This window comes from Arachis ipaensis, chromosome B5 (genome assembly GCF_059453495.1).
Source record: "Arachis ipaensis isolate K30076 ecotype BB chromosome B5, ASM5945349v1, whole genome shotgun sequence".
Classification (NCBI taxonomy): domain Eukaryota; kingdom Viridiplantae; phylum Streptophyta; class Magnoliopsida; order Fabales; family Fabaceae; genus Arachis; species Arachis ipaensis.
In genome coordinates, this window is record NC_142440.1 from 45498665 (window position 1) to 45570753 (window position 72089).

The 72089-nt window shown below is 37.4% G+C and overlaps 3 protein-coding genes across 27 annotated transcripts; 1 reads left to right on the forward strand and 2 right to left on the reverse strand.

Moving 5' to 3' along the window:
* Positions 1-7594: 7594 nt before the first annotated feature.
* Positions 7595-8716, reverse strand: LOC148564049 (uncharacterized). The gene has a single exon (XM_088486993.1). The coding sequence runs from the start codon at positions 8714-8716 to the stop codon at positions 7595-7597; it is 1122 nt and encodes a 373-aa protein (XP_088343119.1).
* A 17732-nt stretch (positions 8717-26448) lies between these two features.
* LOC107643573 (uncharacterized) lies at positions 26449-41986 on the reverse strand. The gene is made up of 8 exons (XM_021123703.2): positions 41880-41986; positions 41317-41441; positions 41102-41137; positions 40873-41010; positions 28444-28530; positions 27368-27415; positions 27181-27257; positions 26449-26945 (listed from the first exon to the last, which is right to left on the reverse strand). Exons 2-8 carry the CDS (start codon positions 41404-41406, stop codon positions 26798-26800), a joined length of 624 nt encoding a protein of 207 aa, XP_020979362.1. The 5' UTR covers positions 41407-41441; positions 41880-41986; the 3' UTR covers positions 26449-26797.
* A 3339-nt stretch (positions 41987-45325) lies between these two features.
* Positions 45326-56486, forward strand: LOC107643574 (replication protein A 70 kDa DNA-binding subunit C-like). Of its 25 annotated transcripts, none has more exons than XM_088486619.1 (17): positions 45326-46378; positions 49807-49871; positions 50049-50113; positions 50620-50758; positions 51015-52781; positions 52884-52987; positions 53168-53319; positions 53430-53697; positions 53787-53883; positions 53990-54102; positions 54195-54279; positions 54392-54509; positions 54633-54787; positions 54908-55037; positions 55167-55366; positions 55491-55796; positions 55901-56486. In XM_088486619.1, exons 7-10 carry the CDS (start codon positions 53170-53172, stop codon positions 54018-54020), a joined length of 546 nt encoding a protein of 181 aa, XP_088342745.1. In that variant the 5' UTR covers positions 45326-46378; positions 49807-49871; positions 50049-50113; positions 50620-50758; positions 51015-52781; positions 52884-52987; positions 53168-53169; the 3' UTR covers positions 54021-54102; positions 54195-54279; positions 54392-54509; positions 54633-54787; positions 54908-55037; positions 55167-55366; positions 55491-55796; positions 55901-56486. The 25 variants fall into 25 exon arrangements, with proteins under 25 accessions (XP_088342745.1, XP_088342744.1, XP_088342747.1 ...); XM_088486618.1 differs by having other exon boundaries at positions 51015-52581; positions 52731-52799; positions 54908-55366; XM_088486621.1 differs by having other exon boundaries at positions 51015-52581; positions 52731-52781; positions 54908-55366.
* Positions 56487-72089: the final 15603 nt, after the last annotated feature.

Below are 72089 nucleotides of genomic sequence, written 5' to 3' on the forward strand. Positions count from 1 at the left end.
ATCCCAGTGAGGAAGACCTCCTGGGACGTCCAGTGATCAATAAGGAGTTTCTCTCTGAGGAACCAAAGGAATCTAAGACTCAACTAGAGACCATAGAGATTCCATTAAACCTCCTTACGCCCTTCATGAGCTCTGATGAGTATTCCTCTTCTGAAGAGAATGAGGATGTTACTAAGGAGCAAGTTACCAAGTACCTTGGTGCAATCATGAAGCTGAATGCCAAATTATTTGGTATTGAGACTTGGGAAGTTGAACCTCCCTTGTTCACCAATGAACTAAGTCATCTGGATCAACTGACATTGCCTCAGAAGAAACAAGATCCTGGAAAGTTCTTAATACCTTGTACGATAGGCACCATGATCTTTGAAAAGGCTCTGTGTGACCTTGGTTCAGGGATAAACCTCATGCCCCTCTCTGTAATAGAGAAACTGGGAATCTTTGGGGTACAAGCTGCTAAAATCTCATTAGAGATGGCAGACAATTCAAGAAAACAGGCTTATGGACAAGTAGAGGACGTGTTAGTAAAGGTTGAAGGCCTTTACATCCCTGTTGATTTCATAGTCCTAGATACTGGGAAGGATGAGGATGAATCCATCATCCTTGGAAGACCCTTCCTAGCCACAGCAAGAGCTGTGATTGATGTTGACAGAGGCGAACTAGTCCTTCAATTGAATGAGGACTCCCTTGAGTTTAAAACTCAAGGACATCCTTCTGTAAACATGGAAAAGAGGCACAGTAAGCTTCTCTCAAAACAGAGTCAACCAGAGCCCCCACAGTCAAACTCTAAGTTTGGTGTTGGGAGGCCACAACCAAACTCTAAGTTTGGTGTTGAACTCCCATATCCAAACTCTGTTTGGTGTTGGGGAGTCTCAACAATGCTCTGAATATCTGTGAGGCTCCATGAGAGCCCACTGTCAAGCTATTGACATTAAAGAAGCGCTTGTTGGGAGGCAACCCAATTTTTATTTATCTAATTTTATTTTTATTATTATTTCATGTTTTATTAGGTTCATGATCATGTGGAGTCACAAAATAATTATAAAAATTGAAAACGGAATCAAAAACAGCAGAAGAAAAATCACACCATGGAGGAGGATCTCACTGGCGTTTAAACGCCAGTAAGGAGCATCTATCTGGCGTTCAACGCCAGAACAGAGCATGTTTCTGGCGTTGAACGCCAAAAACAAGCAGCATCCTGGCGTTCAGACGCCAGAAATGCACAGTAAAGAAGAGCTGGTGTTGAACGCCAGAAACAAGCATCTGGCTGGCGTTCAACGCCAGAAATATGCTGCATCTGGGCGTTGAACGCCCAGAATAAGCATCAGTTCGGTGTTTAAACGCCAGAATTACATGCAAAGGCATTTTACATGCCTAATTGGTGCAGGGATGCAATTTCTTGACACCTCAGGATCTGTGGACCCCACAGGATCATCTCAGCATCTGTGGACCCCACAGGATCCCCACCTACCACCACTCACTCTCTTCCCTCTTCTCAATGTTCATCCTCTCTGTAGAAGCTATGCACAATTACTCAAGAGGGGGGGTGAATTGAGTATTGCAACAACAATGAATCTTTTTGCGAAAGTTAAAGACAATATACAAAAGTGTTATTGTACTAGTATTTTTCCAAGAGCTTAACTCAATTGCTAAGCATTTATAAGGAGCTTTTACTTTCCAATAGACACCAACTCAAATAAATTGATCAAGCTTTTCACCAATCGGACTTAAGCTATTCCTTAAGTACTTACGAAGCTACTTTTCGATCACAATTTATTTGCTCAAAGGTAAAAGACAATAATATTGAAGAGATGAGTTTGGAGAGATGCAAACGCTATTTAGAGTGGTTCGGCACAATCCTTGTCCTACGTCCACTTTCTTTCTCAATCGCTATTGAGAAGTTCCACTATTGCCAAGCTTCAAGGTGCTCGCGCAAAACCTTTTACAATCCGAGTCCTTAGTTTCTAACACCTCACGGTATATGATCACCACTCGTATACTAACCCACTCCACTTAGAGATACCTTCTCTAAGATTTGCCTTGAGTACTTAGTATACTTCTTTGGTATCCTCACCGACTATAGTGTTTATAACTCTTGACTCAACCTTGGAGATCACACTCCAATTTACAAAGTGTTACAAGAAAAGAATTCTCAAAGAATTGTTGAGATGAAATGAGTACTCTCTAGAAGAGTGTATGATTACAAGTTTAGCACTATTGAACCAATTGATATTGCTCTCTCAAATTGTGTATTATAACACCTTAAAAATGTGTAGAATGAAAGAATATGAACAAGATAGTTTGCAAATACTCACGTGTGTGAAATAAGGCTTCAATCCATCTATTTATAGACTCCCCAAACCTTAGAAACGTTGGGGAGTTAATGGGATGGAGCTGTTTTGTCAAAACTAGCCGTTTTTTATGTTTTTTGAATCATTTGCATCGATGCATAACACTTTGCATCGATGCAAATGTGTCTTTGAAGCTGAAACTTGAATTTTCAGCTAGGTTGCATCGATGCAAACATCTTTGCATCGATGCAACAAGTCGTCGCATGCTTTGCATCGATGCAAGATGAGTGTGCATCGATGCAAACCTTAAAGAATGGCTTAAAATCACTTCAAAATACTTAGGATTGATCTCAAACTTGTTGGAGTCAATTCCTATGCTTTTGTACCTTTGAAAACAAGTTTTTAAACCATTTGGCTAGCATCGAATTGCAAGATGTGCATCAAAACATTTTGTGAGTGTGTGTTGAGAGATTTAGCAATTGGTTCTTAACAAGAAGTTACCTAAGTCCTAAGACACTATACTTGTCTTCAAATGTTGTGGACTTGAGTTTCTTGTTGTTGTTGTGTTGCTTTCAACTTTTCATTCCTCAACGTTGAATGTTGGTTGATCTTTCAACATGCTTGTTCATTCAAGTTATTTGTTGGTTTGTCTTTCATGTCGTTTGTTGGTTTGTCATTCATCAAAACCTACGAATACAAACTTCGCATACAAGCAACATGATTTACACTCTCTTCCCAATAAACACTCTTCCCCAAAACCCTTCACCAATCACCTCAATCTCTCTTCCCTATCACCACTTCACCACTCATATCCATCCACTCTTCCCCATAAACTTACCTCATAAACCCCACCTACCTTCAAAATTCAAAATCAATTTCTCACCCAAAACCCACCCTTATGGCCGAACCTTACCCCCCCTCCCTTCCCTATATAAAGCCCTCCATTCTTCTTCATTTTCACACAACACAACCCTCTCTTCCCCTTCTTGGCCGAATACACCTCTCCCTCCTCTCCTCCATATTTTCCTCTTCTTCTTCATCTATTCTTTCTTCTCTTGCTCGAGGGCGAGCAAAATTCTAAGTTTGGTGTGGTAAAAGCATAAGCTTTTTTTTTTTCATTACCATTGATGGCACCCAAGACCGGAGAATCCTCTAGAAAAGGGAAAGGAAAAACAAAAACTTCCACCTCCGAGTCATGGGAGATGGAAAGATTCATCTCCAAAGCTCATCAAGACCACTTCTATGATGTTGTGGCCAAGAAGAAGGTGATCCCCGAGGTCCCTTTCAAGCTCAAGAGAAATGAGTATCCGGAGATCCGACATGAAATCCAAAGAAGAGGTTGGGAAGTTCTAACAAACCCCATCCAACAAGTCGGCATCCTAATGGTTCAAGAGTTCTATGCCAATGCATGGATCACTAGGAACCATGATCAAAGTAAGAACCCGAACCCAAAGAATTATCTCACCATGGTTCGGGGGAAATACTTAGATTTTAGTCCAAAAAACGTGAGGTTGGCGTTTAACTTGCCCATGATGCAAGGAGATGCACGCCCCTACACTAGAAGGGTCAACTTTAATCAAAGGTTGGACCAAGTCCTCATGGACATATGTGTGGAAGGAGCTCAATGGAAGATTGACTCCAAAGGCAAGCCGGTTCAACTAAGAAGACTGGACCTCAAGCCTATGGCTAGAGGATGGTTGGAGTTCATCCAACGCTCCATCATCCCCACTAGCAACCGATCTGAAGTTACTGTGGATCGGGCCATCATGATTCATAGCATCATGACTGGAGAGGAAGTAGAAGTTCATGAAGTCATCTCCCTTGAACTCTACAAAATAGCTGAAAAGTCCTCCCCCATGGCAAGGCTAGCTTTCCCTAATCTTATTTGCCATCTATGTTACTCAGCTGGAGCTTTCATAGAAGGAGACATTCCCATTGAGGAAGAGAAGCCCATCACTAAGAAAAGGATGGAGCAAGCAAGAGATCCCATTCATGGATCTCAAGAGACGCATGAAGCTCATCACCATGAGATCCCGGAGATGCCTCAAATGCATTTTCCTCCACAAGACTATTGGGAGCAAATCAACACCTCCCTAGGAGAATTAAGTTCCAACATGGGACAATTTAGGGTGGAACATCAAGAGCACTCCATCATCCTTCATGAAATTAGAGAAGATCAAAAAGCAATGAGGGAGGAGCAACAAAGACAAGGAAGAGACATAGAAGAGCTCAAGGACATCATTGGTTGCTCAAGAAGGAAACACCACCATCACTAAGGTGGACTCATTCCTTGTTCTTACATTATCTGTTTTTCGTTTTCTTTATGTTAAGTGCTTATCCATGTTTGTGTCTTATTACATGATCATTAGTATTTAGTAACTTTGTCTTAAAGTTATGAATGTCCTATGAATCCATCACCTCTCTTAAATGAAAACTGTTTTAATTCAAAAGAGCAAGAAGTACATGAGTTTCGAATTTATCCTTGAACTTAGTTTAATTATATTGATGTGGTGACAATACTTCTTGTTTTCTGAATGAATGCTTGAACATTGCATATGTCTTTTGAAGTTGTTGTTTAAGAATGTTAAATATGTTGGCTCTTGAAAGAATGATGACAAGGAGACATGTTATTTGATAATCTGAAAAATCATAAAAATGATTCTTGAAGCAAGAAAAAGCATCAAAGAACAAAGCTTGCAGAAAAAATATAGCGAAAAAAATAAAAAAAATAAAAAAAAGAAGAGAAAAAGCAAGCAGAAAAAGCCAAAGCTCTTAAAACCAAAAGGCAAGAGAAAAAAGCCAATAACTCTTAAAACCAAAAGGCAAGGGTAAATAAAAAGGATCCCAAGGCTTTGAGCATCAGTGGATAGGAGGGCCTAAAGGAATAAAATCCTGGCCTAAGCGGCTAAACCAAGCTGTCCCTAACCATGTGCTTGTGGCGTGAAGGTGTCAAGTGAAAACTTGAGACTGAGCGGTTAAAGTCAAGGTCCAAAGCAAAAACAGAGTGTGCTTAAGAACCCTGGACACCTCTAATTGGGGACTTTAGCAAAGTTGAGTCACAATCTGAAAAGGTTCACCCAATTATGTGTCTGTGGCATTTATGTATCCGGTGGTAATACTGGAAAACAAAGTGCTTAGGGCCACGGCCAAGACTCATAAAGTAGCTATGTTCAACTTATTCAACTTATTCTGCTTCTAAGATATTCATTCGCACTTCAACATGAATGTGATGAACGTGACAATCATCATCATTCCCTATGAACGCGTGCCTGACAACCACTTCCGTTCTACCTTCGATTGAATGATTATCTCTTGGATCTCTTAATCAGGATCTTCGTGGTTTGAGCTAGATTGATGGCGGCATTCATGAGAATCCGGAAAGTCTAAACCTTGTCTGTGGTATTCCGAGTAGGATTCTGGGATTGAATGACTGTGACGAACTTCAAACTCGCGAGTGCTGGGCGTAGTGACAGACGCAAAAGAAGGGTGAATCCTATTCCAGTATGATCAAGAACCTCAGATGATTAGCCATGCTGTGACAGAGCATTTGGACCATTTTCACAAGAGGATAGGATGCAGCCATTGACCACGGTGATGCCTCCAGACGATTAGCCATGCAGTGACAGCGCATCGGACCATTTTCCAGAGAGGATGAAAAGTAGCCATTGACAATGGTGATGTCCTTACATAAAGTCAGCCATAGAAAGGAGTAAGACTGATTGGTTGAAGACAGCAGGAAAGTAGAAGTTCAGAGGGACGAAAGCATCTCTATACCTTTATCTGAAATTCTCACCAATGATATACATAAGTATTTCTATCTTTATTTTCTGTCTATTTATTATTTATTTTCGAAAACTCCATAATCAATTATTATCCGCCTGATTACAAGATGACCATAGCTTGCTTCATACCAACAATCTCCGTGGGATCGACCCTTACTCACGTAAGGTTTTATTACTTGGACGACCCAGTGCACTTGCTGGTTAGTTGTATCGAAGTTGTGAATGAAAAACGATTTATTAAGACGTGCGTACAGAGTTTTTGGCGCCGTTGCCTGAGATCACAATTTCGTGCACCAGTGTCCCACTAAAACAATGTGGCGCTACGTTGAAACAAGCAACTGAGCGCTACAATTGAGCTATGCACGAGCCTGGGACCAAGCAATATTGAGCGCTGCATTGTTGCATTTAACTGAGCGCACCCCTGGAGGTGCCTTGGTCCATTTTCCAACTTCAATTGCCATTTTGGATCCAATTCTTCACCAACTTAAAAATCTCACTCCAAATTCTAAAATAAAAAATTAGAAAGTGTATAAATAGGACTTAGTTTGATTTAGAGATGACCTTCTTTCATTTTTTTGTTTTACCTTTTAGCTAAATTTTAGTTTTCACCTTAGCTTTGATTTTGAATTTGGGAATTGGGATTGAGAGCGGAGTTCTCCTCCTCCTTGTTCTTACTTTGGAAATCTCTATTTTCTGGTTTTTGAATTTTGGATTGAGATTGAAGGAATTCGGTTTTCAATCCTTGATCTGCAATTCATCTTTGTTTTCTTCTGCATAATTCTAAGGATTTGAAATTGGATTTAGCTTTCTGTCTTCATTTTCATTTCTTCAGCAACTCTTGCTATCTGTTCTTGGAATTTCTTCATCTCCCTTTAAAGGCTTCTTCTTTGACAACAACTCCTTCATGAATTTGACATAGAGAGGCATTTGCTCCAAAACCTCAGCAAAAGGAATATTAATTTGCAACTTTCTAAAGACTTCCAAGAACTTTGAAAACTACTTGTCCTTGGTCTCCTTTTCAAGTCTCTGAGGATATGGTATTTTAGGCTTGTACTCAGGAGTCTTTGGCAATGTAGGATAAGTGTCAAGAGAGTTTGGGAATGGGTTGTCCGCACGCTTTGGAGGGATGTGCTCTACTTCTTCCTTCTTCTCATCTGAAGCTTCTTTTTCAACTAACTCTTCATTGACCTTGGTCTCAGAGCCAGCTACTTTACCACTTCTCAATTGAATAACCTTGCAATCTTCTTTTTCAACTGGCTCCTCATTAACTTGTTCTTCTGTACTTGCCACTTGTCCACTTATCAAGGTGATAGCCTTGCATTCCTCTCTTGGATTTGGAATTGTGTTACCAGGAAGGCTATTAGTGGTCCTCTGATTAATTTTATTGACTTTTGTGGCTAGTTAACCCATCTGAATCTCCAAGTTCTTGATGGATGCTCTGGTTTCCTGTCTAAAACTTGCCAATATTGCTTCTAAATCATTGTTCTGCTGGGGCTGAGAAGTTGCTTGATGAGATGAATGAATCTAGTGGTTATTAAAATTTTTCTGTTGAAAACCACCCTGAGAATTATTATTAAAATTCTGTGGCCTCTGAGGTTGCTCTCTCCATCCAAAATTTGAGTGATTTCTCCACCCCTGATTGTAGGTCTGAGAATAGGGATCATTATTGGGGTTTCTAGGAGCACTCCCCATGTAATTGACCTGTTTAGAAGAGGATTGAGCATAACCATAATTATCATTTTGCACAAAATTACCTATCATGTCATAAGAGACCTCTTGAGGTGGATTTTGGGTGTTGATAGCTGAGACTTCCATGCCACCCATCTGCTGAGTAAGTAAATTTATTTGCTGAGACATAAGCTTGTTCTGAGCAAGAATAGCATTAATAGCTTCTATTTCTAACACACCTCTCTTCTGAGAAGTCTCTGAGTTCACAGGATTCCTGTTAGATGAGTATAAATATTGGTTGCTAGCAACCAATTCAATCAGCTCAATAGTCTCCTCCAGTGTCTTCTTCTTGTGCAATGAACCACCTGCGAAATTATCTAAGCACATCTTAGACATTTCACCCAATCCTTCATAAAAGATATCTAGTTGGGTCCATTTGGAGAACATGTCCGGAGGGCATTTCCTAGTCAGTAGCTTGTACCTCTCCCAAGCTTCATAAAGAGTTTCACCATCCTTCTGCCTGAAGGTCTGAACCTCCACCCTAAGCTTAGTCAGCTTCTTTGGTGGGAAAAATTTATTAAGAAACTCAGTAACAACCTTGTCCCAAGTATCCAAACTCTCCTTGGGTCGGGAATCTAGCCATAGCTTTGCTCCTTCCCTAAGAGCAAACGGGAAGAGCATGAGTTTATACACCTCTGGGTTCACTCCATTTGTCTTCACAATATCACAAATCTGCAGAAAGTTAGAAATAAATTGATTTGGGTCTTCGTGGGGAAGACCATGATACTGGCAGTTTTGTTGCACCAGGGTGACCAATTGTGGCTTCAACTCAAAGTTGTTTGCAGCTATAGGAGGTACCACAATGCTTTTTCCATAAAGATCTGCAGTAGGAGCAGAATAAGAGCCAAGCACTCTCCTTTGTTGATCATCCCCATTCGGATTTGCCACATTGGCATTAACAATATTATTAGGATCCATTGTGGATTCTGCAGTCTTGTAAAGTCTTACTTGTTGCAAACGCCGCCTGAAAGTTTTTTCAGGTTCAGGATCAAAGTCTAAAAGAGGTTCCTTGTCTCTGTTCCTGCGCATAAACAGACAGAAAACAAGAAAATATGGGATTCTCTACGTCAGAGTGCAGAGAACTCCTAGTGAGGTAACCTGTGTAAAATAATAAAATAGAAACACTAAATAAATAAAACAGAAAAATTTTGAAAATAATAACTGAAATGAAACAAAAAAATTCGAAAATTAAAAGGGAAAATAAACAAGGAAATTAAAATGAAATTAACTAGGTGACACCAAACTTAATTTCAGAAATTAAGGAAAAATATTAGTGCTATTTATTTTTTTTATTTTTTTGGAAATTAAAGACAGATATAAAATAAAACAAATAAAATATAGAAAGATAAAAAAAATTAACAATGAATAGAAACAAAACTAAAATAAAAGAAAATAAAAATAAAAAAGAAAAAAAATAGAAGCGACGTAAAGTTTTGAAAAGAATAAAAAAAATAAAAGGAAGTAAAATCAAACAGTGGGACAGGGGAAACAAAACGAAAAGCAAGAGAAAAAAAACAAAGGAAAAAATGAAAATAGAAATTAATAATATTAAAATAAAACTAATTAAAAGAAAAATTATCTAATCTAAGCAATCAAACAATGAGTAGTTATCAATCACAATCAATCCCCGGCAACGGCGCCAAAAACTTGGTGTGGAATTTATAACCACAAACTAATCGGCAAGTGCACCGAGTCGTACCAAGTAATACCTCAGGTAAGTGAGGGTCGATCCCACGAGGATTGATGGACTAAGAAACAATGGTTAAATGATTTACTTAGTTAGACAAACAGAAAATAGTGTTTGAGAGTTCAAAAAGCATTAAACAGAAGACATGCAAATAAATAAGTTGGGAATAAAATATGGAGAAGGCAGTTAAGGCTTCAGAGTTATCTATTTTCCGGATTGACTTTTCTTATTAATTTATTTTAATCATGTAAGATTTAATTCCTAACAACTCTATTTGACTAGACCCTAATTCCTTAGACCTTTCTAGTCTCCTCTAACTTTCATCAATAGCCAATTCCTTGGTCAATTAATTCCAATTAGAGGGTGAAGTTCAATTCTAGTTATATGCCACAGAAATCCTAATTACCCAAATATAAGAGGATTATATGTCACGTATCCCGTTAAATTCAGATAAACTAGAAATTTAGGAGAATTTGTTTTCAAGCTGTTGTTCAAGTAAAGAGCTTTTCCAAGTTATACAAGAACTCAATTAGAAAAAGGGTCATACTTCTGTTCCACCTAAATTCATAAAATAAAGAACGAAAATAATTCTTGAAATATAAATCAGTACATGAATTAAAATAAAAAAATAATAGTATCAATCTATACAATAGACAGAGCTCCTAACCTTAACAGTAGAGGTTTAGTTGCTCATGGTTCAGAGAGAAAATAAGGATTCTGATAAAATGTATTTTGGTTGAGGTGGAATCCCCCCCAGAAGGGAAGTTTCTTTTCCCTTTTTATATCTAATCCTAATTAATTTAAAGTTTAAATTAGAATTAATAGGAATTAAAGTTTAAATTAGAATTAATAGGAATCAGCGTTTTCTGCACTTCGCGCTTGTCACGCGTACGTGTCAGTCACGCATACGTGTCGATGGTCTTCTTCACGTGTCACGCGTACGCATCAGGTACGCACACGCGTCACTGAGCAACTTCGCTTTTCACGCGTACGCGTCAGGTACGCGCACGCGTCGCCATGGAAAGCTCCAAATCACGCGTACGCGTCAAGTATGTGCACGCGTCACTCTTCGCTATCATCTCCTTTAATTCTTGAGCTGATTCCATTTGTGCAAGCTTCCTCTCCATCCTTTAAGCCATTCCTGCTCTATATGGCCTTCTTTTCTTTTTCTGCGGAAGCTCCATCAAATCCAACCAAATGCTACCTAAAATAAATAGAATTGCACACAACTCAAAGTAGCATCCATAGTCGCTAAAAGATAATTAATTCTTGATTAAACTCAACAATTTAAATGCAAATTCACTAGGAAAAGATAGGAAAGATGCTCACGCATCAGCAACCCTAACAACAATTCAATCAATGCTGAGGTTATTAATCAGAATGTAAACGGGCAACCTAGGAGAACTCTTGGCTTTTATACTGCTCCAAGCCCAGATTTCTATGGGAATAGCATTGTTGTACCTGCAGTTGCTGAAAATAACTTTGAGTTGAAGCCTCAGTTGATCACTCTAGTGCACCAAAATTTCCAGTTTCACGGAGTCCCACAGGAAGATCCCAACCTGTTTATCTCTAATTTCCTGCAGATATGTGATACTGTGAAGACTACTGGAGTGAATCCTGATGTTTATAAGCTACTTTTCTTCCCCTTTGCTGCAAGAGACCGAGCCAAACAATGGCTAGATACTCAGCCTAAGGAGAGCTTGAACACTTAGGATAATTAAGCCTAAGTTCTTCCCACCTCAGAGGCTAATTAAGCTGACGACATATGTCTAAACCTTTAGGTAGAGAGATGACAAATCCCTCTATAAAGCCTGGGAAAGGTACAAGTTAATGATCAGAAAATGTCCCCCAAATATGTTAACAGAGTGGATGCAGTTACAGATATTTTATGATGGCATCTCTGAGATGACTAGAATGTCTCTTGATAATTCTATAGGAGGATTGGTGCACAAAACTGGCTTCGCAGAATTCACACAGATAGACTGACAAGTATACCGGGTTGTCTGAGTAATACCTCAGGAGAGTGAGGGTCGATCCCATGGATATTGTAGGTTTGAGCAAGCAGTGGACACCTTGAAGATCTTAGTTAGGCGGATAGAAAATATAGTTTATCACAAAAAACATATAAACCAGATAAATAGAACGTTACTAGATAGATGAGAATTCAATGGTGATAGAACGGTTGAGGTTTCAGAGATGCTTTGTTTTTTCCGGATTAACTTTTCTTACTGTCTTCTTCAATAACTTTTTGATTCCTTCAATGGCAGCCATAAGTGATTAACTCATGTCCTCTCATCAAGTTAACCTCCTCCATTGTAGTAATCCACCACGTTGAGATGACTCATGTCCTCTCATCAAGTCACCTTTAGGTTTCTCACTGTAGCAGAAGATGAAGCTCTAAGCAATCCACTACCCTTCGCGATCCTACTCAAGGTGCCATAGACAAGGCTTCTGGATTAGAAAGTGCTACTTCTCTGACTCTAGTCTGAGCGCCACAGAGACCTCACGCACCTATAGACAACGGGATTTTATGTCACATATACAAAGTTGTTCACACATAACCCATGTAGAACAAGGGTGATTGTCACGGGTCACCCTCAATTCATAAGATTAAGAACGAGGTTGCATAAGAGAATATAATCAAACATATTGAATTAGAACAGTAATATTATTGATCCATGAAACTCAGCAGAGCTCCTAACCTTAAACTTAGGAAGTTAGTGACTCATACTGTACAGAAAATAATAATGAAAGGTTCGAATGGGCAAAGATCTCTAACAAGGGTGATCTTTGTTCTATATATACTAGTCTAGTAACTAAGGATTTTAGAAAATAAGATAAACTAGTCTTGTAGTGCGAAAATCCACTTTTGGGCCTACTTAGTGAATGTTTGGGCTGAGCTTGGGTGTCTCCCACTAGCTAGTACCCCTTAGGGGCGTTGAACGCTAGCTAGGGACTCCATCCTGGGTGTTGGATGCCAGCTGCTCCCCTGTGGGCGCTGGACGCCAGGAATAGGGCTGGTGGCTGACGTTGAATGCCAGTTTTAGGCCTTCATTTCCAAAGCAAAGTATGGACTATGATATATTTCTGGAAAGCACTAGATGTTAGCTTTCCATAGCTATTGAAAGCGTGCCATTTGGACCTCTGTAGCTCCAGAAAATCTCCTTCAAGTGCACGAAGGTTAGATCCTAACAGCATCTGCAGTCCTTTCTCTGCTTCTGAATCAGACTTTTGCTTAAGCTCCTCAATTTCAGCCAAAAAGATACCTGAAATCACCATAAAATACACAAACTCATAGTAGAATCCAAAAATTTGAATTTTTCACTAAAACCTATGAAAACTTAATAAAACTTAAACAAAACATAACAAAAACTATATGAAAATAATGGCAAAAAGCGTATAAAACATCCGCTCATCAGAACACCAAACTTAAACTGTTGCTTGTCCTCAAGCAACCAAAAACAAAGTAGGATAAAAAGAAATAGAAGGATGCAATAAATCTCAGAGTTTTCAATGAAGCTCAGTTTCAATTAGATGAACGGGACTAGTAGCATTTTGCTTCTGAATAGTTTTGGCATCTCACTCTCCATTGAAGCTCAGAATAATTGGCATCTTTAGGAACTTAGAATCCATATGATACTATTGATTCTCCTAGTTCAGTTCTTTTTTATTCTTGAACACAGCTTCTTTAGAGTCTTGGCCGTGATCCTAAGCACTTTGTTTTCCAGTATTACCACCGAATACATAAAATGCCACAGACACTTAACTGGGTGAACCCTTTTGGATTGTGATTCAGCTTTGCTAGAATTCCCAGCCAATGGTGTCCAGAGTTCTTAAGCAAACTCTTTGCTTTGGACCACGAATTTAACTGCTCAGTCACAAGCTTTTCACTTGACACCTTCACACCACAAGCATATAGTTAGGGAAGCAGCTCATTTGAACTGTTTAGGCTAAGATATTTCTTTTAGGCCCTCCTAACCATTGATGCTCAAAGCCTTGGATCCGTGCTCTTGCCTTTTGGTTTTAAGAGTTATTGGGTTTTTGCTCTTGCCTTTTGGTTTAAAGAGCTATTGGCTTTTTCTGCTTGCCTCTTTCTTTTTTTTTTCTCATATTTTTTTCTTTAATTGCTTTTTGCTACTTTTTCTTGCTTCAAGAATCAATTTTAGGATTTTTCAGATCACCAATAATACTTCACTTTTATCCTCATTCTTTCAAGAGCAAACATTCTTAACTCCAACATCAAACATGCACTGTTCATTCATACATTCAGAAAACAAAAGCAATGCCACCACATCAAATAATTGAACTATTCTTAATATATAACTTGAAATTCATGCATCTTACTTTTCTTTTTCAATAAAATAATTTTTCTTTTAAGCAAGGTGAGAGATGCATGGAATATTTCGTAGCTTTAAGACATAAAGACAGATGATCATACACTAGAAATAGACAATAAAACAAAATACATGGAAAACAAAACTAAAAATAACATAGGCAACAGGGGAGTAAAGGGAACGAATCCACCTTAGTGATGGCATCTACTACTCCTTCTGGAGGATCCAATGGAGTGCTTGATTTCCTCTATGTCACGCCCCTGCCTCTGTTGTTCTTCCCTCATAACTCTTTGTTCTTCCCTCATGGCTCTTTGATCTTCTCTTATGTCATGAAGGATGGTGGAATGCTCTTGATGTCCCATCCTTAGTTGATCCATGCTGGAGCTTAATTCCCCTATAGAAGTGTGCAATTGGTTCCAATAGCCTTCGGGAGGAAAATGCATCCCTTGAGGCATCTCAGGAATTTCTTGTTGAGGCAGCTCCACATGCTCTTGCTGTGGTCCATGTGTTGGCTCTCTAGTTTGCTCCATCCTCTTCTTGGTAATGGGCTTGTCCTCCTCAATAGGAATGTTTCCTTCTATGACAATTCCAGCTGAATTGCTTAGGTGACAGATAAGGTAGGGGAAGGCCAACCTTGCTAAGGGGGGAAGGCTTTTCAGCTTTCTTGTATAACTCTTGAGGTATTACCTCATGTACCTCCACCTCACTTCCAATCATGATGCAATGAATCAGGATGGCTCTGTCTATGGTCACTTCTGATCGATTGCTAGTAGGGATGATAAAGCATTAGATAAATTTCAACCATCCTCTAGCTACGGGCTTGAGGTCAAGCATTCTCAGTTGGATTGGTTTGCCTTGAGCATCCCTCTTCCACTGAGCTCCTTCCACACAAATGTCTGAAAGGACTTGGTCCAGTCTCTGGTCAAAATTGACTTTCCTAGTATAAGGATGTGGATCTCCTTGCATCATTGGCAAATGGATCTCCAACCTTACACTCTTCGGGCTGAAATCCAAGAGACGCCCTCGGACCATGGTATGCCAATTTTTGGGACTTGGGTTCACGCTTGTATCATGGTTTTTCGTGACCCATGTATTGGCATAAAACTCTTGTACCATCAAGATCCCAACTTCTGGGATAGGATTAGTTAGGACTTCCTAAAGGGGACTTCAGGAATCACTCTCTTCTTTGCCACTACTTCATAGAAGTGGTCTTGCTGAGCTTTGGTGATGAATCTCTCCATCTCTCAAGATTCGAAGGTGGAAGCAACTACTTTTTCTTTCCTCTTTCTAGAGGATTCTTTGACTTTGGGTGCCATAAGTGTGAATGGAAAGCAAAAAGCAAGGCTTTTCCAACACCAAACTTAAAAGCTTTACTCGTCCTCGAGCAAAATATGAAGAAAAGAGTATAAGAAGGAGAAAATAGGTAGAGAAAGGAGGAGAGGAGGGTTCGGCAAAGTGGGATTTAGAGTATGAATGGTGTGTGTATGAAGGGTAGGAAGAAGGGGTATTTATAGGAGTGGGATTGGGTAGGGTTCGAATGAATAGGTGGGAATTGGGTGGGAAATTTTGAATTTGAAGTGGGTGGGGGTTGGTGGGAGTTATAATGGTATTAGGAAGTGATATAGATGTGATTGGGTTAGGTTTTATAGGGAAGAGTGTGTAGGGAAGAGTGAAAGTAAGAGAGAGAAGAAGGTGGGGTAGGTGGAGATTCTATGGGACCCACTGGTCCTGAGGGGTTAGGGAATTCGAGTTCCCTGCCCCCTTGTGGGCGTTGAACACCCAACTCTTGCTCCTGGCTGGCATTCAATGCCAGCTTTGTGCTCCTCTTGCGCAATGAATGCCCTTGAGGGATCTCCTTCCTGGCGTTCAACGCTAGGTCTGTGCCTCTGTTGGGACGTTGAGTGCCCAGGTTCTGCCCCCTGACTGGCGTTCAACGCCAGCTTCAGGCTCCCTGGCTGGCATTCAACACCAGCAATGTGCTCTCTGGCTGGCGTTCAACACCAGATTTACTGCTCATCATGGGCGTTGAACGCCCACTCTGGCCTCCTTGGCTGGCGTTCAATGCCAGCAAAGGACCTACTCCAGGGTGTTCTGTTTCCGTCTCTGATTGTTTCTATTTCTGTTCTAACTACTGTACATGATCACAAAATTAAACAAATATGAAAATTAAACTGAAATAACTTAAATAAACTCAAAGAAAAATAAGAAAACATTAATTATTGATGGGTTGCCTCCCAGCAAACGCTTCTTTAATGTCACTAGCTTGATGGTTAGCTCCTTACAGAGATGGATAGGGGCTCAGAATTTTGCCCCTTACAATGAACTTCTTGCTTGTGCTCTCATGGATAAGTTCCACATGTTCCAGAGGTAGGATCCTGTTCAAAGTGTATGGAATGATTGAATTGTCTGTGAAGACAACTCTCATGCCAGGTGACAGGCCTTCAGTGGGGATTTTCTTATCCCTCCAACCTTTAGGTACTTTCTTCTTAGTACTTTTGTTTTTAGTTCTTAATAATGGCTGCCCAACACCAAACTTAGAATTCGTGTCTGGGGGCTCTATATAACCTTGCACTGAGAGAGAGAGGGTTGGAACACTAAGTGTTGCACAACTGTTTCTCTATTTTCAGAGGGAGAGTTAGGGTTTGGCATCTTGAAGAAGATGTGGTCCTCCCATAACTGTAGAATCAGCTCTCCCTTTGCTACATCAATAATGGCATTGGCAATGTCTAGGAAGGGTCTTCCAAGGATGATGGATTCATCCTCTTCCTCTCCAGTATCAAAGATTATGAAATCTGCAGGGATGTAAAGGTTCTCAACCTTTACTAAGATATCCTCTACACGACCATAAGCCTTTTTCATTGACCTATCTTCCATTTCTAGTGAGATTCTTGCAGCTTGTACCTCAAAGATTCCCAACTTCTCCATTACAGAGAGTGGCATAAGGTTTATGCTTGACCCTAGGTCACACAGAGCCTTATCAAAGGTAATGGTGCCTATGGTGCAGGGAATCAAGAAGCGTCCGGGATCCGGCAGCTTCTGAGGTAGTTTTTGCTGAATCAAGGCATTGAGTTCCTTGGTGAGCACTGGAGGTTCTTCCTCCAATGGCTCTGTGCCAAACAACTTGGCATTCAGCTTCATCAGAATTCCTAGGCACCGAGCAACTTGCTCTTCCCTAGTTTCCTCTTACTCATCAGAGGAGGAGTACTCTGTAGATTCTATGATCCTCAACCAAGCACTCAAGGGAACTTCAATAGGTTCCTCATGAATCTTGGGTTTTATCAGTTCTTCAATAGGGAAGTTCTCAGTGAGCTTAGGGTTGCCAACTATCCCTATTGTGGCATTCAATGCCAGGACTTGTGTTTCTTTGGGCGTTAAACACCCATCATGAATATCTTCACTGGCGTTCAACACTAGCTTTTGTACTACATTGGGCGTTAAACACCGAATAAGGTGCTCCTTAGTGGCGTTCAATGCCAGTGATGGTGGCTTGTTGGTCGTTGAACGCCCAGTAGGGTCTTCCTTACTGGCGTTCAACACCAGTGATGGTGCCTCCTTGGGCGTTGAACGCCTAGTAAGGTCTTCCTTATTAGCGTTCAACGCTAGTAATGGTACTTCGGTGGGTGTTGAACACCCAGTAAGGACTTCCTTACTGGCGTTCAACGCTAGATTACTTCCTTCAGGTTTGGCCTCAACTTCTACAGTGATGGCCTTGCACTCTTCTCTTGGGTTCACTTTAGTGTTACTTGGAAGAGTGTTAGGAGGGGTCTCAGGAATTCTCTTGCTCAGTTGACCAACTTGTACCTCCAGATTTTTATGGAGGACCGAGTTTCTGTTATAAAACTGTGAGTGGTCTTAAAGAGCTCAGAGACTAGGGTTGCTAAGTTAGAAAGGCTTTGCTTAGAAGTCTCCATCTGCTGCTGAGAAGATAGGAATGACGGTCTGTTGTTGAACCTATTCTGGGTTCTTCCACCTTGATTATTGTTGAAGCCTTGCTGGGGCTTCTGTTGATCCTTCTATGAGAGGTTAGGATGATTTCTCCATGAGGAGTTGTAGGTGTTTTCATAGGGTTCTCCCATGTAATTTACCTCTTCCATTATGGGTTGATCTGGATCATAGGCATCTCCTTCATAGGAGGTGTCATGAGTGCTGCTAGTTGCAGCTTGCACTCCATTCAGATGCTGAGAGATCATATTGACCTGTTGGGTCAATATCTTATTCTAAGCCAATATGGCATTCAAAGTGTCAACTTCCAGGACTCCTTTCTTCTGAGCTACCCCATTGTTCACAGGGTTCCTCTCAGAAGTGTACATGAATTTATTGTTTGCAACCATTTCAATGAGTTCTTGTGCCTCTTCAGGAATTTTCTTCAAGTGGAGTGATCTACCAGCAGAATGGTCTAAGGACATCTTGGATATCTCAAATAGACCATCATAGAAGATTCCTAGGATAGACCATTCTGAGAGCATGTCAGGAGGACACCTTCTCATAAGTTGCTTGTATCTTTTCCAAGCTTCATAGAGGGATTCACCCTCTCTTTGTCTGAAGATTTGAACTTCCACCCTAAGCTTATTCATCTTTTGAGGTGGAAAGAACTTGGCCAAGAAAGCATTGACCAACTTTTCCCAAGAGTCCAGGCTTTCTTTGGGTTGAGAATCCAACCACATCCTAACTCTGTCTCTAACAGTAAAAGGGAAAAGCATAAGTCTGTAGACCTCAGGATCAACTCCATTGGTCTTAAGAGTATCACAGATTTGCAAGAATTCAGATAAGAACTGATGTGGATCTTCAAGTGGAAGTCCATGGAACTTGCGATGCTGTTGCATTAGAGAGACTAATTGAGGCTTTAGCTCAAAGCTATTAGCTCTAATGGCAAGTATAGAGATACTTCTGCTATAGAAGTCAGAATTTGGAGCAATGAAGTCACCAAGAACCTTCCTTGCATCTCCTCCATTGTTCTATTTGGCTGCCATGCTTGTATTTTCTATTTCTTGTTCAAAAAGTTTTGTGAGATCTCTTCCAGAGTGTTGTACTTTAATTTGTTGTAAATGCCTGCTTAGGGTCCTCTCAGGTTTAGGATCAGGATCAAAGACTGGTTCTTTATCTCTATTCTTGCTCATAAACAAGAAAAAGAAAACAAGAAAGAAGAAGAATGGGAGCTCTATGTCAAAGAATAGAGGACTCCCTATGAGATGTGAAGAAGAAAAAAGAATGAAGATAGAAGAATGAGATAAAGAATTCGAATAAATGGGATAAGGGATTCGAAAATTAAGAAGTGAAAAGAGAAACTAGAATTAAAATATTTTTGTTTTTATTTTATTTATTAATTAAATTCGAAAATAAAAGCTAATTAACTAAAAAGATTTGAAAATTGGAAGATGAATATCGAAAAAGAAGAGAGAGAAAGAAACAAGAAGTTTTTCGAAAATAGAAGAGAGAAGAATTAGTTAGAAAGTTTTGAAAAAGGAAGAAAGAGAAAATAAGTAACTAATTAAGAAAGATTTAAAATTAAGATAAGATAAAAGGTTAGAAAAGATTTGATTTTAAAATTTTGAAATTTAAAAATTGGAAAGAAAAAGTCAACAAGATAAGATAAGAATTGAAAAGATTTGAAAAAGATTTGATTTTGAATTTTGAAATTGAAACAAGATAAGATAAAGATTTGAAAAAGATTTGATTTTTGAAAAAGATTTGATTTTAAAATTTGAATTTGAAATAAGATAAGATAAAAAAAATTTTTGAAATTTAAAGAAAGATAAAAAGATAAGATAAAGATTTGAAAAAGATAAGATTTGAAATTTGAAATTTGAAATTTGAAACTAAGATAAGATAAGATAATAATTTGAAATTAAAATTTGAAAATTTTTTTGAAATTTTCAAAAATATTTTCAATAAAGATAGAAAAGATTTTTTTATTTTTTGAATTAATAAAGAAAGAGAATAACAACCAAAAGACACCAAACTTAAAAATTTTTAGATCAAAAGACACAATTTCAAAAATTAAGAAAACAAACACCAAAAGACACCAAACTTAAAAATTTTAAGATCAAAACATGAAAAGAAATGAGAACAACTTGAATACTAAGAAAGAACACTAAGACACTTTTCGAAATTTCAAAGGAAACAAAGAACACACAAAGGACACCAAACTTAAGAATTGAATCCAGACTCAAACAAAAGACACTATTTTTTAAAATTTTTTGAAAGAAAAGTAAGAAAATTCGAAACTTTAACAAGAACAAGAACAAAATACTCAAACAAAGATAAAGATCAATAAAGAAAAGCAAAAGGTTTTGAAAATCTTTTTGATTTTTTAGAAAAAAAGAAACAAAAGACTCAAACAAAATAGTAAAAAGTACCTAATCTAAGCAACAAGATAATCCGGTTTTTGTCAAATCCGAACAATCCCCGGCAAAGGCACAAAAAGCTTGGTGCACGAAACTGGCTCCACAAAATTCGTACAGATAGATCGGCAAGTATACCAGGTCGTCTAATTAATACCTCAGGTGAGTAAGGATCGATCCCACAGAGATTGTTGGTTTGAGCAAGTAGTAGACACCTTGCGGATCTTCGTTAGGCGGATAGAAGATATAGTTTGTCATGAAAAACATATAAAACAGATAAATAGAACGTTACTAGATAGATGAGAATTCAATGGTGATATAACGGTTGAGGCTTCGGAGATGCTTTGTTTTTTTCGGATTAACTTTTCTTACTGTCTTCTTCAATAACTTTCTGATTCCTTTAATGGCAGCCATAAGTAATTAACTCATGTCCTTTCATCAAGTTAACCTCCTCCACTGCAGCAATCCACCACGTTGAGATGACTCATGTCCTCTCATCAAGCCACTTCTAGGTTTCTCACTGTAGCAGAAGATGAAGCTCTAAGTAATCCACTCCCCTTCGCGATCCTACTCAAGGTGCCACAAACAAGGCAGATCTTCCGGATCAGAAAGTGCTGCTTCTCTGACTCTAGCCTTAGCGCCACAGAGACTTCATGCACCCGTAGTCAACGGGATTTCATGTCACATATCCAAAGTTGCTCAGATGCTCTATTGGAATCTGCAATGCAATCTCTAGCTTTAGTTCAACATTATCCGGGTCAGGAATCGCATGGAATCCATGTAGAACAAGGGTGATTGTCACGGGTCACCCTCAATTCATAAGATGAAGAACGAGGTTGCATAAGAGAATAGAATCAGACATATTGAATTAGAACAGTAATATTATTTATTCATGAAACTCAGCAGAGCTCCTAACCTTAACCTTAGGAGGTTAGTGACTCATACTGTACAGAAAATAATAATGAAAGGTTCGAATGGGCAAAGATCTCTAACAAGGGTGATCTTTGTTCTATATATACTAGTCTAGTAACTAAGGATTACAGAAAATAAGATAAACTAGTCTTGTAGTGTGAAAATCCACTTCTGGGGTCCACTTGGTGAGTGTTTAGGCTAAGCTTGAGTGTCTCCCACGAGCTAGTACCCCTTAGGGGCGTTGAACGCTGGCTAGGGACTCCATTCTGGGCGTTGGACGCCAGCTGCTCCCCTGTGGGCGCTAGACGCCAGGAATAGGGCTGGTGGCTGGCGTTGAACGCCAGTTTTGAGGACAGACAATGGAGGAGAATACATTGATGGTTATTTCAATGCCTTTTGCAAGCACGAGGGTATTCCGAGACAATTCATAGTTGCATATACTCCTCAGCAAAATGGTGTTACAGAGCGAATGAACATAACTCTTATAGAAAGAACTCGAGCTATATTGCAGACTACAGGATTAGCCAAGTCTTTCTGGATAGAAGCAATCAAAATAGCCTACTACGTGATTAATAGATCACCATCAATAGTAATTGGGTTGAAAACACCAATGAAGATGTGGCAAGGTAAGCCATCCGATTATTCTTCTCTATATATGTTTGGATGTCTTGCTTATGTGATGTTCAATACCCAAAAAACAACAAAGCTTGATTCTAAATCAAGAAAGTATATCTTCTTAGGCTATTCTGACAATGTAAAGGAGTATCGTTTGTGGGACCCACTGTCCATTATCAATAGAGATGTTATATTTGCTGAAAATGAGTTGCAAAGAAAAAACACATGAAAACAATAACAGCACTGAAGAAACTACTATATAATACATGGATGATAAGTCTAGAGAAAAGAACTCTTCTGAAGCAGAACCTGAGCAAGTTCTACAAGGACCACCTGAAGCTCACAGAACAACACGTGAACTAAGAAGACCATCATGGCATGCTGACTATGTCATGACTTGCCATGATGCATATTATTTTGCTACTGAAAATGGAGAACCATCAACCTTTTAAGAGGTCGTTGATAGTCCAGATTCTTCTTTAAAGGTGACAGCCATGCAAGAAGAAATGGAATCACTACACAGAAACAAGACGTGGGAGTTTGTCCCACTCCCAGATGGAAGAAAAGTCATTGGTAACAAATGGGTTTATAAAATCGAGCATGACAATCACGATCAGATAGAACGTTATCGTGCAAGACTGGTGGTGAAGGAATTTTCTCAGAAAAAAGGTATTGATTTCAATGAAATATTTTCTCTACTAGTTAGAAGTTCTACAATAAGAGTAGTTCTTACTATATATGTTGTGTATGATTTACATCTAGAGCAACTAGATGTAAAGGCTGCTTTTTTTCATGGTGAACTTGAAGAATAAGAAATATATATGCTCAAATCAGAAGGCTTTGAAGAACCAGAAAAAGATTACTTAGTTTATAGGTTAACCAAATCTCTATATGACTTAAAGCAGGCATCGAAATGTTGGTACAAAATATTTGATTCCTTCATTATTATCCTTGATTACAACAGACTTTGATTAAACCATTGTACTTATTACAAGAGGTCTAATAATGATGATTTCATGATTCTGCTATTGTACATGGATGACATGTTGGTGATAGGCCCTAACAAAGATCGTGCTCAAGAATTAAAGGCGCAATTAGCTAGGGAGTTTGATACGAAGGATTTGGGACCAGCAAACAAGATTTTAGGAATGCAAATTTGCCAAGACAAAAAAAGATAGAAATATTTGGCTATCCTAAGAAAATTACTTGAGGAAGGTCTTGTGTCGCTTCAACATGCAAGAGTGTAAGCCAATATCTACCCCACTTCCTGTCAATTTTAAATTATCTCTTGAGATGTGTACTAGCAGTAAAGCAGAGAAGATAGAAATGTCTCAAGTACCGTATGCATCTACAATGAGAAGCCTTATGTACGTCATGATTTGTACCAAACCAGATATCATTCAATCTGTCAGGATGGTCAGTAGATTCATGGTAAATCCAATAAGAGAGCATTGAAGTGCTGTGAAGAGGATCCTGAGATATATCAAAGGAACCTCTGATGCTGTTTTATGTTTTGGAGGATCTCAATTTACTATCAAAGGTTATGGGACTCTGATTTTGCAGGAGACCTTGACAAAAAAAAAATCCACTACAGGCTATGTGTTTACACTTGCAGGAAGTGTAGTAAGCTCGTTATCAAAATTATAAGCAGTTGTAGCATTATTAACCACAAAATCTGAATATATGGCAGCTACGCAATCTTGTAAGGAAGCAATTTGGTTGCAAAGGTTAATGGAGAAACTCAAAAACAATCAGGATATGATTCTAATATTTTGAGACAGACAGAGTGCCTTGCACATCGCAAGGAATCCAACCCTTCACTCAAGAACGAAGCAGATATGTGTTCAATATCATTTTGTTCGTGAAGTAGTGGAGGAAGAAAAAATAAATATGCAGAAAATTCACATCAACGACAATCTTGCAGAAATCATGACAAAATCAATCAATACAAATAAATTTGATTGGTGAAGAATTTCTTTTGACCTATTGAATATATGAGTAGCATGAATACTCCAAAAGAATGATTTTGAGTGGGAGATTGTGAAAAGAAGAAGCAAAATTATTCTTTTTGGTTTGAAGTCAACAAAAATGGTTAGAGGTTATAAGTGATACAAGTGGAGCATGATGAAGTTTTAAGAAATTAAAGAACATTATAGAACTTAATCTTGGTCTAAATTCAAGTATGTTCTTATCAAGTTAGAAGATTCATGAAACTACTTAGCAAGTTGTCTAACTTGCATAGTCAAAAGTTCTAGTTAAAGATTGTAACTTGATAAAGATGAAAGTGAAAGAAGACTCTAATACACACACTTGTCCAGTTTGTGCACAACTTGATCAACTTGTAAACAAAATGTACCTCCACAAAATAATAATAATAATAATAATAATAATAATAATAATAATAATAATAATAATAATAATAATAATAATAATAATATACGTAGGTGGTTAGGATATTTGCTAATGTATGCCATGTTTTGTATAGAATTAATGAGTGAAATTTAGAGAGAAAAGTAGTAAGGTCTCTCATATATGTAATCTGTTTGTTGAACTTTTATAATTTGTAAGAGAGTATTATAGACTTCTCTATGTATTGTGAGATATTGTAATTTTACCACTTTGTCATATTATTTTTATTATTGTCTAAATGCTTGTTTAGTTCTATCCATTTCTCATCTACAAATTTTAGTTGCATTATTTTGTCCCTCTTAATTCTGGTACCTAACAGATCATGATATTTTTTTGTCTTTTTTAGAGTTCAACAATTTTGAAGTCTAGACATTTACACCAACTAGAAACATTTAATGTTAGAATCGAGAAATTGTTAAGGGAAATTGGATTTTATTATATATCTCAGATTGACAGAATTCAAGATCACTCTGCAATGATGTCTGCCTTAATTGAAAGGTGATATCCAAATATGCACATGTTTTCATCTTCTGTATAGTGAATGCACTGTTTTGTGATGATCCTAGGTCTCCCGACAAATGGTCTATCAATGACCGGACGAATTGACAACAGTACAAGTGGGCTAGAAAATGAATGTCTGATGCAATTTGGAATTGCACCTGGTGCTAGAGATCATAAAGGAAGAGGTATCAAGTTGACATAGCTTTGCAAGTTAAAGCGGTATAAGTAGAGAAATATATGTCAAATGTCACATAATGTTATTTTTTGGAACGACATTGTTTTGCAATAAGTCTGGAGCTATAGTGCACTGAAAGTTCTTACCTTCGAAATTTTTCTAAAATTAAGAGCTACAATTAGGAATCAACATGCTTTGTACATCTATATAGATCTTTATGTCGAGCATCATACTATAACTGTAAGGAAATGAATGGTCCTTTGACACTACTACATGTATCGGCTTGGTAACGGATGCCATTCCTTGCACCGATGCGCTTGGAGCCATGTTTTCTGCTTGCTAGCAGGTAACCTTACTTTGTAAATTTGAACTATAATGTGGTTTCAATTATTTTGATTGGTTGCAATTAATGGATTACCAAAAACATGTCAAGTAGAATGATTGGCAACCTCACACATAGGAATATAGACACTCGACAACCACTCACGTGAGGATATTATTAGATGAGATTACACGGGGTACTTACTTTATTGTTATTTATACTTTAATTAGATTGATTAATGCTATCAATACTTATGGACTATTTATTTTAAAACCTATATCTATTTTATAAGCTGAATCATTTTTCATGATATTCAAGAGAATTAAGACTTAATTTTTCTTTGTTTGTGCAGTTTGTCTGGGACACCTATTGTCATGACCGCAATGCACCACATCTAGTTCCAAATGAAATTCATGAGCATGCGATGTTGAGGAGCGCTACCACACTACTAATATCTTTTGAGTGCATTGAGTGAAAAGCAACCAATAGGGTCAAGAGGCAGTTTGGACTTTAGCAGGAAGTCCTAGGAGAACTAATTTGTCTTGGCTATGCACACAACATAGTTCTGACAGACCCCAAAAACAAGAATTGGATGGATGAACATTCTAAATGGGTTATGATACGGACAAACTGATTTTCGCACATTTTAGTTGGTGATCCTCTCGAGCACTATCAGGTGTATAACTACATGAGATGGTACAATGATACATATGGTTGTCACCTGCGGTTGTCCCTTTGTGTTTTGCAGTGACAACCACACCTACACCCAAGACCCCTCCTAGCAAGTGTAAGGGTCGGAACTACAACCGCCTTGAGTTGTTCCGGGTTGGTTGTCTCTGAATTTGAGACATCAGCATCCTACCAATATTGAACACTTGGGGGGGGGGGAGGGAATGTCTTTTGATTCTGGTAGGGGTCTTCGGGGTAGACGAGTTGATCATCGTGAAACTTTAGACATTAGTGGGAGTCTCCATCATGTTGATCTGAATGTTGCTGAGGAAGCTGATGAAGAGGTGTAGGAGGAAGAGGATGATGAAGATGATGCTGAGGGGGGATGACGTTGACGATAAGAATGATGATGATGAGCCTACTATGGGCAATGTATTGGCTATTGTCACTTAAAACATGAATTGTTGTTGCTGCTGCTAGATTAGTTTGAATTTATTATTGTTGTTGTTATTTACTCACACTATAGTGTATATTGTTGGATTTATTATTGTTGTTGTTATTGACTCGAGACTCAAGTGTACATATTGTTGGCAGTAATTGATCCTTTAATCAATGGTATGATATTGAGTCATGGAAATAAAAATAATAAATAAAAATGACTAGGAGATTGAATTAGACATCGGGGGGACTTGAAAAAGAGTGAATTATGAACCATCAAAATAAAAAAATGGAGGACATCAGAATCTATCACATCCAAAAACTGAAAGTCACTTATTCACGTTTCTAACTAAAATACTATTTTCTTCGGGTACTAGTTAGGTACTATTTACCTGACAATCCATCCCTTCAAGTTCATGATAACAAGATATGAAGAGAGAATATAACTATATCCCAAAAGAAACACAACTAAAGTAGTTCTGCATAATAGAAGCATACCCTACCTATAAAGAATGTACACAATGATCCAGGCGGTGAATACCAACTATTATTTCCTAACTGAAGGCTGAAGTCCCACTACAGATAATTGATGAGTCTCAACTTGCCGCACCAAAAAGACCCCAGTCGTAAACCTTAAAGCTTGTTACAGCTAGTCTGAATACCTCCTCCATGGGAATACATCCAGTTTGTTCAGCTGGAACAGCCATGCCAGCACCAACTGTGCCTGCGCTTTCGTTAAATGGGCTGGAGGCAGAAAATAGAACTAAATAAGTGTCTTGCATAGTCATAGTTTCCACAAAATCAGTGCAATACAAAATTTATATGTTAATAATTTTCTAGTTTGCATTATAGTCTTAGTTCTAATGTTACTAAACTAAAAATGAATAAATTTCACTTTAACTAGATACAGAGCTAAAATGCTAATATACAGTAGAATTTTCCTAAGTGCTTATTGCTGTTAAAAGCATATTCCACATACTTTATAAGAATTGGCTTATATGCAGTGACAAGTACATCAGTATCAACTCCTTTAAGACGCAAATTTGCCAAATAAACCTGGGATAAAAAAAAGGAAAGGGATGATCCCAAGACCAATCAATGTAACAAAAATGTCAAGCAACTGTGCATAAAAAGTTTAAAACGTGCCATTTGAAAACATAACTTACTTTAATGATATTTTGTGCTTCCCTTCCTTGTCGTCCTTTAGAAATTGCCTATCATTAACTTTAGTGTAAGTAAGTATGAAGTAAAAATGAATACCATGGAGCACACTAATAGGTAATGAAAAAGGAGAGCCTGGGGGGGGGGATGGTTTAAGTCAAGGGGGAGCTGAGAAGTATAAGAACAATTTCAGAATATTATAATACTAAAAAAAATTTCTATTGTTCCTTAATCTATGAATATAATGGTTAGGAATATCCAAAAGATCCTCTGCCTTGATCTCCCAATTTCTCAAATTTTTTACTTCTCAGCTCTCATATTCTATCTCTCAAATTCTATACTAACTCTATAATGCATATCCGAGGCCCTAGTCATAGGTTTAACACTTGGTAGAACCTAATAAGGCATCTAACATTCACAGATTAAAATCAACAATAGAAATAGACCGACCAAAAAGCAATTGTCACTCCCACAAAGAGAAGCCCAACACCTTGACAATACATGAATCCATAAAACAAATTTATAAGCTTAGATTTTAACAGCAATTGGGAACAAAAACAAAGTGATCAACATACATGCAAGCAATTACGCCAATGTTGTAGAAGTAGACGAAGCTAAAAAGCATGCGTAAGCAGTAAATAAGTCCCCACTCCCATAGGGTCATAGCATCAACATACAGGACATGATATCACAACTAATTCTAAAGAAATAGACAAAGAAACATGCTCATAATACTACAAAACTTTAAAAGTTTGTTTGACTGGGGTTGAACAATTGAATGGATGGATTGCCACCAAGATGCTAAAATTTAAATGGGAGACACAATTTATCTCAAAAATGAGATAGAACAAGGCTGGAGCCTATAATTACTCAGGTAATCAAATAATATTTAGATTACAAAATACTAAATCGGTGGTTAATTTGATTAAATTTTGCAGTCATAACACTACATTTTCTCTTCAATATTTGGGAATGCCTAATACTAGCTCAATTAAATATATTATGTGCATTAATTCTTAGGCAATGACCAGGAAATGATTGAGTGAACACAGTTAAATTAAAAACAAGATAGAAACTTTACCATTTGCCCTATTGCAGATGTTACAATAGCAGGTGTGTTATTGTACATCAAACCCGGTGCTTCAAGGACTCCAGACTGTTCGATAACCTAAAATAATTTCAGGAGAAGTATGATCAAAGGATACAACAAACTTCTGCAATGAATATTACATTTAATGAACTAAGATAAAGGGAAGCCATTTTCTCTGATTGTGTTAGAAGATAATAAAAGGATCTACATATGGTGTTTATTGATTTGGAAAAAGCGTATGATAGGGTACCAAGGGAGGTCTTATGGAAGGTTTTAGAAAATAGGAGGGTAAGGATCACATATATTCGTGCAATTAAAGACATGTATGATGGGGCCACAACTAGTGTGAAGACTCAAGGTGGTGTGACAAAGGAATTTCCTATTGGTATAGGATTACACCAGGGATCATCCTTAAGTCCATACATTTTCAGATTAGTCTTGGAAGTACTCACAGAGCACATCCAAGAGCCTGTGCCATGGTGCATACTTTTTGCCGATGATATCGTCCTTATGGGAGAGTTAAGGGAAGACCTAAATAAGAAGTTGGAGTTATGGAGAGAAGCTTTAGAAGTGTATGGTCTGCGCATAAGTCGTAGCAAGACGGAATATATGGAATGTAAGTTCAGTCCGAAAAGGGAAAACCCTAATATAGAGGTGAAGATTGGAGAAAACACCCTACGAAAAATTAAAAGTTTTAGGTATCTTGGGTGCATCATACAGGATAATGAAGAGATTGAACAAGATGTAAATCATAGGATCCAAGCAGGGTGGTCGAAATGGCGGAGTGCATCTGGTTTTATATGCGACAAAAAAGTGCCTTTAAAACATAAAGGTAAATTCTATCGCACCGCTATAAGACCGGCTATGCTTTATAGTATGGAGTGTTGGGCAGCTAAAGGGGAGCACGAACATAAGCTGAGTGTGGCAGAGATGAAGATGTTGAGATGGATGAGTGGTCATACGCGATTGGATAAAATAAGGAATGAAGATATAAGGGAGAGAGTTGGAGTAGTACCCATTGTGGAAAAGATGGTTGAATCGCGTCTTAGGTGGTTTGGACATGTAAGAAGAAGACCGATAGAACATCCAGTCAGGAGGGTGGATGAGATGGAAGATGGACAAGGGGCGAAAGGCAGAGGAAGACCTAAGAAGACCATCCATGAGGTGGTCAAACGAGATCTACATGTAAATGGTCTCTCTGTAGACATGACACATGATAGAACACAATGGCGTCATTTGATTCATGTAGCCGACCCCACTTAGTGGGACAAGACTTTGTTGTTGTTGTTGTTGTTGTTGTTTGTGTTGGAAGATAATACTTGCAGACACACACACAGTAATTAAAGAAGCAGAGTTATAGCTCCATTAAATCATACCAATCACACATTGAAAGAATAAAAAGAGCAAATGCAACGTTATAGTAACTAGTAAGCAGAAATAAGTAATGGAATCCGCTAATCAGTGGCAATTAAATCTCCCAATACACAAAGAAAAAGATTTAGATGACATCAAAAATCATAACACTCAATATCTGACAATCCATGTCAATTATAGAGTTTAAGTTAAGCAACTAAGCCAGCTAAGCACTCTCTGATGACTCCAATAGTATGGAAAAACAATAAAGAAAAATTCACAACATATTCAAATTCCCAGCACCATCCACACACTTGAATAATGCACTTTACATGCATAGGTGATGACAAGTCATCCTAGCCTATTTTAACTAGTCTTTTCCTTTTGTTTTCATTAGAATTATGCACTTTCTTGAACCATAAGCAAGCTAATTGAGTAGATTTTAATGTTTCCCTTGATTGAATCAACATGTATGAATTCATGCCATTTCATGAGGTTTTATGCTATAATTGTTGCATATTATGATAGAATGGATATCTCATGATTATGAGCATAGCTTTGATGTGTTTGGTTGATTAATGATAGGTGAAGAAAGCTTGGAGAAAGGTTGAAGCAAGAAGGAATAACTAGGAGTAAAGAGAAGACAAGGGAATAAATGAAAATGAACCAAGAAGCAAAAAGTTGGACCTAAAGTTAGCCTTAAACTTTTGCACAAACTTTTGGGTGAAAAGTTAGCCCCAACGTTAGCCCCCTAACTTGGAGGCTAACGTTAGAACTTGAAAATCACTCCCTGGGTACCAAAAGTTTGCGCCAACGTTAGCCCCTAACTTGGAGGCTAACGTTGGCACATGAATTCACCCCTGGGCACCAAAAGTTTGTGCCAACGTTAGCCCCCTAACTTTGAGGCTAACGTTGGCATGAAGAAAACCTCCCTGGGTACCAAAAGTTTGCGCCAACGTTAGCCCCCTAACTTGGTGGCTAACGTTGGCACATGAAAATCACAAGGGGAGGAGCAAAAGTTTGCGCCAACGTTAGCCCCCTAACTTGGTGGCTAACGTTGGCGCCACAAGTGCACAAGGTAAAGCCAACGTTGGGGCCAAAGTTAGACCCCTAACTTTGGCACCAACGTGAGTATCAGCAAAGTGGTGTTAGCTGATATGAAAAGTTGGAGCAAAAGTTAGACCCCTAACTTTTGCTCAAACTTTTGGTCCAACTTTTGCAAAACTCCAACCCGGTTCAATTGGTTCGTTTTGGTTCCTCTTCAAACTCCAAGAGCAATTAACCAAGGCCTCTTTCAACCCAATTCCACCAAGAACAAAGGCCCAACTCAAGGCTTGAAGATCATTGGAAGAAAGTGTATAAATAGGATAGAATTCAAGTTCTTTGGGAGTTTTTCTTGGAGAGAGCTTTCCTTTGGAATTTTCATAATAGTTTTCGGAGAGCTTTGGATATTGAGTGATCTTTAATTTCTTTGTCTTGGAAGGAGAATTCACTTCTCTTCCTCTCAGTTTTATTACTTTCAATTTCAATTACAATTGTCTTGGATTTTGGGTTGGAGAATTGAAGAAATTTTGTTTCAATCTCAACCTTGGATCTCACTGCTTTATTTACTGCTTGATTGGATTTCAATTTCTGTTAATTGCTCTTCATCCACTTTCTTTGAATTTCAATTACAATTTCTTGTTGGATCTAGGAAGGCATTGAGATCTAGACTTGGTTTTCTAGTCTCTGGGTCCTGAGATCTGATTTCACATTTCAATTCTATGTTTATTGCTTTATATGTTCATTTACTTTTCTGTTTCGGATCCGATTCAATTCCAATTCCCTTTTACTCTTCTGTTTAATGCAATTTAACTTTTCCTTGTTTAAATCCAAGCCCCAATCCCCTTTACATTTCAAGCCATTTATATTACTTGCAATTTAAGATTCTGCAATTTACATCTCTTGCAATCTAAGTTTCCGCAATTTATGTTACTTGCACTTTAAGATTCAGCAATTTAATTCTCGTCCTCTTTAATTTCATGTCAATCACCCGTTCCCTTTACTTTCCTTGCAATTTAATTTCTACAAATCACAAAACACTCAACCAAATCTTGATTCGCTTGACTAAATTAACCACTAAACTAAAATTGCTCAATCCTTCAATCCCTGTGGGATCGACCTCACTCCCGTGAGTTATTATTACTTGATGCGACCCGGTGCACTTGCCGGTTAGATTTGTGTGTTTTGGGAGAAATTTATTTTTCACCAAAATACTCATCAAGTTTTTGGCGCCGTTGCCGGGGATTGATTAGATTGACAATGATTAAGTGAGGTGGTGATCTAGATCAAGCACTTTTTCTTTAATTTTGATTAACCCACTAACTGTTTGATTTTTTGCTTAAACTAACTAACACTTCAATCTAGCAGTAGATTGAAGTGTCACTGGCTTTGTGCATTTCTCATGCTCTGCTTGTATGTCAGGTACAAGAAGAACCATACCCAATTTTCATGAACAAGACGAAAGAACTCTCAGGAGGTTAAGAAGAGCTGAAAGAGGGAAAAATATTGTTGGAGAAGAGGAATCAGACGAAGAATTCCAAGAGATGGAGGAACATTTAACCAATCCACCAGGTGGAGAAGACAACAACAATGACAACCCACCCCAGAGGAGAGTTTTGGCTTCCTATACCTTTGCAAATCCTAGACATTGTGGGAGTAGCATCTTGGATCCAAATGTCAATGCTAACAATTTTGAACTCAAACCACAACTCATCACTTTGGTTCAGAACAATTGCTCTTTTGGTGGAGGACCACTTGAGGACCCACACCAACATTTATCCACTTTCTTGAGGATATGCAACACTGTCAAAACTAATGGAGTGCCCCCTGACAGTTACAAGCTGATGCTATTCCCATTTTCTCTCAGGGACAAGGCCACTCAATGGTTGGAATCTTTTCCAAGGGACAGCATCAACAACTGGGATGATTTGGTAACCAAGTTTCTTGCCAAGTTTTACCCACCTCAGAGGATTATAAGGTTGAAGGCTGAGGTACAAACATTTACACAAATGGAGGCCGAACCCATCTATGAGGCATGGGAGAGGTACAAGGCTCTGATCAGGAAATGTCCCCCTGCCATGTTTAATGAGTGGGAGAAGCTTCAAAACTTCTATGAAGGCTTAACACTGAAATCCCAGGAAGCTTTGGATCATTCAGCTGGAGGTTCCTTGCAACTCATGAAAACTGCAGAAGAGGCTCAAGAACTCATTGATATGGTGTCCAACAACCAATATTTCTTTGCTCATCAAAGAAGCCGCCAACCATCACAAAGGAGAGGAGTAATGGAGCTAGAAGGAGTGGATTCAATCCTGGCTCAAAACAAGATGATGCAGCAGCAAATTCAACAACAATTTGAGCAAATGGCCAAAAGGATTGATAGTCTCCAAGTTGCAGCAGTTAACACTAGCCAACCATCAACCACATGGGGACAGAGTGAAAAAACTCAAGAAGAACAACAACAAGAGCAAGTACAGTATATGCACAACCAAGGACCAAATGAAGTGTATGGTGATACATACAATCCATCCTGGAAGAACCACCCAAACCTCAGATGGGGAGATAACCATACCCAAAACCAACAACCATGGCAGAGAAACTCAAACCAACACAACCCAAGAAGCAACCAAAACCACAACCAGCAGCAGACTAGCCAAAACCCCTACAGAAAACCTCAAAACAACTACCCCAACCTCAACCAATACCAATCTAATAACCAATCCACCAACCAAAATGCCTACCATCCACCACCCACATCTCATAACCCACCTCAAGTATCACCTGAAGCCCAAAGAATCACTCACTTGGAGGCCATGATAGACAAAATGTTGAAACACCAGGAAATGGTAACCAAGAATCAGGAAGCCTCCCTGAAGAGCCTAGAGAGACAGATGGGGCAACTCTCCAAGCAAGTATCTGTTGAGAGACCTTCAAACTCACTACCCAGTGACACAATTCCAAATCCCAAGGAGGAATGCAAGGCAATACAATTAAGGAGTGGGATAACATTGATAAGCAACAATGACACTACAAAGAAGCAAGCAGAGAACATCAAAGAACCAACGGAGGATGAGAATCAAACAAAGGCAGATGAGGCTAAGGAGCAAGTTGTGATGCCAAACAAAGGCACTGAGAAACTTAAAGAGAAGGACAACCAGCCACATAGCTCAAAGGAAGTAGCTCAGGGACAGCAGCAAATAGGAAAGAGCATCACACCTCCACTGCCATATCCCCAGAGGTTTAACAAAGAGGTTAAAGACCAGCATTTTCACAAATTCCTTGAGATTTTTAAGAAGCTGGAAATCAATATCCCCTTGGCTGAAGCACTTGAGCAAATGCCTCTGTATGCCAAATTCTTGAAGGAGCTTGTCAACAAGAAAAGAAGCTGGGATGAGAAAGAAACCATAATGATTACTGAGGAATGCAGGGCCTTGATTCAAAAGGGGCTTCCTCCCAAGCTTGAGGACCCAGGGAGCTTCCTGTTGCCTTGCACCATTGGGGAATTGACCATCACTAAAGCAATGTGCGATCTCGGAGCAAGTATTAACTTAATACCATCCTCCTTGGTGAAAAAGATGCATATAGAGGAGGTCAAACCAGTACAAATGTCTCTGGAGCTGGTAGACAGGTCAATGGTATATCCCAGGGGTGTAATTGAAAATCTTTTGGTTAAGGTGGACAGTTTTATATACCCTGCTGATTTTGTGGTTCTAGAATCAAACGATGATGGTGACTCTGTTATACTGGGAAGGCCATTCTTGGCCACTGCTAGAGCTATCATAGACGTAGAGGAAGGGGAATTAACTCTCAGGATGCATGACCAGAGTGTCACTCTGAAAGTATTACCAGAAGCACAATTTAGCAAGGAGAAGAAAGACTATATGAAAAATGACCAGGAAGGTCACAGCAACATCCCAATACTAAAGATTGTGCAGACTGATGAAGAAACCCAAGAGGGTATTAGAGTATTAGCCACTGAAAAGAGAGGCCCCCAAGGAAAGCCTACGGCCAGAAAAGAAAGATCAACAAAAGGAAAGATGAAACACAGAAACAAAGCAAAAAGGGGTTGGAAGAATAGAAAGATTCCAACAGAGGGGCTTTCCAAAGGTGACAAAGTGCAACTGATATATCAACAGCTGGGGGCAAATCAACAAACCGAGGATTACTACACTGTCAGCAACATACTCTCATTAGAGCATGCTGAAATTGAACACCAGAGAACAAAGAAGAGGATCACGGTCAGAGGAGACAAATTGAGGCCCTACAAGCACCAACCACCATAAAAGAAAGCCTCAATGTCAAGCTAATGACAATAAAAGAGCGCTCCATGGGAGGCAACCCATGCTTTAAGATTCATATCATTTTAAATTCAATAAGTTATGATCAATTGAGCATGAATTCTTTTCTCTTTTCATGAACATGTCCATTGACTGCATGCACTATTTTGAAACATATGCTAAGTTTGGTGTGCCTTCAAGCACACTAAACCAATGTCACAAATAATTCCATTTTGCATGTTTGGAGTATCTTGACAAAGCATATGGCCAAACACTAAGTTTGGTGTCCACATAGCTTCATGAAAAGTAGAAACTCATGCATCAATAATCATACAATTGTTGTTTTCCAAAATCTTATAAATAGAAAAATTCTTTTCCGGTAATGAAGGCATTAATTGTTATGTACCCTTTGACAAGAAACAAGTTTGGTGTTCATCAAACCTTGGTGCACCGATTTAGGGATACAATTGATCCTTCATGAAAAAAAAAGGGGAGAAAAAGAAAGTATGATGAAAACAATTCTTATGAACATTTAACATTTGAATCTCACTAATTGGAGGAAGATACTCATTTTCTTTATATATGACCAAACATTAAGTTTGGTGTCCTCAAAGGAGAGTGTCACGGTTCAAATGATATAAGAATTGATGGTTCACATAGTATTAATAAAAAGAACACTCTTGCTACGGTTGGATAAAACTAATGTATGTTGTCTTGTTGTGGTGACTAGGAAGTCAAAGAATCTTCAAAGAAAAAGACAAGACAAAGGAAAGCATAGCATGTGGACAAAATCCCATCACATGCCTCGAAAAAGAAATCTGCCACTCCTTGAGAATGATCACGGCAAAGGCAAGGGAAGGAGCAAACTTTGTCTTCATTCATCCTTACATGCATACCTTTGATCTCCATAAGTCTAATTGCATCCCAGCCCTTCATTGCTCATTTAAAAGCATACCACCTTCAAGCCATGCACATGACCGAATCACTCCAACCTTGGAAACTTCATTCCCTTCATCACTCCTCAACATAACAAGCTCTGTGCAACATTTCTCTTACTTTAAACTCCAAACATTTAAACTTCTCTTCATCATTTCTTGTCATAGCAAGTTCAGTCTCAATTTCTTTTTGCTCCAAACACACATCAAACTCTCCAACATTCTTCACACTCCTTCTAACCTCACAAGACTTGACCGACCAAGTGATCATGGCCTCCTCCTCAAGAACCAAACGAAGAAAAGGGAAAGATCCCATGGTGGAGGAAGACACACATGAATATGATCAACGGAGATTCAAGTCTTGGTTTCATCAAATGCAAATTCAATGGATGAACAAGAAAAGAATCTATCCTAAAATTCCATTCTTGTTGCCGGATGATGGATGTCAAGAAATGAAGGACAAAATTCGGAAGAGGAGGTGGGAGGAACTTGCATCACCAGCCATCCGAATCAATGCCAATATCATAAGAGAGTTCTATGCAAATGTCCCAAGGCTTGACATGCGTGAGCCCCCCAACATACAAGAGCTATGTGCGGGGGGTGGAGGTAGACTTTAGCCCGGATGCAATCAAGAAAGTCTTGAAACTAAAGTCAGTCCGCTTTAGTGAACCGGGATACCAACAAAGATTGAATGAGAATCAGGATTATGATGAGATTGCGAGAGACATTTGTATGGAGAACTCAGAGTGGGAAGGAGATGACAAGAACAGATATAAGTTCCTGAAGAGATGTAACCTCACCCCGGAAGCAAAAGGATGGTATGAGTTGATGAAAAGATCAATTCTGGGCACAGTGAACACCTCAGAAGTTAACAGGGAGAGAGCCGTGATGCTGCATTGCATCATTGTGGGAGGAGAGATAAGAGTTCATGAAATCCTTGCAAAAGACATTCAAAAGCTGGCTGAGAAGAATTCGGCCGGATCTTGGTTGTACTATCCGAGTACCATTTGGAGGTTGTGTGGAAAGGCTAAAGTTCCAATGGAAGAGGAGAATCCAATGTGGTTAAGCCAAGGCATGCCAATAACCATTGAACGAATGATGATGCCCCTTGAATCACATCAAGGCCGAAGACCACATGGAAAAAGGGAAAGAGAAGAACCAATGGAAGAAGATGAGCCACACATAGAAGAAGAGCCGCAAGAGGAGGAGGAACAGCCACACTTTTTCCCACATGGCAATATGGATATGACTCAAATGCAAGAAGCAATAGGAAGATTGTCACAACAGTACATGAGAATTCAAGAAAGGCAAGAGGAATACCATTCACTGTACATGAAAAACCAACAAGCACAAGAAGAAAGGGAGCTAAGAATAATGAACAAACAAAGTGAATTCGAGTCAAGATTCCTTGTGATGCAAGAAGAACATGCTTTTCAATCTCATGAATCTTTTGGGAAGTTGGAACAAATGCAAGCTGAAAATTTGAGGGCTCTCAAAGAGTTCACAACACTCCAAGATGCAAGGTATGAAGTACAAGCCGATTACAACATCAATAGCCAAATCAAACTGAACTATATTGGAGAACATTTGCACAACATGGATCCGGCATTCCCAACTTTTGATGAATTCTTCAAAAAGAGAAGTGAGGTAGAAGTAAGCAGGGCCATGGGGCTTGAAGATAGAGTGGAGGAGGCTATGAATAAGGCTGGCTTCTGGCGGGGTCAACAGACAACAGACATGAACACTGGGAACACCAGCAACCAGGTGTATGAAAGAAGAAAGAAAAAGCCTGACAAATGAAAGGTGGACTTGCTCCTTGTTCATCACTACAAAGAAAAAGCATGCATTGTGTCTGTTTTAAGTTGTCTTTGCATCTTTAAGTAGTTATTATAATTAATAGTCTTTGCATCATGTTTGTTTCTCTTAAAATAAGTAAGCTAATCTATGTGTGTGCTTGTGTGTTTACTTTCACTTAGCAAAAAGCATGCTTTGTCCCCTGCATTTTTCAATTCAATAAAAGAAATGTTTGAATGTAAAGTAAGAGGGTCTCTGTTAGATAGAAGTAGAATAAAAGTAAGTGGTGGTATGTGTGTGATTGTATAATAGCTCACTTTTAGTGAATAAAGAGCCAGGATATCGCCTCCTAAGTAGAGAGTAGCCTACTGTCTATGAATCTCAATTAAATCCCTTGGTTAGAAAGAAAAACAAAAAGGAGGAAAGAAAAAAGATCAGAACAAAAGGAAACAAAAAGAAACAAAGCTGGACACCAATAGCTTGAACTTTAAAATATATGCCTGTGATGTCTTTGTACTAGGATCTGCTTGGATTAGTAAGCTCTTAGGAGTGCATCAACACTCGGTGACTTGGGTTAACTAATCCGGGATCATCAGCTGAAAGTCCACTATCAAGAGCAACCTAACTACAAGGTATTTAGTAACCCAAAGAGGTGCTGGGCATCAATGTTTTAAGAAGGAATGTGAGCCAAGTGTCTATGGTGAATAATGTGTCAAGTATAAAGAAAAGAAAATGAACTTGCTACACATGACACTCAAATAAAGCTTATGAACAAAGTAATAGCCAAGGATAAAGGAATAATGAGAGGTCATAGCAGTATGTTACTTGAAGCTTGAAGGAGACTTTCTAGGCCTAAGAGTCAATAAGAAGTGAGTATTTGCATTTTCACACAAAATCCCATGAACTATCAATAATACTCTGCTAGCATGAACATCCTCTTCCATCTCATTCTTTCTTCTCAATAAATCTTTTCTTGCTTGGGGACAAGCAAGCTTTAAGTTTGGTGTTGTGATGACAAGTCATCCTAGCCTATTTTAACTAGTCTTTTCCTTTTGTTTTCATTAGAATTATGCACTTTCTTGAACCATAAGCAAGCTAATTGAGTAGATTTTCATGTTTCCCTTGATTGAATCAACCATGTATGAATTCATGCCATTTCATGAGGTTTTATGCTATAATTGTTGCATATTATGATAGAATGGATATCTCATGATTATGAGCATAGCTTTGATGTGTTTGGTTGATTAATGATAGGTGAAGAAAGCTTGGAGAAAGGTTGAAGCAAGAAGGAATAACTAGGAGTAAAGAGAAGACAAGGGAATAAATGAAAATGAACCAAGAAGCAAAAAGTTGGACCTAAAGTTAGCCTCAAACTTTTGCACAAACTTTTGGGTGAAAAGTTAGCCCCAACGTTAGCCCCCTAACTTGGAGGCTAACGTTAGAACTTGAAAATCACTCCCTGGGTACCAAAAGTTTGCGCCAACGTTAGCCCCTAACTTGGAGTCTAACGTTGGCACATGAAATTCACCCCTGGGCACCAAAAGTTTGCGCCAACGTTAGCCCCCTAACTTTGAGGCTAACGTTGGCATGAAGAAAACCTCCCTGGGCACCAAAAGTTTGCGCCAACGTTAGCCCCCTAACTTGGTGGCTAACGTTGGCACATGAAAATCACAAGGGGAGGAGCAAAAGTTTGCGCCAACGTTAGCCCCCTAACTTGGTGGCTAACGTTGGCGCCACAAGTGCACAAGGTAAAGCCAACGTTGGGGCCAAAGTTAGACCCCTAACTTTGGCACCAACGTGAGTATCAGCAAAGTGGTGTTAGCTGATATGAAAAGTTGGAGCAAAAGTTAGACCCCTAACTTTTGCTCAAACTTTTGGTCCAACTTTTGCAAAACTCCAACCCAGTTCAATTGGTTCGTTTTGGTTCCTCTTCAAACTCCAAGAGCAATTAACCAAGGCCTCTTTCAACCCAATTCCACCAAGAACAAAGGCCCAACTCAAGGCTTGAAGATCATTGGAAGAAAGTGTATAAATAGGATAGAATTCAAGTTCTTTGGGAGTTTTTCTTGGAGAGAGCTTTCCTTTGGAATTTTCATAATAGTTTTCGGAGAGCTTTGGATATTGAGTGATCTTTAATTTCTTTGTCTTGGAAGGAGAATTCACTTCTCTTCCTCTCAGTTTTATTACTTTCAATTTCAATTACAATTGTCTTGGATTTTGGGTTGGAGAATTGAAGAAATTCTGTTTCAATCTCAACCTTGGATCTCATTGCTTTATTTACTGCTTGATTGGATTTCAATTTCTGTTAATTGCTCTTCATCCACTTTCTTTGAATTTCAATTACAATTTCTTGTTGGATCTAGGAAGGCATTGAGATCTAGACTTGGTTTTCTAGTCTCTGGTTCATGAGATCTGATTTCACATTTCAATTCTCTGTTTATTGCTTTATATGTTCATTTACTTTTCTGTTTCGGATCCGATTCAATTCCAATTCCCTTTTACTCTTCTGTTTAATGCAATTTAACTTTTCCTTGTTTAAATCCAAGCCCCAATCCCCTTTACATTTCAAGCCATTTATATTACTTGCAATTTAAGATTCTGTAATTTACATCTCTTGCAATCTAAGTTTCCGCAATTTATGTTACTTGCACTTTAAGATTCAGCAATTTAATTCTCGTCCTCTTTAATTTCATGTCAATCACCCGTTCCCTTTACTTTCCTTGCAATTTAATTTCTGCAAATCACAAAACACTCAACCAAATCTTGATTCGCTTGACTAAATTAACCACTAAACTAAAATTGCTCAATCCTTCAATCCCTGTGGGATCGACCTCACTCCCGTGAGTTATTATTACTTGATGCGACCCAGTGCACTTGCCGGTTAGATTTGTGTGTTTTGGGAGAAATTTATTTTTCACCAAAATACTCATCAATAGGATGAACATAACAGAATCCAATTTCCACAAACCTTTCACACTTCATTAACCCTATACCATAAGAAGCAGAATGAAATAATGGCATACCACACTTCCTTCAGCATCCTGCTCATTAGCAAGGTCTTGAAGAAACCAGACAGCACTTCCATTATCAGCAACATCGTGCTTATATTCTAAAAGCTCAAAGATCAAGCTCTCATCACGAGTAGCATTTGCAAAAACCTCCTATTAAAATGAAGGTGCATAAACAAGTTAGTAAAGAATTAGATAGAATACTAGAATGGACAGTGTAATCAAAAGAGAAAGCATGGCAAACCTGATGATCAGGGACTTGTCGAATGTCACTGACATCCTATAAGAAACAAGCCATAACTTTTAAGTTCAACAAAACTAAAGTCGCACAAAGAACATGGACAGCATAAAAAGGTGTAGCATTAGTAACAGAAGTCACCAAATTTGCAGTTGCAATAACAACAACAATACCACAACAACAAAGTATGAATATTGCCTTTCAAAAATAATATCAATTACCTGGAATCTGTGAGGGAACAAGCTTGAGAGTTTGCCCCCAAACAGAGGGCGTTCATAAATAGCATCTTGAGGCATTGTTGATACTAGCATAGATAACAAAAGAGTTCAACAGCAGCACCACCACCCTAATGCAAAAATCACAACCACCCACGTTAGCAATTCATATGAATCTAGTCCAGAGAACAAAGAACAAATCCATAATTCAATTTTTTTAAATTGTTATCATTCTTTTATTTGTTTAAAGATCATCTCTTTGGTGAAACTGAAACAATCCCTTTTATTCAAAGTTCTAGGAATTTCAAGGTCATACTTGAACAAACGCTGTTTGAGTATGAATTGAGGAATGAAATGAAATTGAAGCCCAGTCAACTGCGTTGCATAGGAATAAAGAAAACCGGAGTACGGTTAACACTTACAAATTTCACTGTTTTAAGTTTTAACACAAGCGAAAATAAATGTTATAAGCAGAACAAAACTCACATAACAAGCAATTGTAACAATTTTTAACCTGGCAATAACAAGTTAACAATAAATGGAAGGAAAAAAAAGAATCAGAATCTTACTTTTTGAGACAATGTTAAATTGGTTAGAGAAGGTTCCCCAACAGATTAATCACAGCAAGAAGGAGGAATTAAACCGATTGAAGAAGGAAAGCAAAAGAAGAACTTGTTCCTTACTTCCTGCCATGCGTGTTCGGTTTCGGTTTCACACTTTCATTGTGCTAGTCGCACATTGCTTCAAATATAAGCGCTTTTTTTTTCATTTTTGAAATCCAAATGATCTTGCAAAATGAAAACTATTTAGAGATAGGTCCATAAATATTTTTTTTTAATTTATAAAAAATTATAATATTAATATTTGATGTAATTTTTAAAATTAAATTATAATTTTTTAAAAATTTATTTAAATTTTTATAAAAAATTAAAAAAATTGACTTCTCTTATAATAAAAATTTTTTTATTTTTTTTTTAAATAAATACTTTTAGGACTAAAAAATCAAACACATAATAATTTATTTATAAGATACTTTTAATATAAATATTTATTATTTAAGTTCTTTTTTCAAAAGGAGGTTAATTAAACTATTTACCCAAACAGGGCCTAAGTATTAACTAGGGGTGACAAATGGGCCGAAACCCGTCGGACTGGCCCGCGTAACCTGCTAAAAAAGGTGGGATAGGCTGAAAATTTGAAACCGTCAAACTTAAAAAGACTGCCTAATCAGTACCGCTTAATCTGTGGGCTTTGGCGGGCTTCTTCGGTGGGTCAGACGTTTTTTTTTTCAGTGCCATTTTTTTCCAAATTTCTATTATGTTATTGATCTACAACTACAAGAGGATGAAGATGATAATTGAAAATGTTGTAAGTTATATTTTGGATTATGTTTTATGTTTGATTGATTATAAACTTGAAGATGTTTAATTATATGTTTTGAACAAAGTTTGTTTTGTTTTGGATAATATTTATTATATTATTTTATTTTAAAAAACTTAGTTTATGATTATGTTTATTACATATTTATAATTATAAAGATTTTAATGTTTGTAAATTAAAAATTATAATTTTTTTATATCTTTAAAAATTAAAAATTTATTCAAATGGTTTTGAAATTATATATATTGTTTAATATTTAATGATTTACAAAAAAAAAAAAAAAAGAGATTTGGCGGGCTTGACCCGCCAACTTGCCAACCCACCGTTAGGTGGACCAGGGGAAGAATTCAGGACCGCCTCATTAGGTGGGGTGAAGCGGGTGGGCCAGATGGCAAGCTTTTGGCAGGGCTGGCTTCCCTGTTTGCCACCCTAGTATTAACTAAGATTTTAAAAACTGAATTGGTCATCAAATCGTTTTAGTTATTGGTTTATTAGTTCAACTAATTTAACCGGAATAACTATTTTATAATAAAATAATAAATAAAATATAAATAAATATATTAAAACATAACCTTTGTTGTATTGGGTTATTTGATACTGAAATATGTATTTAAGTTCAAAACCTCTTCAATAAAAAAAAATAAAAATAATTTTCAAAACCTAGGGAAAAAATCAATTTGACCTATATATTTTTATTCTTCTAATAAGGGAATATGTCTTTAAATTGTTTTCAATTAGCCTAATAATTACTTATTTTATATAACTTTTAAGATAAATTCTACCTAGCTCTCTCTCAAATAAAAGGTAACTTCTGTAATAAATCTAATAGTTATTGAATGAAATTAATTATGTCATCAAAATGATTAATATTAACTCTTAATTTAACTTGAATTTTGACAACCAAATTAATTAAATATAGTAAAACCATTTAAACTTCATACCTACAAAATCACACAATTCTTGTATCAACTCTATGGGTGTTCATGGATCGGATCTAATATGCAGTATTTAATTATCTGAATCCGATTCAAAAATTGCGGATATCGATCCAATCCTCACATTAATAGAATCGGATTGCAGATATCATGTAGATATTCGCATATCCGTAAATCCGCAAAAATAAATAAAAAAATAAATAAATAAGTAAATATTTTTTTATATTTTATTTCAACTAATACTTATCATATATGTTATATTATTTTATTTTTATTATTTAAAAAAAATATGTTTAATAATATTTTAAAAGTAAATATATTTAAAAAAATGAAAAAAAATTATTGATATTTTTTAATAAAAATATATTTTTTAAAAATATTTTTATATTTTACGGATATAAAATGCTACTATGCTTTAGTACTAATATATGTACACATGAGCATTAACGAGCAAAACTATATGCATACATAATATTACATATGCTATAGAAAATTAATTTAAGAAAAAAAGACACTTCACTTAACATGTTCCATGAATGGAAAGTATTAATAAACTAACAACAAAGTCTAGAGCACAATGCAAAAACATTCATTATAACAAAGTATTACAAAACCAACAACATTCATTATAATATTTTTCAAGTTTAGCTCATAATGCAGAATATTAGTATTTAAGTGTAACAAAATCTAAAAATTTCTAGGGTCTAACTTTGTCTACATATACTTAGGGAAATGATACGCTCATACAACAATAAATATTACACAAAATGATAATAAATCTATCTATTAGACATAGAATTTGTGTGGATTCATCTCCGATGTGGAGAGCTCTCCATGTTCCAGGCCGGCTCCAATCTCAGGTGGACGCTCTCCTCCAGCGTGGCATCTCCTCTTCAAGGGTGCATGTGCTCTTCTGTTATTCCGCCGTCAGCTGTCCCTTTTACCGATTCGCTCACGCAACCTCCCTTCTTCACGGATTTGGTTGAACAGGTAATTATTACTGTAACAACCCTAGTTTTTGAAAATCAAATAATTAGTTATTTGTGATTTATTATATTTGTTGTTAATTTTATTTTAAGAAAATTATTTTACTAAAGGTAATTAAATAGTTTCATGATAATTGGATTTTAAATTAATTAGAATTTTTATATAATCTTTATTGCATATTTGGTATAATTGAAATTATAATTTTGGTAATTGAAAAATAAGAAAGAATTGTATACTTTAATTTAAATAATTCTATTATGAATAAATTATATTCTATTTTATTAATTTGTACTCTTAGAGATTAATTTATTAGAAATGATTAGTTTGACTTTTATAAATACTTTAAGTTTAAGTTAATTAATATTTATATACAATTTTTATTATAATTGGTAATTTTATAATTTGAAATTAAAGTTTCGGTGATAGAAAAACAATAAAAAGTTATATCATTTAATTTGAATAATTAATATTGAGTCTAAACTATATTTTATGAAAATGTGATTAAAATGCTTATTTTATAATTTAAATTAGAAATAATTATTTCAACTTAGCAATATGATGATAAATAATGTTCTTAAATATTTTTAAGAGAGTATATTTGGTTTTAAAATTACTCTACCCTCTAATTTTATCAAAATATCTATTCATATCTATCCATATTCCTTTATAAAATCTCTAATTTCTAACCCTAATTCCCAAATTGAATCAGAAACCCTAATTCCCAAATTAATTGAGAAACCTAACCCTAGCCTCCCTCACCACAGCCGCACCCCACCCCTTTTCACCCCTTTAGTGCAACAATTTCAGAAACGAGAAATCAGAGAGGGAGAGTGAGGAAACAGAGGAGAGAATAGAGGAAGCAGGGGCTGTTCGCCGTCACTGCCGCCTCCCTGGAGCTCGCCGCCAAGCTGCTTCATGGCGTCGTCCCGTCCATGGAGCCATAAGCTCGCGTCACCGCCGATCCGTCCACAAGTCGTCGTCGAGGGGACAGAATCGCGAAGAGAGAGAGACGCACGAACAAGAGAGGCCCGCAACCAGCCTTGTCGCTTCCATCCTTGCGCCGCCGCCGTCGCCCTCATCGCCACTCCGTGGAGCCCGCTTCGTCACCGTCGTCGAGGTCTTCATCGTTGCCGTCACTAGAGGTCTATGAACAGAGAGAAGACGCACGAGGAATGAGAAGCCTTCCCCGTCACCGTTCCACCTCAACCTGGCATCGCCATCATCGTCGCCAGGGAAGTCGCCGTCATTGTCGTGGCCTGGTGCCGTCGATGGAAGCCACCGCCATCGCCTGAGAAGAACCCGAAGAGAGAGAGGGAGCTTGTAGAGAGGAACGCGAAGCAGGAGCCTCCGTGTCGCGCCGCCAATCTGTCACCGTGTTACTGCGTCGCCGTTAATGAAACTTCTGCCACCGTCATGAACTACGAATAGAGGAGAGGAAAAGAGATGAGTTCGCAAGGGAGAAGAGGAAGCAACGCTATCCTTCCATCGCCGCTGCTGTCAAGGTTTGTGGAAGAGAGTGTCACCGTCGCCGTGGGTGGAGTCCACTGTCTGAGCTGCCACCATAGGAAGCCGCTGCCACTATGTGTACAGAGAAGAGGAGCGCCGCGAGAATCAAGGGAAGAAGATGTTGTTCTGCCTCTGCTTCTGGTTTCTGGAATCTAACAGAGCGCCACTGCCGTCGATCGGAGATGCTAAAATTGCCGTTGCTGCTGATGGATTCGAAATACTTGGTTGTGGCGTTTAGGCTCTGCAATTTCGACATCGAGGTAGGAGATTTATTTTAAAAGTTAAATATTTTTTAATTTAGAATGCCTACAAAGTTATTTGGATAATTGCAAATAGTTAATAATGATTAAGAGTTGATTAATTGATGTGAATTGTTTGAAATATGTTTGAGAATAGTTAGTTGAAGTGATTACTCTAAATTATGATTAGAATTGAATGTGGTTGTGATTACTTTGAATTATAATTGAAATTAGATGCGGTTGTGAAATGTGACTGAATTATTGATTCTGCGATGAATTGGTTGAGATTCCAATTTTGAATGAATTATTGTCTTGTTTGATGTTGAATTGGATATTTGATGTATGGGAACGGCTGTGAAATTTACTTGCGACTAGTTGAGATTGGTTTTGGTGGTTCTTGAAAGACTAGAACTTAAAGGATTAAATTGTTTTTGAGAACCTAATTTTCTGAAATAATATAGTAACTTTAAGAGTATATAAATAATTCTGTAATGGCTGGACTAATTTTCTGTGTCATGATTTATTGATTTTGGTTGTGGCTGTGAACTGTGACTACTTTGGTGGTTGTTATGATAATGATCAGTGGTTTGATTATGTTACTTAATTCTGATTAGTTGGGCTAGCTATGAATACGTGATGTTTATGCCTTGGTTATAGTAATGTATGAATTGAGGATTGCTTGGTGAACGTTTGCTGGAAATTCTGATTTTTCTTGTTGGCAGTACATTGGATGTTGAATTGATTTTTGATAAGCTAGGTTTGAACTTGTGAATTGTAAAGAGATCAGAAATCGATTGTTAAATTAATTCCTTAAAATCTAAATTGTAAATGCAGTTATTTTAAAAGTATAAAGATAATTTGTAATAATTGGAAACTATATGAAGCTAAATTCTTGGGTGAACATAATAGTTGATTATAGGAGAACCAAGATTTTGTGAATAATACATATTTTTGTGTGTTTTGGCGTCAATGTTGCTAAAATTTTGGTTAAGTTGGGTGATAATGTGTTTGGATATTTGGGAATGAGGAACTGTTAGTCATTTGGTTAACATAATTTATGAATTTAGTTATGAATTGATGATATGAAAATTGGATCGTTGGGTTATGTGAGAGTTGCGAATTGTGGATTTTATGATTGATTGAGAATCTTCTATTTGATAATTGTTGAGAAAGGATTGTTGGATTGTTAAGAAAGAGGGAACCTGTAAGGGTGGCTAAGTCCGAGTTTTAGGGGAGGTACTGCCAAAATTTTATAAAATCTGAGGCTTTGTTTGAAATGTTATTTTAAAAGATTTGGATTTGGCAAATTATACTATTTGATTTTAATTTACTAAGAAAAGAAATGAATTATGTTTTTAGTTTTATTTGATTATTTCTAATGAGAGGTTATGTTTTGAAAAGTGTTTAATGAATTAAAAATAAATAATTTTCTTGAGTCTTTTGATAGAGAACTAAAATGAAAAATAGTTTTAAAGTTGGCTTCACTCAAGATTGCCAAAGTAGAGATTATGAACTGATAATTGGTTAAATTCGGGAAGTACCCACGAACTGAATGATCAATGATCTCGGGGAAACCTGTAAATTGTTATTTGTTTTATATGCGGAAAAAGCCCACGAACTGATAATCATTGATTACGGGAATAACCCACTAACTGTTATATGTTGATCTCGGATATAATCCACGAACTGAGGATCGTTGTTTGCTGTGTATTGATCTCGGGTATAACCCACGAACTGAGGATCGCTGTGTTGTTGTGTATTGATCTCGGGAAAACCCACGAATTGAGGATCTCTGTTTTGTTTGTGTGTTGATCTCGGGGACGCCCATGAACTGAGGATCACTGTTTCCCCTTGTGCGTATATAATGGGATCGAGCTTTGCGCCGACTGTCGGTAGTCACGAAGAAGTGGTATTCTTACCACCAACATGTATGCACTAAGGACACGAAGGGAAACCATATCTGGGACTTGTTCCGAGGTAATGACGGGCTGCAGGGTGTAAACCGACACATGAGCTCATGGCCTGCTTAGGACAGACATGCATCATATTGGTTGTGCATTTATATTTGGTTGTGTTTGCTTGTATTACTTCTCTGTGATTGTGTTGTTTGTTTTATTGTGATTTGTTTGTGTGTTGAATTGAGTTTCTTACTTGTGCTAGTAGTTTGTGAATGGATAGAGATGATTAATAACTGTTGTTGTGACTGAGAATCAATTATGTGGCTGTAAGATATTTAATATGACAAGTTTTGCGATTGAGATCTGTTTTGGCTTTAGAAATTTAAAGAAAGTAATTATTTATCTAAAGTAAGATTAAAAAGTATTTCAAAAGGTTTGACAAAGATGGTTTATTAAGCAAAGTTAATTATTTTCATGTTAATAATTACTTTTATGGCATTCTCATTCCCTACTGAGAACGTGTGGTTTGTTCTCACCCCAAAATCTTCCACCCTTTCAGTGACACATGTTCGAAGACTCAGTATGAAGCTGCGGACAATTAGCAGGACTTTACTTGTATTTTATGTTGTTTTCATAGAGTTTTCTCGCCCTTGTTACTTTAGTTTTTATTTTACATAGAGGGATAGGAGTTGTACCTGAGTTTTATTTAAATTTTTTTGTATAATATTTATTATTATTATTAATTATGTGATTATTATTACTTGGTGATGTTTGCTATATGATTTTAATTAATAAAAACAAAATTTTTCTGGAATTTTCTATAAAACTAAATTGCGATATCGAACTAAAGGCTCAATAGTAAATAGTTAATAAAGGAAAATAGGTTAGTAACGCCTTACTTTCAGTACGATCATGACGTTCTGGAAGTTGGGTCGTTACAATTACTTCGAACCCTAGGACCTTTGCCCTCTTCTTCTAGTTTCCTTTCCTCTGCCCTCGTAGAAGCTCTGTTTCTTGGGACTTTGCTTCCCTGCCGTTCATCCAAGTTAGGGATTTCCCGTTATAGTCTCAAATTCAAGATCTCCAATCAATCAATCAAGTGCACTCTTCTGGTGCCTTTAATTCCAAACCTATTTTTCTCTTCATCGTTTTTCTTTTCCTTCATTGTGTACATCCTTGTGATCAATTTTGGTATCTCTTAGACGGTTAACCCAGATTTTATTGTCTAGGATTTGTGAATTTCCTAATTTGTAAATTGTTTATCTAACTTGGTGTGTTTATGGGTTCATGTTCTTGGTTACGTTCTTTGGAAATTGCTGTTAATTTGAGTATGGTCTATGAATCTGGTTCATCTTCTTCATTTTATTGTTTAGAATTTGATGTTAATCTGATTATCATTTCTCCTTTTGCTAGCTGTTGAATTGTTTGTTTCATGTGCTTTGTGTATTTCATCAATTTTTTGGATTTTATAATGATTATAAAGATTGTCTTCTTACTTATGTTTTCTTATATTTATGAATCATGGATTTGATTTTGTGAATCATTGTGTAGGTATGGGGTTTTCACCTAATCTACTTCCTCTGTGGTGATGTGATTGATAGAGATTCTCCAGCAAAGTGAGTTGTTAATCCAATTATCATTTCTCCTTTTTCTAGCTGTTGATTTATTTGTTGCATGTGCTTTGTGTATTTCATCAATTTTTTGGATTTTATAATGATTATAAAGATTGTCTTCTTACTTATATTTTCTTATATTTATGGATCATGGGTTTGGTTTTGTGAATCATTGTCTAGGTATGGAGTTTCTACCTAATCTACTTTCTCTGTGGTGATGTGATTGACAGAGTTTCTCCAGCAAAGTGAGTTTATAGACCCAGCTTCTCCTATTCAAGTTTTACGTGTATTCCCAATTTCATTCTCTCCTATTCAAGTTTTGCATTCCCATTTCCATTCTCATTCAATAATCCTTTTCAATTGTTTGGGCTGAATCTAGGAATTTATAATGTTTTCTGCATTCAAAATCATGTTCTGCTATATATGCTTGATGTCAAATTTTATGAAGCACCCAAATAATTATATCCAAAGTAGACCCATTCAATCCAATATTAAAAACTGATGAATCTATTTTTTTATTTTGTGTATATTCAACAAATTCATTAAGTTTACATAAAGTGGATTGCTAGTTGCATGTGGGTTGTGTGAATCATTATCAAAGAATGGGTTTTGTACCTAATCTATTCTATGAGTGGTGATGTGATTGACAGAAATTGATGTATAGCTTCTTGATCATTTATTTATATTTTGATTTAACCTCAATTGCATTTCATTTTTTTATTGTTTATGTAAAAATTATTTTATATTTCAGCTATTGCATAGACATGCAACTCTTTGCCCTGAATTTAAGAGGTTCATTGAGAAAAGAATGGGCTTTGTCACACTAAGATGGCATCACATTACTTTTTGTCTAACTAGGGAATTGCCTCCTTCAAAGAGAAATATGTGGAGTAGGTTATCTTCCCTTGAAAATATCTTCTGCACACATAATAATATTCTGCCATATATTCTTCACTAAAAATGTGGAAATCCCTATTAAGGTATGGGGTTTCTATCTAATCTATTTAGTGAGTGGTGATGTGATTGATAGGAATTGATTGATAGCTTCTTGGTCATTTATTTATATTTTGATGAAATCTTTGGTTATTTAACTCAATTGCATTTTCATCTTTTTATTGTTTATGTAAAAATTATTTTATATTTCAGCTGTTGAAAAGACATGCAGGTCTTTGCCCCTGAATTTAAGAGGTTCAATGAGAAAGGAATGGGTTTTGTGAGAATAAGATGGCATTACTGTACTGTTTGTCTAACTAGGGAATTCCCTCCTTCAAAGATCAATACGTGGAGTAGGTTATCTTCCTTTGAAAATGTCTTCTGCAGAGATAATGATGTTCTACCATGTATTCTTCATTGAAAATGTGGGAATCCCTATCAAGGTATGGGGTTTCTATCTAATCTATTTGGTGAGTGGTGATGTCATTGATAGGAATTGATTGATAGTTTCTTGGTCATTTATTTGCATTTTGATGAAACCTTTGGTTAGTCAACTCAATTGCATTTCAATTTTTTATTGATTATGCAAAAACTGCTGTATATTTCACCTCTTGCATAGAACTAGAGCTGTTTGTCATGAATTTGTGTGCTTCATTGAGAAAGGAATGGGCTTGTGCCACTCCTATTCAAGTTTTGCATTCCCAATTCCATTCTCTCCTATTCAAGTTTTGCATTCCCGTTTTCATTCTCATTCAATAATCCCTTTGAATTGTTTGGGGTGAATCTAGGAATTTATAATGTTTTCTGCATTTAAAATCATGTTCTACAATATATGCTTGATGTCAAATTTTATGAAGCACTCAAATAATTATATCCAAAGTAGACCCATTCATTCCAATATTAAAAACTGATGAATCTATTTTTTTCTGTGTATATTCAACAAATCCATTAAGTTTACATAAAGTGAATTGCTGGTTGCATGTGGGTTGTGTGAATCATTATCAAGGAATGGGTTTTGTACCTAATCTATTCTATGAGTGGTGATGTGATTGATAGAAATTGATGTATAACTTCTTGGTCATTTATTTATATTTTGATTTCAACTCAATTGTATTTCATTTTTTTATTGTTGATATAAAAATTATTTTATATTTTAGCTATTGCATAGACATGCAGCTCTTTGCCCTGAATTTAAGAGGTTCATTACGAAAAGAATGGGCTTTGTCACACTAAGATGGCATCACAGTACTGTTTGTCTAACTAGGAAATTCCCTCCTTCAAAGAGAAATACGTGGAGTAGGTTATCTTCCTTTGAAAATATCTTCTGCACACATAATGATGTCCTGCCATATATTCTTCACTGAAAATGTGGGAATCCCTATGAAGGTATGGGGTTTCTATGTAATTTATTTGGTGAGTGGTGATGTGATTGATAGGAGTTGATTGATAGCTTCTTGGTCATTTATTTGTATTTTGATGAAACCTTAGGTTAGTCAACTCAATTGCATTTTAATATTTTATTGGTTATGCAAAAACTGGTGTATATTTCACCTCTTGCATAGAACTGGAGCCGTTTATCATGAATTTGTGTGCTTCATTGAGAAAGGAATAGGCTTGTGCCTCTAAAATGGGTTCACGGTACTGTTTGTCTAACTAGCAAACTTCTTTATCCAAAGAGAAATCTATCCAGCAGGTCTACCTTCCCTTGAAAATGTCTTCTGCACACATAATCATGTTGTGCCATACATTCTTCATTGGAAATTTGGGAATCATTATGAAGGTATGGGGTTTCTATCTAATCCATTTCACGATTGTTGATGTGATTGACAGAATTTTATTGATGTGTGTCTATAATTTTGTTCACATTCATTTGCTGTTTCGAACCTATGCCTACCTAATACATTTACCAACTCTCATTACCATGAGTAGAATCATTATTTGAGGTGGTTGATGATTGCCTTCCCTATGGTCTAATGATATGTAGGTGCACTATATTAGGTATTGTGTGATATCTTCTTTCTTTGGTCCCTATTCCTTGAATTCTTCAAACTTTCACTTGTTTTTTTCCTTTTTTTTTTTCAGGTTTTGCTCTTGTTATTAGTTTTCCCTATGCCATTGAATGGAGATGCATGTGGACTGAGATTTTCCTTTCCCTCCATTTCCATGTTTAATTTGAATTAAAAAAGGTGAGTCATGTGCCCTGAAATTTTTCTATAAAAGGATGGTTGGTGAACCACATTCAATGTACAAACATTCTACTGTCTTCTATTTTCTCCTAAGCTCTGTTTATTTCATATTTTCTATGTTTATATCTTCATCTATTTCATTAACTCTGTTTTTGTCCTTTTTTTTCTTTTTTTTTTCAGCAATGCCTCCTCCAATTGATATGATTTCTAAGATGCATCCTCCTAGAGAGGCTTGGAGGCTAAAAGTTAGGGTTCTAAGGCTTTGGGTTGTACCCTCTTTTGGTAACCATGAAGTTCCTAACTCAATGGATATGATTTTTCTTGATGAGCATGTTAGCCCCTATTAGCTATTGTTTTAAATATGGTGTTAGTTGTTGTTTTTCAGTTTTCAACTTAAAATTATGTTTTTAACTAATCTGATTTTTTTTTGTTGCATTTCCAGTGTGAAAAAATTCAAGCTACAGTTAAGAAACAGGTTCTTAATAGGTTTAGGGATCATATAGTTGAAGGTCAAGTTTATAGAATGGCATACTTTACTGTTGTGTCAAATCATGGTAGTTATAGAGCAACTTCTCATGAATTTAAATTGGTTTTCCTTCACCGAACCACTATTGTACCTGTTGATGAAGATGTTATTCCAAAGACTTGTTTCAACATGTTTCCTTTTTCTGACCTGCTGAACATGACCCAAGATTATGATTTTTTTGTTGGTATGTATATCATCATCGTGCTATTCTTTTATTCAAGTTTTTTCAACAAATTATTTGAATATTTAATAGGTTGTGTTTATTTGGAATAGATGTCATTGGTCTTTTAACTTCAGTGGGTGAAGAGAAAGAATATGCAAAAGAGGAGAAAATTATGAAAATGATTGTGCTCGAATTAACTTCAAAAGAGTATGTTGATTCAGTCATTTATGGTGGTTTCTCTTTATCTTTTAATCATCTTTTTTCCTTAATTTTTGTTTCATTCTTTCTCATGTTTTGAGTTTCTGTCTTACAGTGCGTTGTGCATTGTTTGGGAACTATGTTAATCAAGTAAATCATTTCCTAGCCTCTGGCTATGTGGAGCAGCCTGTTGTTGTCATTCAACTTCCAAAAGTCAAGTTCTTTAGGGTACATTGTTTAATTTCTCTACATTTTCTTATTGCTACTCTATGTGTTGTCTCCCATGAACTTTGCTAGACTCTTTTGGTATTGCTGTGTAGGTCAAGTAGGTCTCCAAAATGTGATGTATGCCACTCAAATGTTATTCAATCCTGATATTCCTGAAGTTGTTGAATTCAGGCAGAGGTTAGCATGATTTATTTTGGTGTTTTTCTTTCTGTTCCTTAGTTATAATCAATTTGGAGTAACAAGTACATGTACTTGCATCATTTTTTTTTTGTTAATATGATTGAATAAGGTGTCAATGGTACCCAGCCATTGTTCATCGCAAATGAGGAAAAAGTTGTCTCCTTGGAAGATGATTTCATGCGTTTAACTAGAAGATGCACTATTGAAGACTCCAAGATAACAATGAGGTTGACATTTTTTTTAGTTAGTTGTGTTTATTTTATACACCAATGAACAGAAAAAAAGGAATAATTTTCAGATCTGTTCTTTCATGTATATTGTTAACAAGTTTTAAAATGTCCATTGCCTAGGAGGGTTCTTTTATCATTTTTGGTACAATCAGAGGTATTGTTGAGGATGGAAGTTGGTGGTATTCTACTTGTGTGTGTGGAAAGGGTATCTATCCTCAAAATAGTGCATACTACTGTGATTTCAGTGTGAAGCATATAACTAATGTCACTTCAAGGTCAGAAATTTTGTTCAAAATGTTTTTTCATTTTTTGTTGTGGATTGTTTATAAGAATAATGTTTCATGTTTTTATTTATCTCGAATTATTGTGTTCTTTTTTTTTTCTTCATTCTGCAGATTTAAAATTAAAATAACACTTGAAGATCATAGTGGAGAGGGTATTTTCGTTCTCTTTGATTGTGAAGCATCTTATTTGTTTAAGAAATCATGCACTGACTTGTTTACTGAGGTTCAAAAAGATCCAAGCGTATGTGCTTAGTTTTCTTTTGTGTGTTGTTCACTTTATGTGGTTCATTTTTTTTATACCCATATTCTTTATTTTGGTTCATATGTGTTATTCAAAGTGTGTATCTCTTATCTATAACCTTGAAAATAGCTTATATGTGGGATGCTTATCCTCCCATATTCCAAGGGCTCATTGGAAAAAAGTTGCTGCTGAAGATTTATACCAAAGGTGTCAGACTTGATAAATTTTATGGCACTTTCCGAGTTAGGAGAGTATGTGATGATCCCATCATTATAGCTATGTTTGAACTTCCCGATTATGATGCTGATGATGAGTTTACTCCAAAAAAGGTTATATATACATATAAGTATTTTTATATTGTGTAAATTCTTGTTTTTTTTTTTTGTGTATTATGCTGTGGTCAACTTTTCTTATGTTCTTATCTATTTTTTAACTCTTATACTATATCAATAGGAGCCTGAATTGAACAAATCTGTTCCCTATGGAAATGGGGATATTGGTATTAAGAATGAGTCATCAAGGACTTTTACCAAAAGTGAAAAAGTTACTGCTGAGTCTTTTGGGATTTTATGTAAATCCCCAGTTCTTATAGATTTTCTGGCTGAAAAATAGCCTGATGTTTTTGGAGGGACTGAAGTTGCTACCTTAATTAATCATGAAAGTGGAAAAACTGAAAAAACACCGGAGAATGATACCCTTAGCGATGATCTTTCTGTTGAACTGGATATATTGCTTAGCTCACCAGTGAAAGAAACTCAGGTGCTATCATATAATATTTTTTCCCCTTCGTATGTGTGCTATTTCTAAATGTATTTTGCATTGTTGAGTGATTTTCATACCATTTGTTAATTTGTATGTCATAGGAGGTGTTCTCCCAAGTTCTTGATGCATCTTCCAAATATGGAGAGAGGGTTAATCATGAAGATCGTGTTGTCACTTCCAAGGGCAAGAGGAATTTGAATCCCCAATTTGACGAGGTGGCTAATGATGCAGATGGGCGTGGGTCCAAGATTGCCAAGGTTGATGGAGCTTGATTTAAGTTGTGGAATTGAGCTGCTGTGTGTAGGTGTAGGTATTTTATATAGTATATCTATAAGTGTTTAGAAAGGCTTATGATTCCAAGTGGATCTAAATGTAATCAAGCTGGCTGGATACTATTTTGATTTGACTTTTTTGGATTGTGTCTAACAAATAGGATTGTCAGATATAGGGGTTTTCCTTGTGTGTTGGCTCAGGTCAGGTGTCAACTATGTCTATTCTCAACCCCTTCTTTTGTAATAGTGACTTTGCTAGGGATTGGACACATTTTCAATGCTGTAACCTATATAGGTTACATACTAGGATATGTAGTTAGATGTTGGAATCCTCCTTATCATAGGAGAGATAGCCATATCTAATTGGGTATATCAATATCAATATATTAGTGAAATGCAGTCGTTCTTATTATTATTTGTTTGTTGTTGTACAACCCTATCTTTTCATGTCCATTAGTTATAGGTGTCCAATATAATACTTTATCTTTTCACTTTTGTGCCTTACAAAACGTGTGGATGGTTATATAAGTTGTTTGTTGCTGTGGTTCATAATTTTTTTCCCAGCCTCCTCCTATTTTTTGTACTTGTTACTTATAGGAACTTCAGAATGTGGATCTCTTTTTGGCAATGAATTAGGGATAGTTCTTGGGATTTATGTTTCAAGCTCTTATTTTGTTTAGCACGTGTAATAAAGATGTCTGAAAGTTCTGTTCGTGCCAGAGAATATAGGAGAAATTATTTGAAAAGAAAGCGAACACAGAGTCACCATTGAAATGCATGAGGTCAGTACTGAATTGACCTTTGTGATATTTTTAGTTTTTTTTCTCCAACTTCCAATAATTTTATACTTCTGGGAGTGATAAACCACTATTTTATGGTTTATCTTGTGCTAATTTGAGTGGTTTCTATCAACTTTCTGCTCACTTATTCATATAATTTGCTTTTACATTTTCCTTCCTAATTCTATGCTATGATTGAAAACATGCTTCTTTGGCCTTAAATTACTAATTTTAATCCTCTCTTATTATCATTCGATGCCTTGATATGTGTGTTAAGTGATTTCAGGGTTTATAGGGCAGGAATGGCTTAGAGGATGGAAAGGAAGCATGCAAAAGTGGAAGGAATACAAGAAGTTGAAGGAATTGCTAAGTTGTCCAGCCTGACCTCTTCATACTTAACTGACCATAACTTGAGCTACAGAGGTCCTAATGAGGCGATTTTAGTTGCGTTGGAAAGCTAACATCCGGAGTTTCAAAATGATATATAATTTGCTATAGTTTCTTTGAAGATAATCGGCGCGCACGCGTGCATTACGCGCACGCGTGCATCTGCAAAAATTCAGCGTATTAGAATTCGCCCCCAGCGATTTCTGGGCTATTTTTGACCCAGTTCTCACCCCAGAAAACACAGATTAGAGGCTTCAGAGTGGGGAAATTAGGGGACACTTCTCATTATTCACAATTTAGGTTTTAGATGTAGTTTCTAGAGAGAGAGAGAGGCTCTTTACTCTCTCTAGGTTTTAGGATTTCTCTTAGTTTTAGGTTTATTTCTTCTCAATTCCAGGTTCAATGTTCCTTTAATTTAGTTTCTCTTCTACTTTTATTTGTTCTAGTACTTTGGTTTATCTATTCCTCTTGTTGATTCTCTTCTTTTCCAATTTGGTTTATGAACCTTCCAATGTTAGATTTGATTTTATATTTAATGCAATTTGAGGTATTTCAGATTTATGATTGTTTTTATGTCATTGATGCTTGCAATCGTTGGTTTTTGATTTTACATTCCCTATTAGTTTCCTATATTTTTACGTTATGCCTTCTAAGTATTTGATAAAATACTTGGGAGGGTTTTAATTAGCTTTTTATGAGTCGTGGCTATGGTAGAGCAATTGGAGACTCTTGAGTTATCAAACTCCTTTGTTGATTGATAATTGAAAGTTGCTGGTTGATTTGGATCCCTCTAAAGCTAGTCTTTCCATAGGAGTTGACTAGGACTTGAGGAATCAAATTGATTAGTCCACTTGACTTTCCTTTATTTATTAAGGGTTAACTAAGTGGGAGCAATGAACAATTCTCATCATAATTGATAAGGATAACTAGGATACGACGTCTGATTCTCATACCTTGCCAAGAGTTTTTCTTAATTATCAATTTACTTTCTTGTAATTTACTTTTCTTGTTCCTTATTCAAAAACCCAAAAAGATAATTTTTCCATAACCAATAATAAATACACCTCCCTGCAATTTCTTGAGAGACAAGCCGAGGTTTAAATACTTCGGTTATTATTTTTATTGAGTTTGCTTTAGTGACAAACAAGTTTTTGTATGAAAGGATTATTGTTGGTTTAGAAACTATACTTACAACGTGATTACTTTTGTGAATTCTTTACTAGCAAAAGTCCGTTCGTCAAAATGGCGCCATTGCCGGGGAATTGCAAACGCGTGCCTTATTATTGGTTATTGTAAATATTTGCTTTTTTTGTTTCTTTATTAGTATTTCTAGTTTTAGGAGTTTATTTTCATTAATTTTTATTAGTTTTTGTTTTTACTTGCTATTATGAATTTTCACCCCTTTCGCTATGAGAGTAGTTCAAATTATGTTGCAGGGAATGGATGCTATAATGAGAACATGCATCAAGGTTGGAACAATCAAAGATGGGAGGAGCCACAAGGATTTGATCAACCCTTTTGGCAACAACCTCCTCCAATGTGCCATGGGCAACGACCGTTTTACGATGCATCCCCAGACAATGGTTATGGTGGACCCTTTCATGACAACCAACCTTCACCAAATTACCATGGTCAAGAGCCATTCCGAGGTGTGTACCAAGATGATGGATATGGTGGATCCCCTTGTAGTTACCAACAAGCCCCACCATATGCCTATGAATCCCTCCTCAACATAGCTTTGAACCACCATACTCACAAGCCCCCTACTACCAAACACCACCATATGACCCTAACCCTTATCCACCATATCAACCACCCTATGAGCCATATGAACCATACATAGAACCACCCTAATTCCAACCCAATTACTCCCAAGAACCACCACCTCCATATACATCCTGTCCATATCCATCAATCCAAGAGCCATATGATCCTAATTATGCTATCCAAGCGAAACAAGAATCAAAGGATCGTCTCAAGGAGACGGTGGATCGGTTTCATGTAACCCTTCATCAATTGGACCAAATTGTGACCCGAATAGCACCCGAAGCTCACGTGGCTAAAGAATCTCAACTTGAGGACCAAGGATTAAAGTGTGTTGTGCAACAAGTGGAAAAGATGGAGAGTGTTGAACCACCACATCTTGAATATGATGAACTACCCTCTTATCATGAACCTTTCCTCCCAAATAATGAACCCTCATATCTACCCCAATCTCTAATGAATGACACTTTAAGTGTTCTTCTTCAAGGACAAAGAGAGATGCAAAGGACGACACAAGAGTTCGTAGCTACCTTGACTGAGGTGGTAGGTAATTTAGCCTCTCTGCGCTTCGATACTCAAAGCACTCCCATGGCTACATGTGGAGAATCATTAGAAGAGCGTAGCATGAAGGAGACACTAGAAACTCTGGTGGACAATGAGGAACGTGATTTTGTATTGGAACAAGTGGAGGAAGCCGTAATAGTTGAAGAGGAAGAAGTGGTTGAAGACTTAGGAGATGCGGAACCTCCATGGGAACCTCCAGTCATAGAACCTCCCTCCAAGAAGCTTGAAATTGGTGCTGAGGAGGGTGTACAACCTCCAAGGCATATCATGGTTGAAGACTTTGAAAAGGTTGATCAAGACATGGATTCAAGCATTGATGAAGCCTTATCTACAATTGAATCCTCTCCCATTGGACTACACGTGGAGATTAAAGAAGAAGAAGCACAACTTCCCATGCCCTTGGTAAATAATAAAGAAGAGATTGAATTGGAAGAAAGCTACCAAGAGGAAGAGGTTGAAATTGAAGAAGCTTGCAAAGAGGTGGATGTTATCAAAGAAGAGCACAAGGGAGTAGATCTTGAAATCACCTTGCCAAAGTTGCTGGAGGCCTCTCCCCCTAAGTCACCATCATCCTTCACAACATTCAAGTGGGTAAAAATCATATCCCTTAGCTTTCTCATGCCACTTGAATATGGTTTGCTTGAGACGGATGGTCAACTTAGGAATATTTGTGGCTTTAAGAGTAAGAGGGAGATGTTTAGTGGTAGGCGTTGTCATGCAAGGTTCAATATGGTTGCATGCTCCAAATTGAAGTACAAGGATTGGTGTAGAGCTCGATTGAATGGGTCTAGAAAGTTGTTTGGATACCTCAGTGAGAATTCCGATTGCTCACCACCCAAATGGAAAAATGATGATCAACAAGAAGACGAGTGCAAAAGCAAGGTTTGGGACCCAGGAATTCATTCTAGCAATCAACACTCTTGGGGCCTTGTCACTTGCTTTAACTTGTTTGAAGGCTTTATGCAACTAGTGTGGGATCCCGGAGGCTATTGGAATTACAAACACTGGTGGGGATTCCTAGATGAGTTCAAGCACAAGCCACCATGACAAGGAGCTCACCAATTGTCCAACTTAAGGACTTTAACTAAAAGTGCTAGGTGGGAGACAACCCACCATGGTAAGATCGTTTTTTCAGTCTTAGTTTTATTTTGTTTTGTTTTATTCTTAGTTTTATTTTATTCTATTTTTCTTAGTGTTCATTCATAGCGTCTGCATCAGCATATGCATTTTGCATTCTGCATACTGCATAAAAAAAAAAGGGTCGACGCGCAAACGTCTACGATGCGCACGCGTCGTATCTGTATGCGCAAATAGGCAGAGAGTTCTGCTGGAACGACGCAGGAGACGTGCCAGGCGCACAAGCCAACCCATGCGTACGCGTCCTCTGCGTTTTTGCCAATCCACGCATAAGCGTCCCTGACGCGTACGTGTAGGATTGCAAATCGGCGTAAACAGGTGCTTAAACTGAGAGTTATGATACCATGGTGCTAGAGCCGCACGGGTTCTCACGCGTATGCGTCCCTGACGCGTGCGCGTCATTTCACTCTCAGACCACCCACGCGTACGCGTGCGCGTCACATCCCGTTTTTCATTCCTTTTTCTTTTCTTCTTTCTTCTCTCTTCTTTCTTCTTCTTTCTTCTTCCTTCTTTCTTCCCTCTTACTTCATACTTCCCTTCTTTCTTCTTCCTCATCAGGTTTCTTTTTCTTCTTTCTCCTTTACTCTCTCATTCTTCATTTAATTATTGCATTTAATTATTTTTCTTTCTTCTCAATTTTATTTTAGCTTAATTCCTTTTGGTTTCTTTTTCATTCCTTTTTCATGCATTTTTATGTTAGTGTTGGAGCTTTATTTGGGTCTTATATTATTATACTCAAGCTTGTGGATATATTAGGGAGTGATTTGACAATTAATATTAATTTTTGGGTTGCATGCATATTTGGAGTTCTTACTTTCCCTAACATATTTTACATGCATACCAAGTGTTTATGAAAAGTCTGTATGGCATTGTGAATTCTTAATTATTCTATTCTTCCACACTACTGCCTGTTTTTTACAAAACCCTTGTAATCTTTTATTGATTAAATATAATTGTCAACACAAACATGGTTATTAGTTTGTTACATTTGATAATCAAATTAAGCTATTAATGCTTGATCTATGCTACTCATGTCCTTGCCGGCATGCTGATAAACATCTTGCATCTAATTACCTTAATATATCATGCTATATTTCCATTGAGGTCCTAATTACATGGAGTCACGACCATGTGTTTACGACATTCTTCTTTACCTTGGCATTGATTATCACTTGTATTTTCTTCCTCCCGGTTCTAGCTATTTGATTTCATGCCCCTTTCTTTTCTCCCTTTCAGGATGGCCACCAGAAAGGTACAGAGAAAGCTTCTAATAAGCCACCGGCGAGAAGAGGAACGATAAGAGCACTGGCTGCGGAACCATCCTCAATCAGCTACTCTTTCAGATACTTCAGAGGTTGGACCGGCTAGACCGGCAAGTAAAGCGAATGGAGCACCGTAACAAGCGCCAATTTACATACCTCAAGGAGCTGATTGTTGGCAACCACCCACCTGAGGAAGAACCAGACCTCCGGACTCCACCTCCCTTACTAGCACCAGGGAGCCATGACGACCCCGATTGTGGAGATGTTGTTACCAGCCCCCCTTTTGTTCCTGACTAATGGCACCGAGGACGGTGCCAAGCTTTAAGTGTGAGGAGGTCGGTCAGTACCTGACTCCCGGAGGTAATTGCTTTTCCTTAACACCAACATTTTAGTTTTTCTTTTGTTAGATAGGATAAATTGCATGATAATAATTGTTTGCATGTATGTTTTACTTGGTTAAAGTAATGAGTTTCCTTGCAAGACCCTTTTTATAGCATTTCACTAATTTGAATCAAAAATTTGTGTTAAACTTGTTTGAAGACTATAAATTGGAACATGAATTATAGCTAAGAACACACACCCTGTGAGATTTGAGCTTAATTATATGGTTACATTATTTAACCATAATATTTTATTCTTGTGTGTTTCCTTCTCTGTGATTGTAATATATATTTTGTTCCATTTTATATGTCCATTGTTTAGTATAGTTACATGCTTGCATATGATTGAGGCCATCATTTATTATTAGCTCACTTATCCCAAACAGCCTTGATGATTGGACTTTTGTACGGTTTAGAATTCACAATAAATTCTCATTGCAATATAGTTTCTAAACCAACAATAGTCCTTTCATACAAAAATTGTGTTTGTTACTAGTACAAACCCCTAAATTTATAAACCGAAGTATTGAACCTCGGGTCGTTCTCCCTAGGAATTGCAACAAAGTGTTCTTGTTATTGGTTATGGAGTATGTTTTGGGGTTTTTGATAAGAGACATGAAAAGTAAATGGAAATGAAAATAAACTAACAACTAAAGAGGTCTTGGCAAAGGTTGGTGGTCAAGGATTCCATTCTAATCACTAACCATAACATGAGAATTGACAAGGACCAACCCCACTAAGTCATCCCCTAACTAATAGTAAAGGAAAGTCAAGTGAGCTATGTCAATCCAAGACCATAAGTCTTAGTTCTCCACTAAATCAATTAGTGAGATCTAGCGTTAATGGCTCCCAATCATCAATCACTTGGACATTAGCAACTCAAGAGTTCCTAAGTTACCTTCCCAAGCCAAGAGCATAAAATTCTACTCTAAAATCCAACTAAGCATTTTATCAAATACTTAGAAGACATAAAAGAAAAGCATAGTAAAATAGAAAGGAAAGTAAATCTACACTACTCAATTGCAAGGAATTAAACAACAACAAATCAAATCAACAATAAAGGAACATGAATCATAAATTGCATTAAAGGAAAATAGAAGAACAAAAGTGCATCAACATAAAAGTAGAGAATTACAAGAATGAAATACAAAATTAAAGAGAGAAAGAGTAGAGGAACAAGAATTGATAGAGGAAAAGTAAATCAAAGCATGAATTAAACCTAGATCTAAGAAATCCTAATCTAGATCTAAAACCTAATCCTAATCCTAGAGAGAAGTGAGAGCTTCTCTCTCTAGAAACTAACTAAATCATGATAAAACTAAAATAAAACTCAACTAATGACTAGATGTGTCATCCCCCTTCAATCCTTGGGTCAAATAGCATCATAAATGAGTTGGATTGGGCCCACAAGGCTTTAGAATTTCCTGGCCACGTATTGCTTTAAGTGGATCATATGGCAGCAACGATGCGTGCGCATACTATGCGCGTAAGTATCACCATACGTGCAGAAACTATGGCAAATATTATATTGTTTCGAAGCCCCGGATGTTAGCTTTCCAACGCAACTGGAACCGCATCATTTGGACCTCTGTAGCTCAAGTTATGGTCGATTAAGTGCAAAGAGGTCGGCTTGACAGCTTTTGCGATTTCTTCATTTCTTCATGAGTTCTCCATTTTTACATGCTTTTCCTTCATTCCCTTGATCCAATCTTTGCCTCCTAAATCTGAAAATACTTAACAAACATATCAAGGCATCTAATGGAATCAAGGTGAATTAAATTTAGCTATTTGAAGACCTCAAAAGCATGTTTTCACTTTTAAGCACAATTAAAGGAGAATTTACAAAACCATGCTATTTCATTGAATAAATGTGAGGAAAGGTTATCAAAATACTCTAAATTCAACACAGGATAAACCCTACAAATGGGGTTTATCAACCTTCCCACACTTAAATCAAGTATGTCCTCATGCTTAAACCAAGAGAAAGCAAAGGGTATCAACATTTATTCAATGTGAACTAATCTAAATGCACCCTACCTATATGCAACTATCTACATGAATGCAACTAAATGCAAAATGATTCTACCTACTTGGTTAAAAATAAATCAATCCTCCAAGACATATATGCACAAGTAGGGCTAAGTTCTCATGACGACTCATGAATCTTACCAATTTAAATATCAAAATGAAGTTCAAGTAGACTTGTAAGAAGAATGCTCATGAAAGCCGGGAATCAAGGAATTGAGCATCAAACCCTCACCGGAAGTGTTTGCACTTGATGAGCGGATAATTTATACACTTTTTGGCACTGTTTTTAGTATGTTTTTAGTATATTTTAGTTAGTTTTTATTATATTTTTATTAGTTTTTATTTAAAATTCACTTTTCTGGACTTTACAATGAGTTTGTGTGTTTTTCTGTGATTTCAGGTATTTTCTGGCTGAAATTGAGGGACCTGAGCAAAAATCTGATTCTGAGGCTGAAAAAGGACTGCAGATGCTGTTGGATTCTGACCTCCCTGCACTCAAAGTGGATTTTCTGGAGCTACAGAGGCCCAATTGGCGCGCTCTCAAATGCGTTGGAAACTAGACATCCTGGGCTTTCCAGCAATATATAATAGTCTATACTTTTCTCGAGATTTGATGGCCTAAACAGGCGTTCCAAGTCAGCTCAAGAATTCTGGCGTTTAACTCCAGAACTGGCACAAAAGCTGGAGTTAAACGCCCAAACTGGCACAAAAGCTAGCGTTTAACTCCAAGAAAAGTCTCTACACATGAAAGCTTCAATGCCCAGCCCAAGCATACATCAAGTGGGCCCCAGAAGTGGATTTTTACACTAAACACCCTAGCTTACTCATTTTCTATAACCCTAGGTCACCAGTTTAGTATAAAAACTACTTTTAGTGATTCATCTTGTACCTCATGACATTCTACACGTTTCATATTGTATCCTCTACGGCATGAGTCTCTAAATCCCATTGTTGGGGGTGAGGAGCTCTGCTGTTCTTCATGAATTAATGCAATTACTACTGTTTTCCATTCTATCATGCTTGCTTCTATTCTAAGATATTCATTCGCACTTTAACTTGATGAATGTGATGATCCGTGACACTCATCATCATTCTTACTTATGAACGCGTGCCTGACAACCACCTCCGTTCTACCTTAGATTGAATGCATATCTCTTAGCCTCATGATTCAGATCAGAGTCTTCGTGGTATAAGCTAGAACTATTGGCGGCCATTCCTGAGATCCGGAACGTTTAAACCTTGTCTGTGGTATTCTAAGTAGGATCTGGGAAGGGATGACTGTGACGAGCTTCAAACTATCGAGTGTTGGGCGTAGTGACAGACGCAAAAGGATCAATGGATCCTATTCCGACATGATCGAGAACCGACAGATGATTAGCCGTGCGGTGACAGCGCATTTGGAACGTTTTCACTGAGAGGATGGGAAGTAGCCATTGACAACGGTGATGCCCAACATAAAGCTTGCCATGGAAGGAGCCTTGCGTGCATGAAGAAGAAGATAGTAGGAAAGCAGAGATTCAGAAGACAAAGCATCTCCAAAGCCTCAACCTGTTCTTCATTACTGCATAACACGTATTTATTTCATGTTCTTTTACTTTTTACAATTAAATCTGAGAATTATTGATATCCTGACTAAGAGTTACAAGATAACCATAGCTTGCTTCAAGCCGACAATCTCCGTGGGATCGACCCTTACTCACGTAAGGTATTACTTGGACGACCCAGTGCACTTGCTGGTTAGTTGTGCGGAGTTGCAAAAGTGTGATTGTAATTTCGTGCACCAAGTTTTTGGTGCCGTTGCCGGGGATTGTTCGACTTTGGACAATTGACGGTTATTCTTGTTGCTTAGATTAGGAATATTTTATTTTTGTTGGTTTAGAGTCTTTTATTTGAGTTTAGTTTTATATTTTAAGTTTGGTGTCAATTGCATGATTTTATTTTCTTTTAATTTTTTGAAATTGCATGTCCTTAGTTCTTTCTTGATCTTGAAAAATTCTAAGTTTGGTGTCTTCTTTGTGTTTTCCTTTAAATTTTCGAAAAGTTGTGTTTGATTTTCTAAAAATTTTAAGTTTGGTGTGTTTTGTGCTTTTATTTACTAAAAAAAAAATTTTTTTCAAAAATTTGTTCTTGGTGTTCATCTTGATCTTCAAAGTGTTCTTGGTGTTCATCTTGACATTCAAAGTTTTCTTGTTTGTTCCCTTTGTTTTGATCTAAAATTTCTAAGTTTAGTGTCATTTTGTTGTTTTTCTCTCTCCTCATTAAAATTTAAAAATAAAAAAAAAATATCTTTTTCTTATTTTACTCATAATTTTCGAAATTTGGCATTAAAGTAGTCAAATATTTTCAAAATCATATCTTTTCTTTTTAGTTAAGTCAAAATTCCAATTTCAAAAATTGATCTTTTCAAATCTTTTTCAAAAATCAAATCTTTTTAATTTCTTCAATCATATATTTTTTTTAAATTGCAATCATATCTTTTCAATCATATCTTTTTTTTTATTAAATTGCAATCATATCTTCTTAATCATATGTTCTTTAAAATAATTTTTAATCATATCTTTTTGATTGCTCTTTCCAAAATCTTTTTTATCAATTAATTAATTTAGTTTTCAATTTGCTTTTATTTTCTTCTAATTTTCGAAAGTTCTATTTTATTTTTCATTTATTTCGTTTTATTTTATTCGGTTAATTTTAATTAAAATAAAATAAAAACAAAAATATATTTATTTGCAATCTACATCATCTCCCTTTCTCCATCATGGACCTAAGTGGAGTTGAGCAGTCCAGAAGGACTCTGGGGTCATATGCTAACCCCATTACAACTGCATATGGGAGTAGCATTTGTATACCTCCCATCAAAGCAAGCAGCTTTGAGCTAAATCCTCAGCTCATTATCATGGTGCAGCAAAATTGCCAGTATTCCGGTCTTCCACAGGAAGAACCTACTGAGTTTCTGGCACAATTCTTACAAATTGCTGACACAGTTCGTGATAAAGAAGTGGATCAGGATGTCTACAGATTATTACTATTTCCATTTGCTGTAAAAGATCAAGCTAAGAGGTGGTTAAATAACCAACCCACAGCAAGCATAAAAACATGGAGACAGTTATCAGACAAATTCCTGAATCAATTTTACCCTCCAAAAAGGATGACACAGCTAAGGCTGGACATCCAAGGCTTTAGACAAGAGGATAATGAATCCCTTTATAATGCCTGGGAGAGGTACAGAGGGATGCTGAGAAAATGCCCCTCTGAAATATTTTCAGAGTGGGTACAGTTAGACATCTTCTACTATGGGCTTACAGAAAAAGCTCAGATGTCTCTAGACCACTCAGCTGGTGGATCTATACACATGAGAAAGACGATTGAAGAGGCTCAAGAACTCATAGATACGGTTGCTAGAAATCAACATTTGTACTCTAGCAGTGAGTCCTACATAAAGGAAGAGGCCAGGGCAGTAACTACTGATCCTAATCCTTAAGAACAGATTATTGAGCTTAATCAACAATTACTCCTTATGACAAAACAATTAGCAGAATTTAAAGAGATGCTCCAAGACACTAAAAATGCTAACAAAAATATGGAAGCACAATTGAATCAGACAAGACAGCAGCTATCTAAACAGATAACAGAAGAATGCCAAGCTGTTAAATTAAGGAGTGGGAAGACATTGAATGTATCAACTCAAAGCACCAGAAAGCCAAGAAAGGAACAACTGACAGAGGATGACCAACCAACTGCCCGAAATCCCTCTGAGGACAGTAAGAGCCCAGAGAGGAATGATTCTGGCGTTCAAACGCCAGAAAAGGGTAAGAAAGTGGCGTTAAACGCCCAATGGGTAGCCAATCCTGGCGTTCAAACGCCACAAAGGGGTCAGACACTTGCAAGTGCTGACAACAACCCCCTTAAGCAGGCTTCTCCAATCACTTCTGTAGGAAATAAACCTGCAGCAACTAAGGTTGAAGAGTATAAAGCCAAGATGCCTTATCCTCAGAAACTCCACCAAGCGGAGCAGGATAAATAATTTGCCCACTTTGCAGACTATCTCAGGACTCTTGAAATAAAGATCCCATTTGCAGAGGCACTTGAGCAAATACCCTCTTATGCTAAGTTCATGAAACAGATCTTAAGTCATAAGAAGGATTGGAGAGAAATTCAAAAAGTTTTTCTCACTGAAGAATACAGTGCAGTCATTCTGAAAAGCTTACCAGAGAAGCTTACAGATTCAGGAAGCTTTATGATACCGTGCACATTAGAGGGTGCTTGCACCAAGACAGCTCTATGTGACCTTGGAGCAAGTATCAACCTAATACCTGCAACCACTATCAGAAAGCTTGGCTTGACTGAAGAAGTCAAACCAACCTGGATATGTCTTCAACTTGCTGATGGCTCCATTAAATATTCATCAGGCATAATTGAGGACATGATTGTCAAGGTTGGGCCATTTGCCTTTCCCACTGACTTTGTAGTACTGGAAATGGAGGAGCACAAGAGTGCAACTCTGATTCTAGGAAGACCTTTCCTAGCAACTGGACGAACTCTCATTGATGTCCAAAAAGGGGAAGTGACCCTGAGAGTCAATGAGGATGAGTTCAAGTTAAATGTTGTCAAAGCTATGCAGCATCCAGACACGTCAAATGACTGCATGAGCGTTGATATTATTGACTCCCTGGTGGAAGAGGTCAATATGACTAAAAGTCTTGAATCAGAGCTAGAGGACATCTTTAAAGATGTTCAGCCTGATATGGAGGAATCAGAGGAAATAAAAGAACCTCTGAAAATCCCTCAGGAAGAGGAGAAACCTCCTAAACCCCAGCTAAAACCACTACCACCATCCCTGAAATATGCATTTCTGGGAGAGGGTGACACTTTTCCAGTGATCATAAGCTCTGCTTTAAATCCACAGGAAGAGAAAGCACTAATTCAAGTGCTAAGGACACACAAGACAGCTCTTGGGTGGTCCATAAGTGACCTTAAGGGCATTAGCCCAGCAAGATGCATGCACAAGATCCTATTGGAGGATGATGCTAAGCCAGTGGTTCAACCACAGAAGCGGCTAAATCCATCCATGAAGGAAGTGGTGCAGAAAGAGGTCACTAAGTTACTAGAGGCTGGAATTATTTATCCTATTTCTGATAGCCCCTGGGTGAGCCCTGTCCACGTTGTCCCCAAGAAGGGAGTCATGACAGTGGTTCATAATGAAAAGAATGAACTGGTTCCTACAAGAACAGTTACAGGGTGGCGTATGTGTATTGACTACAGAAGGCTCAATACAGCCACCCGAAAGGATCACTTTCCTTTACCATTCATAGACCAGATGCTAGAGAGACTAGCAGGTCATGAATATTACTACTTTTTGGATGGCTATTCAGGTTACAATCAAATTGCAATGGATCCTCAGGACCAAGAGAAAACAACATTCACATGTCCTTCTGGAGTATTTGCCTACAGAAGGATGCCTTTTGGTCTGTGCAATGCACCTGTGACCTTTCAGAGATGCATGCTCTCTATTTTCTCTGATATGGTGGAAAAATTTCTGGAAGTCTTCATGGATGACTTTTCAGTATTTGGAGACTCATTCAGCTCCTGTCTTGACCATTTAGCACTTGTTCTGAAAAGATGCAAAGAGACCAACCTAGTTTTAAACCGGGAAAAATGTCACTTCATGGTGACTGAAAGAATTGTCCTCGGGCATAAAATTTCAAACAAGGGAATAGAGGTGGATCAAGCTAAAGTGGAAGTAATTGAAAAATTACCACCACCTGCCAATGTAAAGGCAATCAGAAGCTTTCTGGGACATGCAGGATTCTATAGGAGGTTCATAAAGGATTTTTCAAAAATTGCAAAACCTCTAAGCAACCTGCTAGCTGCTGACACACCATTTGTGTTTGACACAGAGTGTCTGCAGGCGTTTGAAACCCTGAAAGCCAAGCTGGTCACAACACCAGTTATCTCTGCACCTGACTGGACATTACCATTCGAACTAATGTGTAATGCCAGCGACCATGCCATTGGTGCAGTGTTGGGACAGAGGCATAACAAGCTTCTGCACATCATTTACTATGCTAGCCGTGTTTTAAATGATGCACAGAAGAATTACACAACCACAGAAAAAGAGTTACTTGCAGTGGTTTATGCCATTGACAAGTTTAGATCCTATTTAGTAGGTTCAAAAGTGATTGTGTATACTGACCATGCTGCTCTTAAATACCTACTTACAAAACAGGATTCAAAACCCAGGCTCATAAGATGGGTGTTGCTTCTGCAAGAGTTTGATATAGAAATAAGAGACAGAAAAGGGACAGAGAACCAGGTAGCTGATCACCTGTCCCGGATAGAACCAGTAGCAAGGGCATCCCACCCTCCTACTGAGATCTCTGAAACCTTTCCGGATGAGCAACTCTTCGCCATTCAGGAAGCACCATGGTTTGCAGACAGGAAAAGGAAGAAGCATGAAAGGCTACTCTCAATACAGAATCAAATAAAACCCCCACATTCAAACTCTAAGTTTGGTGTTGGAAGGCCACAACCAAACTCTAAGTTTGGTGTTAAGAGGCCATCATCATGCTCTGAGTATCTGTGAGGCTCCATGAGAGCTCACTGTCAAGCTACTGACATTAAAAAAGCGCTTATTGGGAGGCAACCCAATTTTACTTATCTATGTTAAATTTCTATTTTCCATTGTTATTTTATGATTTATGTAGGTTGATGGTCATGTGAAGTCACAAAAACAATTGAAAAAGCAAAAACAAACTGAAAAAAAGAATGAAAAACGGCACACCCTGGAGGAGAAGCCTACTGGCGTTTAAACGCCAGTAAAGGCAGTAGGATGGGCGTTAAACGCCCAGTCTGGCACCATTCTGGGCGTTTAACGCCAGAAATGGGCACCAGACTGGTGTTTAACGCCAGAAAAGGGCAAGAAGCTGGCGTTAAATGCCAGAAATGGGCAGCAACCTGGCGTTTAACGCCAGGATTGGCAGTAGAGGGCGTTTTGCACGCCTAATTGGTGCAGGGATGAGAAATCCTTGACACCTCAGGATCTGTGGACCCCACAGGATCCCCACCAACCTCAACTCACTCTCTCTCACTTCTTCACACCTTTTCATAATACTTTTCCCAAAATAACCTCTACCAATCACCTCCATTACTCCTCCAAAACCATCATACAAACCACCTACACCCCACCCACTCAAATACAAACCATCACTCCTTCATTTTCCACATCATAACCACCTAAAACCCCCCTTGGCCGAACAATTCACACACCCCCATCTCCCACATCTCTTCTTCTTTTCCTCCTTTCTTTATTCTTTTGCTCGAGGACGAGCAAACCTTTTAAGTTTGGTGTGAAAAAGCTCAGCTTTTTTGTTTTTCCATAACCATTTATGGCACCTAAGACCGGAGAAACCTATAGAAAGAGGAAAGGAAAGGCAATTGCTTCCACCTTCGAGTCATGGGAGATGGAGAGATTTATCTCAAAGGTCCATCAAGACCACTTCTATGAAGTTGTGGCCAAGACTACTCATTGAAGAGAACAAGCCCATCACTAAGAAAAGGATGGAGCAAACAAGAGAGCCCACTCATGGACCTCAACAAGAGCACGAGGAAATTCCTCATCATGAAATCCCTGGGATGGCTCAAGGGATGTATTTCCCTCCACAAAATTATTGGGAGCGAATTAACACCTCCCTAGGAGAATTAAGTTCCAATATGGGAT

Excerpts from the sequence above, each read along its gene's own strand:
- LOC148564049 (XM_088486993.1), bottom strand. The coding sequence starts at position 8,716 with ATGGATCCTAATAATATTGTTAATGCCAATGTGGCAAATCCGAATGGG.
- LOC107643573 (XM_021123703.2), bottom strand. The coding sequence starts at position 41,406 with ATGCTAGTATCAACAATGCCTCAAGATGCTATTTATGAACGCCCTCTG. Across the intron at positions 41,138-41,316 it reads TGTTCCCTCACAGATTCCAG|GATGTCAGTGACATTCGACA; the intron begins GTAATTGATATT and ends TGTTTCTTATAG. Across the intron at positions 27,416-28,443 it reads CATCTGCAATAGGGCAAATG|GCAATTTCTAAAGGACGACA; the intron begins GTAAAGTTTCTA and ends AGTTAATGATAG.
- LOC107643574 (XM_088486608.1), top strand. The coding sequence starts at position 53,170 with ATGCCTCCTCCAATTGATATGATTTCTAAGATGCATCCTCCTAGAGAG. Across the intron at positions 53,698-53,786 it reads AGATTATGATTTTTTTGTTG|ATGTCATTGGTCTTTTAACT; the intron begins GTATGTATATCA and ends TATTTGGAATAG. Across the intron at positions 53,884-53,989 it reads CTCGAATTAACTTCAAAAGA|TGCGTTGTGCATTGTTTGGG; the intron begins GTATGTTGATTC and ends TCTGTCTTACAG.